This window comes from Pinus tabuliformis, chromosome 5_2 (assembly GCF_031772625.1).
Source record: "Pinus tabuliformis cultivar Carrire ecotype Pingquan chromosome 5_2, CPIR1, whole genome shotgun sequence".
Lineage (NCBI taxonomy): Eukaryota > Viridiplantae > Streptophyta > Pinopsida > Pinales > Pinaceae > Pinus > Pinus tabuliformis.
In genome coordinates, this window is record NC_142306.1 from 712,160,169 (window position 1) to 712,232,257 (window position 72,089).

At 38.6% G+C, this 72,089-nt stretch overlaps 1 long non-coding RNA gene across 1 annotated transcript; it reads right to left on the minus strand.

Moving 5' to 3' along the window:
• Positions 1-21,588: 21,588 nt before the first annotated feature.
• Positions 21,589-23,324, minus strand: LOC149161150 (uncharacterized). Its single transcript, XR_016261494.1, has 2 exons — positions 22,978-23,324; positions 21,589-22,603 (listed from the first exon to the last, which is right to left on the minus strand). It is a non-coding gene; the product is annotated as an uncharacterized LOC149161150 (long non-coding RNA).
• Between the last annotated feature and the right edge of the window lie 48,765 nt (positions 23,325-72,089).

Here is a 72,089-nt window from a genome sequence, read left to right on the forward strand (position 1 = left end):
GCGAATATTACAATGAGGTGGTTGTAGGCAGATTGGTAAAAACGTCGAGTTATAAGGAGGAGGTTGGGTGGTCAAACCCCGACCCCTCCATATTAACACACATTTTGTTTTGATAAAAATCACATTAATATATTTTTTGGGGGTCGGGTCCGCATTGGCGGCCCGCCCCTTAACCTCCGCTGCATGATCCGAAATGGTGGTTGTTTTTGTTGTATTAACTTTGGGGTTGGTTGGCGTATATTTAATGTTGGTTGGGCCGCCTGTGGTGCGGGCTGGCCATGTGGCCGAGCGGGTTCGATTCCCGCTAACCCATTATTATATATGGCATATGATTTGTTGTAGATAGGTGCGGGCATGGTCCGGGTCCACCAGAGGTGGCCCACCCACAGTCCGAACCATAATTGTTTTATTAACATGCGGTTGGGTGTTGGAGGGTTGGCGAGGGTCATGGCCCATCGACCCACTTTTAATATTAATTTTTGTTATGAGGGTTGGGGTCGGCGAGGGTCACAGTGTGTTGGCCCAATTTTAAATAAAAATTTGTTTTTACAATTTATATTTGGGTCTGGTGGAGGTGGCAGGGGTCATGGTCCGCCACCTATATTAATATATATACTTTTTAATAATACAACCACATTTTTCCAATTTTGTCTAATATAAGGGATATTAGACAAATTAACGATCCAACAAATTCACCCGCTTTCGAGAGCTAGGTTTCATGCCCCGGGGTCGGTCAAATTGTAGGACACTTAAACCTGGCCCACTGTCCAACTTTGACTGGCTCGTTCTCCCTCATACGAGCTTGGATTGACGAACCGTTCACATTGTGAATCGAGGAGCGGGACCACACAACCAAAATTAAGGATTCCCATGTAGTACCATCCCTAAAACCAATAGGTCAGTAAAAGATATCCCACGGGACTAGGGTGCAAGGTTAACATCCCAAAAGAGACTTAGTGGACAAGAGCACAGATCTAGATCATTCTTTCCACTGAATTCCCCCATTAATCCATGCCCAAAGTTTCCATGATAAATAAACTATAATACTCAATTACCAAATAACAAGACATGCCTTTAGGTTTGGGAGGCCCACCTTCAAACATACAATCATGACAGATGAGTGGGGGACCACATGGCTAGCTCAGGAGAAGGAGAAATGACACATCGAGCTAGTTGGTGGTTGCGAGGGGATATTCGTTGTTGGCTGAGGACCATCATGGAGATTTTTTTTATCCTAGGGATATCACCCTCAAAATGGTGGGTAACATCTGGCTCCAACTGGGACATGATCTCTCAGAAAAGTGGGAAAAACTACTTGAATAGGATGTCATGATAACACCAACAATCTTTTGGTTACCGTAAACTTGTTACCTGCACATATCAAAGACTAAACCCACGGGGAAAGATGTTTTATGGTGTCTTATGATCACCCATGCTTAGCGTGAGGTCGTAAAATCAATAGAAAAATAAAAATATGCAAATTTTAATCTAAATTTATGTAATCTACCATGATAAATATCATATGTCATTAGTTTTAATACGACAATCAACATGCAATGCATCCTACCATAACATGCATATGATACAAAACAAATACTAATTGTAATCATAAAGCCAATGCAACCAATATATTGTCAAATCAGTATAAATACGTCGGCCTATATGATTACTCATTTAGAAAATGCCAAAGCGAATGTGGACAAAATCACATTGATGATAAGGCTGGTGGGAGGTAGGAAAATAGAATTCCCAAACATGGATGATCACGTAAGAAGAGGAAAGAAAAGGATGTAATCTAGTCCATGAGATCCTCTCTTCTAGCCAAAATATAGAGATGTCAATGGCTAGGCTCATAAACTTTTGATAGATGGAAACCTCGAGCATTTTATTTCCATTATGGTCCTTATCATTTATGTCATATTTTATGGCCTCTATATGATTATGATTAGTAGGCAAGGGAGATTGATGAGATGGAAAAACACAAGTAGGTTTCCCATGATGATCATACCGAAAAGAGGGGATTATAAATTTATCATGATCTTAAGGGTGTGTCAAGGGAGATAAAGTATAGTCAAGTAAGGGTTATTACTTGACACCGTACTCAGAAGGGGGAAAGGGCTCATGGTCACTCGGGATCATTTGAAAAGGGGCTATGGAATCACTTGTGGAAGACTTGAAGTGATGAACAAAAGGATAAGATAAAGCAGAGGGTGAAGTATTATATTCAACGGGTTTTTCCTCCTCAAAATCATCCTTTTCATGTTAAGGGAAAATAATGAACCTTCTTCTCAAGGGTATCGATGGATATGTTATCATAAATAATGCCTAAGAAAATAGGGAGACCATTCTCAACCTCATCTTCCTTGTCGGTGTCATAAATGGGAGCACAATCAAATTGAGGACCAACAATTTCCCATTTCTCCTTTCCAATGTGGAAGTAATCTTCAATGTCATTTCCCAAGGGGCTAATGGGGTCACCTTCTTCAAGGTTCTCAAAGTCATTTTATTCATCATGTGGGCCCAAGGAGGACTCATCTTCCCATTCATCACTTATATTCTCGAGGTCTCTATGATGCTTGATGAAGCCTTCCTCTTGAATGCTCAATGTGGGGCATGCTTGAAAATGCCTAAGAAAGCCATCAACGAACTCCCCAATAGATGAGATGCTCCTAGGTTCGTGATTCTGCAACCATGAGTTATGACCATAGAGAGAACTAAAGAATAACAACATAAGGACATCCTGGTGGACCACTTTCTCCTTTGAAGTATGTGCATTAAATCTTTCCACATAGTCAATTGTGGATCTTAGGTCACCATCAAACACGCGTAATCCATGCATCATTCTTCCTGTGACATGATTGGGGTGCCCAGGGACACTAGCATTGTATAAAGCGGTAAAATCATCAAAGAAGGACACCCTAGAAAAATGCTTGCTTCACCCTATAAGCATCGACCTTAAAGTTCAATGAAGAACTAGGGATTTTTTTTCCAATGGATTTGCCAATAATGATATGTCAATGTGTCGTATGTGGAACAAAAAACACGTTTTGTGTCCCCAACAATGATGCCAAAATGTTATCGCTCAAACTAGCATGGGTCCTATAAGGGGATCCTTGAAGGGATACTACTAGGCCAAGGGAAACAAATGGAGCAATATCCCACTATCACCTCGGCTAAGGATCCTTTCTCTTTACGGAATTTCCCCAATGGGAGGAGACCTGTTATGAGGAGGATCACTAAATGGATAGACCAATGATAGGGTAAGGGGTGATCCTAGAAGCCTATTCACAAGAGAGGCTCAAATATGTGACTTGCTTGCTTTGGAGACAAAGTTTAAAGCTCTCAAGGAAGGGATTAAGGGGAATTTCAAGGTTTAGGTTTAGGGTATGTATCTTATAATGGAGGTTCCTAGACCTTGAAATTCTTGTGAAAGCTTGGATTCCTAATGATCCTTGAAGAATTAACCTTGATAGTGCATGGGACCACACAAGACCAAGTGGACCCGAGGTTAGGTCAAGGGGATAGGATTTAACTACCAATGATATACTTGACCTAATTAGGGAGGGGAAAGGGATAAAGGAATGAATTTTCGATGAAAGGAAATGCAAAGATCCCAGTGAGGTTTATAGCCTAAGGGAAACCAAGGGCAACAATTTGTCTTTGATCTAGGGCTTGCAATATCTGAAGATCCCACCATCGGAATCTCATGAAATTGGAGGGCTTATTAAGGAAACACAAGCGCAGTTGTGGACCAAAAAATGAAGTATTTGGATGGCTAGATTGTTATATATTTGATACCCTAGATGACCTATGGGGCTAGACCTAGAAAGAAGAGGAGAAGGTGAAGAAAAATAGGTTTTAGGGTGATAACCTATGGTATACCGGTGCCTAATCCTTTGGGGAGATTGGAGTCAAGAATGATTATGAATTCAGATTGAATTTTCTCAGTCAAGGAGGCCTTAAAGGTAGCTTCACTTAGCACTATGGCAAAGGAGAGCAGCTTCAAAGAATTTATACTTCATTTTGCAAAATAGATGTCTTATCAAGATAAATTTCAACAATGAAACATCTCTAGGAACATTCACTCATCATTCATGTCCTGTACATGAATGATCACTATCTAGAAACAAAATTTCAACAACTTTGCAATAATAAATGCAACAAATTAGCCCTAGTATAGTGAAATCCCAACAACAATGTATGTGACAAAAATAGAAAAATAATAGCATTAAAATTGCACTTACATGTATTAGAGTATATCCAACCATCAAAATTTTTCCAATCAAGAAGATCCAAGACAAGAGAAAATGATCCAAACATCAAAATTCATTCCATGCTCCAAAATTTCGTCCTCTAAGAAGGATAGTGAATTTCTCACAAGAGATACAAGTCAAACCAAGTGATGATGCTAAAATAAATTCACATCACTTCTATATGTACACTTATAATGAGTCTGATTTACCTAATTTGGCCTACATTAGCCCCTACAATAAAATAATGTGCAAAATGACTAACTTTTGGTGACAAGCCCACTAGCTCATAAACAAAACAATAAGGCACTCAAGAGGTCAAATAATGAATAGTACATGTTGTTGGGCCTTGGAGGAGGCCTAATATGCCATAATGTGTGGTTGAACTCCCAATAGAAGTGGACAAGGGCTTGGCCCTTGTAATAACTTGTGGTGCTCCAAATGACATGTGGGGGCACACAACTGTCCTCATGGGTCTCCAAACAAATCAAAGATGCCTATAGATCGCCTACAAAGGCTAGGATGATGGTGTAGGTGATGCCACATCATCGTGAAAGTTCTAGATCATCTGCCAAGTGTATGGTGCAACTTTGGGGCCAACTGGGCATGATGGATTAGGTGCATTTTCCTTATTCAATAAGTGAACCACGAGCAATCTTTGAATGGTTGTGGGATCCATGGAGTGTTTTCTGTTGTTGTGGAGGCCCATGTATCTCTACACACACCCTACATGTGCTAATGTGGCACTCTGGGGTCACAACCCAATATAGGGAGACTAAACCCAAATGGAAACCATCTACAATTCTGCATAAGATCCAATGTGTCTTTGTGCCTTCCAACACACCAATTCGTTAAAGAAATCAAGTAAAACAGTTTATAAACCATGGATGCCAAGTGAGCACTTCATAATGGCATGCCATTCTATAGTGGGCTTTGACATGTGCTAATGTCTCCCATCTCCAAATAGGGTTAACGAGGCATCCTATTAGGTGGTTTCTACCTCTAAAGGGGGCGAGGGCGGTATGTCCATGGTACATCCTTCAAATGGTGGTGGCATGTGGCATAATGATGGGATGGAGTAGGGAATGAAAGGGGGAAACCTTGATCACATGCCATGGTACAATGGTAGCTACTAAAACGGAAGCCCACACCTGGATGTAACAACCCTGGTGAAAATTATATGTAATAAAAGTTAATAAAGGAAAAATAAGACCATGGGTAAGGGAAATGTATTCCAAGTTGAATGTTGGGAAGGACATCCCGGTGTGGGTGTTCATTTCGGTTTATTATGGCTAAGGAGATTGGCAAAGGAAAAGGAATTTTTGGCACATTTATTTATGAAAATAAAGGAAATTAGGAGAAAACTAAGGTGAAAGGTCACAGGTTGCATGCAAGGAGGGAATTGAAGGAAAATAATGGAAAATGAAGAAAATAGAGGCCTCATTGATAAAAATGCTTTTGAGGATCAGTGGGCAAGCTCTGGGCAAAATATTTTGCTCAATTTTTGGAGCAAGGAAGGGAAAAGCAAGCAAGGGAAGGATAAGAAAAAGAAAGGAAGGAAAAGCAGGATCAAGGAACTTCAACATGAATACTTGTAGGTAACATATTGCATGTGATTTCCTAGCTAGTTTTGACATGCATGGATTTTCATGTTGGTGTATGGTTCTCTTGTTGTCGATGGCATGGTATTATTGGGTATGACAGTGGTTTTCAACCTAGCCTTGCCTTTTCCAGATGCCATGATGTGTTGGGATGTTTATCTCAGTTTTTAACTTTGGATTTGTCGGATGGATTTTAGAATCCGGGGCAAAGGTGGTCTCAAGGTTCATTCCCAAAGTCCTAGGAATCCCTTGACTGATTTTGGTGGGATACACAGTAAAGCCTTAGGGAAGATTCTTGGTTTAGGGCCTAGTGATCTGGGATTGGATTTAATAAAACCTGAGAGACAAGTAGACAGAAAATTCCTTAAGGATAGTGATGGATTCCAGGTGGCATTCCAAGTCCGGTTTGGTTTTGTGATCGGAGCACCGATTTTAGTGTGATCATGGTTGGTGAGGGTGGAGGTGGTTTAACCCCTGGATTCCCTTGGTTTTTTTGGATTGGTTTATTCATGAGATCCCACAGTTATGCTTGGAATATGGCGTGGGGGTCACTGTCTGAAAGAAAGATTTGGTTCAGCCATGTCTATGGTCGGGTGGTACGTGGAAGTACCAAACCAGGTCGAATTTGCTTATGTTTAATAAAAGTTAAGTTCTCTTGCTTCTGTACTTATTAATATGTGGATTTAATGGTTGTTATCTCAATGTTATTTTCATGGTTTTATGTTGGTTATAAGCATGGTTAATTGACTAGTTCATGTCATGGTTATTTCATGTATTTACTTGTAATGGTTAAAATGATGGATGCAAGACCTAATTGATGTCATAACAGTTCAAGGGAGAAGGTGGTGATCCTTCTTGTCATGTTTCATAAGATTTTTCAGTCATTCATGCTATGTCTTGTATCCTAGACTTGTAGATTGCATTGATGCCAAGTGTTTGAAAAAAGTCATTCTCGGTTGGGGATGGTCAAGCCTAGTCCCGAGGTTGATTTTTGGTTTATTAGCCTTGTCATTATGTGTTTGATGGATTCTGGAAGTTATAGCAAGTTTTGGGCTAGAAAAGTGCCTTTAACCCCACGAACGCTGACACATGTCTGTTGGGAAAAGTCCTTGGACGCAGTCATGCAGGCTTGTGAGAGTGTCCAGAAGTTCTTGGGCGCTGGCATGCTCATAGCACGAGAACATCTAGAGGTATAAAAATTCAGTGGGACCCAGGGGTAGGATGCCTGAGTGGCTGGGATGCCTCATGGGATTGTTGTTGTTGATGTGGAAGGTATGGTTGATGTATTTCCATTGATTCCATTTCCTTAAGGTCACCAAGGAAGTTGAATCATATCATAGTAGCCTCTCGTCGCATGCTTACCCTGGTTGGCTATTGGTATGTTATGATGCTAATGTGTTGGTTGAGATAGAGCAGGAGATGCAGATCATTAAAGTGAAGTTGTCCCATTGGACCTCAAGGTAATAGCATGTTTTCATACTGGGTTGTATGTTGGGAATGCAAGTATGCAGATTAAGGATTGTTATATGCATTATGATTATGTGTATGCCTTTGTTATGGTTACATACATGATAGATGCTAGCTGATTAGTGTAGTCATATGCATATGTGTCAAATAGTCATGAGCGTTAGTGACCCGTGGTTGTATGCATTGCTAGTGTTGTTTTATGTTAGATAACTTGATGATTAGGTTATATGTTGTTGATGAATATGATATATAACTTCTTGTTGTTATATGCTAGTAATTTAATGATTAGGGTTATTACATTAATATATTGATGTTATATGTATCATGCTAATTTGAATTAGCCTATGTATATGGTTAGGGTTATGACATTCAGGTATGAGTCAACTTATTGTGACATTGTGTTGTAGAAATCTAGGTTGATCGTACATATGTGATTGTTATGCATGAATGACAAATGCTCATAAGCTTATGACGTGAACATGTTAGCTAGTGACTATTACGGATATCATGACCTTATTTATGGTTGAGTTGATAAGTTGTGAGGTTATATTGTGCTAACCTAGCTTGATTGTGTAGACGAGATAGCCTCCCCTGAGATACATTAAGGTATGAGCTTGCTTACATCATCTACTTTGTGCTTGAATGTTTGATTATGTCATCTATTTGGTGTTTGAGTGTTGGTGTCTATTATGTCATCTATATGTTGTTGAATGTTTGACTAATAGCAAGATATGATTATGAGTCTATAAGATTGCATAGTTTTAAGTTTTTTTACTCACACATACGTGTTGAGACAGTTGATATGTACTTGAGTGTGGTAGGTGATAGTGGTATCATTATTTCTAATGACTATGAGTTGATTATGGACTATGACATGATTGTTAGTCTTAGTAAAGGTTGATTTCAAATTGATAGATATGACTGTCTTGATGTTTGGAACATGTGGTTGACATGTGCAAGCAGTTGCAAGGTAACATGTTTGGTATTAGCATGACAAGGTAATAGTCTATGTGTTTATATAACTAATAGTTGGTTGATGTGATAATACATAGTAAGCCTCGATTGCAACAAGGTAAAAAGGTAAAAGAGAGGATTTGGGCAAGAATTCCTTTGGCTATGTTTGGAAACCCTAATTCAAAATGAATGATTTATTTGCATACACGAAGTCTTATTAACCCTAATCCTGCCTAAAATTTTGCGGGTATGTGCTATAATCATGAACATCTACTTGAAAAATATGTTAGCTAGTCTCTACGTACAGGTGGATATGACAAGGGAATTAGAGTCCCTTTAGATATGATGTGGATATGTTTAGTTGAAAGCGACGTGCTTGGCACAACAAAGTAAGGTAACCAGAGCATTCTTATGTTTACTTATGCACTGACAATTATGTGTTTATGGCAGTATGATATAGGGAGTTGCATGGCATGAGAGGTTGCCATGAAATTTTGAAGAAGGCTTTAGTTGATCTTTCCTTGGGAACCATGGGGATTGAGTCATGGTGTATGTTTCCAATCTTGTGTTTTTGGTATTTTGTGAAATTTTGAGCTTGATTTGTGTTTTTTTTATGTATGGTACAAGGCCTTGCCACTTTGTTGTGGTGTCGTGTTATTATTGGTTTTCATGGTTTTCTTCTTGTTTTTTTATTGTCTTGCCTTTTATGTTTTGAGTCTTGAGAATTGGTTTTCGAAAGAGGAAATTTAATGGAGTTCGAGGAAAGTTGTGTGGTACCCAACAAGTAATGTCAGACACAAATGAAGCTCAGTGCACGAGTAAGCACAACGAAAGGTAAGACTATGACAATAGGTTAGATTGGTTCGGTCCATTGGTGTAAATGGACAGTGGCAGTATATTCAAGAGAAAGATAAGAAGAAAGGTGAAGTAAATGGATCTGAGGCATTAGATGCCTTAGCTATGTTGGGAACTATTTTCTCAATGTTGTGTATGTGTTCCACGCATAAAGGGAGTTCTCTTAACCTTGACCTTATGATATCTAGTAATTATGTTGTGATCATCATTATGTTGATGTCTATATGTGTATACATATATGTATGTATGTCATGTCTGACAGGGTCATCGTGGATCATGATTATTAATGCTAACATTTAATGTATATATATGTGTGTATGTATGTCGTTGCCTAACAGGATCATGATTTTTTAATGCTAATGTTTATGTATATGTATCTGTGTATCTATGTCACTGTTCGACAGGGTTGTCAGGTATCATTCTTGTGGAGGAATGATTCTTATGCAAGTGAATGGCATGATGAGGATCCTGGTATGGTTTTCCCCCATGTTGTTGCAGCGATTTTCGAGGCTTCAACAACGTCCTAAAAGGAAAATTCACCTTGTCAGGTTAGAGTTGTTGTCAAGATAGGTTGAGGATGGCGGTTGGGGCCTCAAAGACATGGAAAGTTCCAACGTGGCCTTACTACTTAAAATATTTTGGAGGCTTGTGTGCAATGATGGGTTGTAAAATAGGATCATCAAAGTGAAATATCTATACAACACGGAAGTTCTAGTATGGATTCGTTCAAGGGCACTTGATCCTCCGTCAATATCACAATCATGGAGAAGCTTGCTTATTTCCAAACATTGGTTCCTTGGGAACTTGACATGCAAAATTAGCTCTGGATTTATTCCGGAAATCAGTCTAGATGCTTTCATTAGAGTGGAAGGTACTCATACCCTATCTTATCCCCTCATCACCATTTTACTTGATTTGGTTGTTTATGTTCACAATGACATTAATATCTCCCCTGCATCCTCTTCACATTCTACATGTGGGAAAGACGCATGAATGCTTGGGTTGTCGGGACATCTCGCTCATGAATGGACAAACTATATTTTAAAACTGAAGCTTGCAGGGATATCACTGACCCCAAAGATAGGCAAATTAATATGGAATGGAGCTTTTCACAAAGCTCAGGTTAAAGTTAGTGAGGCATACTCCATCATTACACAAGTTAATGTGTCATATCAACATTTCATCTGGCTCAACAAGTCTTGGAGATGGAACACGCCCAAAAATTCAAATGCTTCATTCGGTTGGTGATACACAACTGCATTTTAAATTTGGATAACCTTATTAAGAGGGGTTTACAAGTTCTAGGGCGGTGCAGTCTTGGTCGGGTTCAGAAAGAAGACGTAATCCACATTCTGCAGTGCCCATTTTTTATTTCGATTTGGCTTGGAGTGCTTAATTTGTTGGATTACAAAATTTATTGGGGAAGAACTGACATCAGATTATGCCTTGAGAAGTGGATTGTGGATCACAAACATCATAGTTATTTTCCCTTATTCATCCTTTGGGGAATTTTGTGGGCTATGGACGCATTCATTTTCGAGCAGGTTCTGTCAAATGTCATCAGGACCAACACTAGGATTTCATCTTATTATAAGGAATTTGAATCATAGGTTATGTAGGTTCCAAAAACCATTCGGTGCCCTAGGGATCTGTGGGCTACTTTCCAAAGGCCTTTTTCAACGGGGCTACATCTTTCACAACCTGTGGCAATGGCATGGCTATACATCTAGATCCGGAGCAGATTTTTCGCTTTCATTGGAATAGTGGTAAAGTATCAAATACAAGGGCCAAACTTCTCACATTATGTGGCATCCTATTCTGCACCAAATGGCTTGGTTTAGAGGAATTAGTCATTCATGGAGACTCCAAGACCGTTATAGAGTGGACCAATGAAATATTTAAATTAGAGACACTTGTTCTCATCAACTAGCAACATAGGATCAGGGTGTTGATTAGTGACTTTAGAAGGATCTCCATATCACACGTCTTCAAAAAAAATAGTGAGGCAAACATACTGTCAAAGGATGGATGCAATGCAGCTCCAGGGTTGATCTGCTACCAATCTTTTGGTTATGGCAGCTTGCAGGGGTCTGGACACATCACGCTATGATGGGGCAAGTTTTATTTTGGTACCCTATGGGGTATCCTCACTTCATTTTCTCTCAATCATTGTCTTGAATATGGATCCTCCTTTCAATTCGAAACGTCGACAATTTTCAAGCAACTCTGTGGAAAATCTGAACTCTTTACCTGCACAAACACACCACAAAAACCTTAAATCTACCAATATGATAACAAGTATTTTGTGCTCAACATTTTCTTTAAGGAGCAAAGTAGAAACTTTTTGATGTATAGGACAAATAGAAGCAAGTATAGAAATAGAACTTTAGATAACAACTACAGAGATATATAATAGACTCGAAGCAACATGATGTAAAAGAAAAAAAAATATGCATAGTTATTTTCTTTATCTATAATGAAAATGTTTTTTCTTCCTGGAAAAAAAAGAACGTAAATTCTATTGTTTAGAGACTTGGTCATGTATAAGGTTTCCAATTTAACCCACAAACATGTTGCTAATATTTCTTCAACAATGTTGAAGAGAACATCATTCGCCAAACACAACCTGATGATATTAAGAGCTCGAGTGTCCAAATCCTCCCATTCCAAACCTGACATGCCAACAGGTCTCTTTCTTACCCCATCTAATGCTTTGTGCAACCCTTGTTGCACCAACAAATATCATTCCTTCAATTTCCACGATGCAAAATTATTTTTACTGACGAACTTCTCCACCTCAAACTTGGCACTAGTCATTTTTGTCATTTTTCTTCTACATAGGCTCTTTTAATAATTTTATTTTAATGACTGGGTTTTTTCGAAAAAAAAAATAAAAATAAATAAAAAATCAAAATCAAAAAATCAAAAATCTATTATGAATCCTTCAACTAGGTTTTTCCCTTTTTAATTTTTTTCCTTCAACTAGGGTTTACCTCTTTAATTTTTTTTCCTTTAACTAGGGTTTTCTCTTTTTAATTTTTTTTTTCCTTCAACTAAGGTTTTCCCCTTTTTTTTAATTTTCTGAATTTAGGTTTTTCACTATGATTTTAAAACAAAAATTTTAAACATTGCTTCCCTTCAAGGATACCCAAACACTTTTGTTTTCTCTTCTTCAAACAAAACCCTACTCCCTTTTTTAAAGAAATGCAAACAAAAAAAAGTTTCTACTAATTCTTCAAAAACCCTACTCCAATTTCTTGTTCACAGAAAAATTCAATTCTTTAGTAATTAATTTCACAAATAAAAACTCTACAAAGATTTTTAAGAAAAAAAATTACCCAGACTGATAGCTAGTTTTATGCTTGAACCCGACTTGTTTTCAATTTTGCTTCACGATTTTTATCCTCGCCCTGCTACAAACTTCATTCACAGGCTCCAAAAATGGTGGTTATTTGTGGCCTGACTCCTTTGCGTGTGGATTTCTGCACGACTTTCCTTTGGTCGTTGTTTGCACCTTGACATTAACAATTTAAGGTTTGGTGGCTATGGCCACCCGTAATTCCTTCTCTGAGGCTCCCCCTTTTTTTCGTTGCTCGTCTACTCCTTTACAGGGTTTAGACTCTGCTTCACAAGTGACGGCTCGACTCCAAAAAACGATTCACAAATTCCTTGTGACATTTTTGTCTCTTTGCATGACGACTCCTACCTCACGATTTGCTTTGCAAACTTCAGACTTCAATTTCTCTTCTCAACCTTTATCTAGCAACCCTTGCAATTATTGGTTTTCATACCACTTGTTGGTATTTTAAGCCCATAAATAATTAATTAAGAAACAAAAATATATAAAAACAAGAAATTGAATGCATACACATAGACACAAATTTTACATTGTAAAACCCTGACAATGTGTTAAGGAAACCTCCGCAGGGAATGACTCAACAATGACTCTCCAGTTACAATAAGCCTCTCAGACAACAAAATTTAATACAAAGGCATTGTTACAAAAATTGTCTATAGTTACACAAGTGCTTAATCGATAAAACATTACATTTACAATCTTTTGATTGTTGTCATTTTAACAATATCTGGGCAGATCCATCCGAAGAGATCACTTTTGGTCAACTCATCAACAAAGCCTAACCCTGAGAGTGTCAACAATATTTAACCCTATGACGTCACACTGGTAAGATGCATACTCGACCCTGTGCCATCACATTGGTGAGGTGCTTTAGTAACAAGAACTGACATACTTGCCTACTATAGTACACTTGGCCCGAATAGAGTTCATAGCAAGGCTAAAATTTCACTCATAAATTTACAAACAATTTATGTTTACAACACAAAAGGCTATAGCCAATCACCTCTAGGATACTTGTCGCAGGCTTACATGAGGCCACCTCTAAGAAACTTAATAGCAAATCTCCAATCATATCTATTACAAAAATAGGTAAAGTAGTATGATACCTAAAGGATCTTTTCCTTTTATGGTTTTACAATAGGTCAAACAAAACTTGTTCCACATATGGGAGCTTGTATCAATGTTGATAGTATCGTCGAGGTATTGGCAAGATTTCGAAATATCATGATATTTTCGGCAAAACGAAATATTGCCGAGAAAATATTGTGATATTTTCTTGCTTGAAAATATCACAGTATTTATGAAATATCGCCGATATCTCAGAAAATATCACGCGATGACCTAATATATTTCCTGGCACGCTGGGTCACGGCTAGAAAAATAATGTTCATTTTCTTTCTTAGTCTTGGAGAAGGAAGTGGAAGAACTTTGCAGTGGTTTTCAAGGAGGGATTGAGGATCAAACAACTATTATCACTACCAACTAAGATTTTTTTTGTGGATCAAATATTCAAGACAAACTGCATTTCTTCCATTAATAAATATGTTCTTAAAAACCCTTATGTTTAATGATTTTTTCATAGATTTATGGTTATGCTCGCTTGCCTCTTTGCCTACCAACATTTTGTTTTTTCCCCATTTACTATGATTTTAATGTCCATGAGTCAATGGAAGGGTTTTCTCCATATTTGGACAACAAGCTTCATTTACTTTTTTAACTTTCTTATGCACCCTCTTATTGCTATTTTTCATTGCAAATAATGTAGTAAAAAAAATATTTTTTAAAATGAGGTAGTTGTTATTTTTTGTGAATGGGGGTTTAATGCCAATTCTTTTTTTATTGGTGCCCTAGGTTTGAATTAATTCACTAAAAATATGCCAAAACCCTTGGACCCATTTTGGGAGTACGAAGAACTTGATGGTGGACAAATCAAGCATATCTAACATGCAAATTGTGTGGGGACAACATGACAAGAGAGGTTACGCGATTGAAATAACATCTAGCTAGACTCCCTCGGCATGATGTTGGGCTTTGTAAGGAATCTAGTGCTAAGCTTATACAAAAAGTTCTTGAAGCAATTGATGAAAAACACATAACGAAGGAAGAGGCAAAAAGAAACAAGGTTGAATGCGCAAGTAGATCTTTCGGGATATCTTCTTCCGATTTTGAGGTTGAGGGTAGTGGAAGGGGTTCACAGCGTTACCTGCTAGTGCTAATGTTACTAACAGTGGGAGGTCATCATTTTTTGTTCATGAACAGAGCATGTAGCACAACCTTACATAAAATCAGTTGTTAAAAAAAAGGAGAAGCAAGACGTAAATAGAGTTATGGGGAGGTGTTTTTTCTGGAGCGACTTACCTCTCAACATCACCAAAACCAATCCATTTGGCAGTCAACGTGTGATGCTATTGTTGTTGTGGGCCCAGCGTACAAAAGTGCTACATATGAGGAGTTGCGGTGGCCAATCCTTCAAGCAAAAAAGCAAGACATCAACTCTAAATTGATGAAGTTGAAACAAACATGAGAGGTGTCTGGATGCACAGTGATGTTTGGTGGTTGGACAGATAAGAAAGGTATGACCCTTCTAACTTTCTTGGTACATTTTCCTAAAGGTACCATGTTTATTAAATCAGTGGATGCATCAACACATATAAAAGATTCAACATTGATATGTAAGTTGTTAGATGGGTTCATATGTGAGATTGGTGTGCAGAGTTTGGTGCAAGTCATAACAAATAATGCAGCAAATTATGTGTTTGTCGACAGGATGCTTATGGAGAGGCACTGCACATTGTTGTAGACTCCATGTGCAACACATTGTATCGATTTGTTTCTTGAGTATATGGGAAACTCTCCTTCATCAAAGAGGTAATTTATATGGCTATGAGTATCCCCAAGTTTATATATAACCATGATTTTGTTCTTGGCCTCAGGAGGAGATACACTAAAAACAAGGAGTTGTAGCGTCCTGCAATCACACGTTTTGTCACCAACAGTGTTACTCTTCAGTCTTTGCTTCGATGTCAATTTGAATTGAAGAAAATGTTTGTTTCTGATGAGTGGCGTGACTGTAGATACGGCAAGAGACAGGATAGAAGATCCATTGCAAAAATGGTGTACATTGACACATTTTAGCAGGGAGTAAACAAAGTGTGTTCAATCAATGAACCTAGAATAAAGGTTCTGAGATTAGTAGATGAGGACAAGCATGCAATGGCTTATTTGTATGAGGCCATGGATAGCGTCAAGGAGGCCATTCATGTTTATCATGCAAACAAGGGTTCTATTTGACTTGATAGACAAATGATGTTATGGAATGTGATTAATAGTCGGAGGACAGGGATGCTCAATCGACCCATTCATGCAACACCCTTCCTCAACCCCCACATTTTCATACAAATGCGGCTTTGATTTTGATGGTGAGGTGATGGAAGGGCTCCATTCTTGTTTCATAGGATGGTCCTGATCCTGAGGTTCATAGCAAAATCAATTGCGAGATACAATTTTATCGAGATTGTGTTGTCTTATTCGACTTTGATGATGCCAGGTAAGTGACAAGTCATGACTCATTAGAATTTTCAATTTAAAATTTACTTATTTAAAATTTTAGATTTTTAAAATTCAATTTTGTAACTTTTATTTGAAAGTTTAATTGTGTTTTAAGTTTTTAAGTATTGTATTTCTTTATTTTTTTATAGATATATGGTAGTGAAGCTATGGTGTAAAGACACTAAATTTGTAAAAATTGGCCATAAGAATCCTGAGTCAAACATGTAACTCTTCCGAGGTGAGCGCAATTGGAGTGTATTCGAGAAAATACACTCAAAAAAATGCAACAAGTATAACTTTGAACGAGTGTATTTGAGAAAATACACTCAAAAAAATGCAACAAATATAACTTTGAGCTTCAACGTTCAGTTGAGCAATTAAATTTATTGTAATTTTAATTTATAACCCTCAAGTGTTAAGAGTCAAGACTCATTAGTTTTTTTAACACTCTTACAAGTTGGAGTTCTCACGCCTCAATGATTTAACGCATGTGCATTACAATCTCTGACTTCGAGTGAAGCAAATAGAACACCAATGGATCTAGATGCCATTTCCTTACATAATATTGATATATTGTCTCAGTGGAGGGTGGAGTATGAGGTGCCCATCTTGGAGGAGTCGCATGCATGGTTAAAGCTAGAGGAACCATTAGAACAAGGGCAACAAGAAGAGGACGACTCGGGGGAGTAGAACACGAAGAGGAGGAGGAGACTGTGGGAGCATCAGCGTCAACACCATCTGCTATAGATATAGGAGAACACAACTCCATACCCAACAATCATTATTTGACATTAGTTGTAGGGTCAAGGCCTTCTACTGCAAGGGGCAAGTCTGGAAAACAACACATCATGTTTTTCGTAAAAGGGAGAGAGGGCAATGATCTCAAATAGCTAGCTGCTAGTTTTATTTGTTTTGTTACATATAGCTCATTATCATGAGATGTTTTTATATATGTGATGTATTTTGTGTTGGTTCTCCACATTTGAGTCCTTGATTGGACAATTATTAGGGATCAGCAAGATTTGATATCGTCATGTATCATTTTTATTTTACATCCACTACATCATATATGAGTTTTTTATTCATATTTATGTGCCAATGTGTTTATTTCATGTTGTTATTGCTTTGTATGTTTACAAATATATATATATATATATATATATATATAGTGTGTGTTTTTTATGTTTGCCGATATTTTTCAGATATATTCACCAAAATTATAGATATGTTTTCAAAACCTTCGCTAATATTTTGCTAATTCGGATATTTTCAACACTCATTTATAATGTTGGATCTAAATGGAATATCAAGAAGCTTGTCCCATTTTTTTCATATTTCTAACATCACTCCTTGTTCAACTAGGATTGGAAATAGCAAAATAATTAAATTGCATAATGCAGAATTCATCAAACTATATGATATAACCAGTCATTATTATTGCTTTACAAATTTATCAAACCCATTGTTAAAACTTAATATTCACAATAACATGGTTTCCTTGTAAACTTTAAAATTTACCATTGAATACAAACAAAATAAAAAACAGTGTTGCTTGTAAACCTACACATAAACTTAACAAATCCATATAACCTCATTTATACGGCATCATATTTTAATCCAAAAAAAATGTTAATGACTAAGATATTTAGATCTCTTTTCTTAGTTTATAGTGTGTGTTTTGAGAAAGATGTTTTGGAGTGTTCTAACAAGTTTTCAGGATGTGAGAACAAAGAAATACACAATGCAAAGAAATACACAATGAGGCATGTGGAGATACACCCCACATTTCAGTGAAATTCAGAGTACGCAAAGGTATGATGTCAGGGTTTTAGGGTTTTAAATGGAGAGTTTATCTTTAAAAGTATAATAAAAATACAAATTCCATATAGTGATTCATTATATTTAAGCTTTCAAAGTGCATATGCATGAACATGGGAGCACACAAGAGGCATGTGGAGACACACCCAACATTTTAGTGAAGTTCAGGGAGGGGCAGAGAAATGATGCCAAGGTATTAGAGATTTATTTTTAGAATTGAAAATAAAAATACAAATTTTATGGTAGTAATCAGTGATATTAGGTGACATTATAGAGTTTTTTTCGGTATTTTAAACTTTCTCAAATATAAATTAAATTTAATCACATCAACCTAATCATCTTAACCTTTTTGGATATTTAAGTTTCATAAATTTACAACTATATATAAAAACAAATCGCTAATTTTTATATAATTAAAAAAAAAAATTCCATTTTAAAATATTTACTTTCACATCACAAAACTTATTAAGACCATTAAAGGAAACACCTTTCCAAATAAATAAGATTGATAGATAGGCAATTTTGTATTGAATTGTCCACAGGACCCATAAGGGCTATATTGGAGAAATTTTAGGATATGTAACTTCAACACTGAAAAACAGCGACCGTAAAAATGTATGCATATAAACACCAACAGCTACAATAACTGACAGAAAAACGCGCTATAGACCAGAAACAGAACATGATCACGATGATGGCCAGAACCTGATTAGAATAGAAAAACATTATAAGCTTGTACTGGTCTAGACTCTCAAAAACAATAGCAAATGTGTGTAAACACACCATTTTCCAAACCTCTATATTTAAAAAAACAAAACAAACCAAAAAAACCTTTAATAATGATTAATTTAATCAAATAGTCGGTCAATATTTAGTGGGGTAACTTACCTATTAAACATTTTTGAAACTAGGCTGTTTTGGTCACTTCTGTCCATCCCAGAGAAATTTAAATAAGATATTTTGTGACCATTTACTGCATAAAAAGCTTGCATACCGAAATCATATTTCATAATAACAAGGACAATACTATACCAAATATTCCATTTCAACTAGGTTGAAAACCATAAAAATTGAAGATGAGAAAACTTTTCATATCAATACCATGTACAGTAATGGGTTGAGATGCTAAGTAATGTGGGGCCCGACTGGTTTTGATCTCGGTTGAGTGGAAACAGAGAAGATCGTGATCAGATCTCAATTAACAAAGACAGAAGACGGAGAATCGTCTTCTGTCTTTGCACTTCATAAAAGGAGAACAAATTTATAAAACTCTGTTATTTCTTAGAACTTATCTCGTTCAGCAACAAAGGGATATAAAAAGTATTTCAGCTGCTTCTTCTTTTTTATATTCAATTAAACAAATTTTAGTAGCATAGTAGTTCCAGCTCCATTGCTCGCCCCACAAGTTTATAGAACTTTGCTCAAAAGAGTTTAGACATTAACCATCAAATTAATATAATAGAATAACCTTGTCATAAATTGTCACCGCTTGGCCTCGAGCACTCTGATTACAGAGAAGCTCGCAACGTAATATAAGAAAATACCCCCCATCATACATTGTATTCTTGCCGCTTGACGTCAAGTTCTGTGGTTACCAAAAATAGTCAGGGTTGGGATGGTTATCCTGATTTGATTTGATTATGTTAAAGACATATTTAGTGTCTGATGCATGCACTTAATTCAACTTTATGGGGAGATTATTAAAGCATGAAAATTCGAGTTTGATTGACTATGTTGCAGACATATACATCGAGTTTGATTGATCATCTCATCGCTGATTGGTGTGGTCCTGTTCCTTAATGGAAGGACGTCGTTGACCTTTTCTTTCCTGTCGATCTATGCTCTTCATGGAATGCCGTCCAAACTTTTCTAAAAGACAGCAGGATTCGTCGACATGGCACGACTGATTGTCTAATCTGGGCAAATGCATAGGTTCCAGTTCGCGTGAAAGACATCTACCTTGACCTCATCTCTTCAAGGGTGCAGCAAGCCAACCTTTTTTTCCTTTCATCCTTTTGGAAATCAGGATGCCCCCAGGACGATCTTCTTTGCATCGTTGGTATACAACAACAAGAACCTATCGTAGGACAACTTGAGGAAAAGAAATTGGCATGGCCCAAGCAGGTGCCCGATGTGCGAATCCGACAAAAAAATCAAATCTTCGCATGTTCATCCAATACCGGTCCTCACAACATATCTGGTATTATCTGGCAATTACTTTTGATTTTCCTAATATTGTTTTTGACTCTATCCATGCAGCTTTCCCCTGGTGATGCAATCAACAGAAGCCAAAGTGTTTTCTCATCATCATCATGATATGGTGCGCCTGGAATTAGAGGAACCACAAAATTTTCAGTGATTCCAAAGTTCCCTATTCTAATATCCTCCATCGCATCATTGCTATATATGATTCAATTTCAATTTAGCTGACTGTATAGATACATCTATATAGTTTTGCTTTTTGAAATTTGGTGATGCTGTCTCTTCTATAGGCACATTTCATTTACATTCCTTGAATTCTACTTTATATATAATAGCATATGTCTCATGTCAGCGTGTTTTTTTGAGAATCTTTGAACCATCTGCCACAGTTTTTTTCTCAAACATCTTGGATCGTGACTTCACATGCCACCTTTATGTATCTCATGGAGACTTTTATATTATCTTAATATAAATGATATACTGCTTTTTTTTCTCTGAAAAAAAAGGTACTTAATCTATATGGGGAGGGAGATTATTAACGCAGAAAAATTCGAGTTCCCTCTTAACTCTCGTGATGACAGAAGATACCTGGATCGCTGATATTATAAAACGCTTACTACGTGGACTTTACCTCTTGCACATTGCTCTGGAAATTAAAAGCCTTCGGAGAAATCAATTAGAACCCCTCCATTGCAAATCAGATGGGGAATTCTCTTTAAGTAACTTGCCAGATTGGGAATTCTCTCAAATAATTTGCCTGAGAGGACCTGTTTGAATCAATGAGCTGAATCTGCAATAACATCTACTATTTGATCTGCAGTGAAAAATAAAACAAAGGGTTGATTTCGCTTATTATGTTTGGAAAGAGGTTTTCTGAGTTTTATATTGTACGGAAAAGATCGCTTAAGTTCCTTTACACGCTGTTGGTTATAATTTTGTATATTATCCAAAGCCGGTTTGGCGTTATATTTTACCATTTCTCTTTCACATGGAATTTTACTCTTTTTTATAATGATATAATATTTGTGATGATATTTCTATAAAATGCACAGGCTATATACACAACTACCATTTAAAAAACTGTTTTGAATTTTCCTAGTATCTTAGATTAAGTCTATTTCCAATACACAACTTTAAGCATTTTGCACAACGAAAATGTAACAACAGTGAATCAACAAAGTTCACCAAAATATGAATATGCCAAAACTTGTTTTTATTACTATTTTAATAAAATAAAAGTAAGGCTCGGGTACCAGGGATCATGGCCTTTACAAAGCACCTTGATACAAGACACTAGTATACGCATTAGTGACTAGTATACGCATTATAGACACTAGTATACGCATTATACACTAGGGCTTGAGGTCTGTCCTTTGATCTTCAATCTGCCCCAAAAAAACAAAGACAAAAATGACAAACTTGCTGATGTAAATCCTTCAACAACAGTCCTTTCAACCCTCTTTTGTCACTGACACCTAGCAGTCCTTTGCCTCCTTTACTCAGAGAAATTTGCTCCTTTGAATCTCTTGCACAATCAGCCCTAAACTAACAACCACTCACAGTGCTCTTTATCCTTCAGGATCATTGTACATTAACAATCAAACAGCTGTCCGAACAATGGAGTGGCCTTTATCCTTCAGGATCATTGTACATTAGCCCTCAAACAGCTGTCCGCACCCTCCTTTGTTGAACATAGTTCAGTAGTCCACCTCAGCAACCAATCAAGCCCACGCACTGTCCAGTAGACCTTAACTCACATGTCCACTGCCTCTGTTCCAAGTCTGAGGTAATTTCAGCCTCTTCTAAGGCTCTGCCAAGCCACAGAAACTCTGCACAATTTCCTGAGGAACTTCGGCCCTCCACAGGAGCACATCTGAGGCTAATTCGTCCTCTTTCCAGGGCCCTTTTCCTTGTGCAGAGAACAAAGACAGACCTTCAAACAGAATTGTTGCTTCTCAAATCAGCCCGGACAGAACCCTATATAGGGCACAAAACTCGGGCTCTTTCTAACACAAACAGACCATAACCTTCGCTCCCCTTCAAGCTGCGGATCCTCTTGAGGTTCTGCGCCTTCCTTAGCTCGTTATTCTTCTTGAGATGGTTGCTATGATGTGGTGAGACCTCTGCCAGGTCTCCTTTATTTATATCTCTCCACTGTTGCTTTTAGGTGGTCCCTTTAGTCCATCAAGGCACTCTTTTACAACCAATAAACTAAACAAAGATTAACCCCACAATATTGGGTCTAAAACCCACCACTCTGCCCACAAAAGCTCAAGCTCATTTCAGTGGGTCGATTCCTTACAAATCTAATACCCAAAATTTGTGGAAATATCTCCCAAACTACACTTTTCAATATTTTAAATAATTAAAAAATATAAATCTTTATACATAAATTTAAAAATTAAAACCCGGATGTGGGTGATAATGAGGCCATTAATGAAGAATAGATGGCAGGACGGCGGGCGGTTGGGCAACATGGCCATAGTTGATACAGATCATTGCCATTTATATATCCAGCAGTAAATATGTCCAAAATCAAAAGAACATTCCTGAAATCAGTTTTGACGGTTTTATCAAATAACGGTTTATTAAAATACACGGATAAATAGCAACGGGGCTATCGTGACCATATTTTTGTAACCAAACCAAAAACCAATTAAAATGGCTACTAATGGAAAACCAAGGCCGATACAGATCATTGCAAATTATAAAATGACAATAAACTAGGCTGGACTTCCAAAAAGAAATAGCCATCTGACTGCAAGTCACCTTTATGTCTTTAAATTCATAAAACATACTGCCCCACCCCAGGAAAACGCTTGAGCTTTTTGAAATGTATATGGTAAATAACTAACCTAGCTGCGATTAATTTCTACATACCTCAAAGATTAGTTCACGGCAACAGGAAAGTTTTACTCCTTACCTCTGCTGAGAACTCGATTTCCAAAAGAAGCTTCGCAGATGGATTGCTTCATTCTTTGATATTGTTAATGAAGTGACTCTTTACTCGCGACCACCATAACACACCTGCGCTCTAGATTCGTATGCCTTTCCAGTGTGAATCTAGAGAGCAAGTGTCTTCTAGAGATCGAGAGTAATTGCAAGGTCTTCTTAAAATCGAGTACCCTAGCCCGAAAGAAAACCAAAAGGAAAAACCATTGAAAAAAGTGCAGGCCATCCACTGCTTAGAACGGCGTGGCCATGGCAGATGTACTTAAAAACGCGGTGCCCCACTTGAGGGAAAGAAACGGCCGCCCTCCAAAATGTAGAAGTCCCGGGCTGCCATGAAATTGGCATCCCCGCATCTTGGATGAATACTGGTAACCTCAATGAAAGCAGTCCCGTAAACTCACCGTGGAGAAACAAAAGAAAATCCGATGCAATCAGAAAACAAGGAAAAAGGAGCGTCTCCTTATGCACAGAGGTGTAAATCAGTTCTCCTTGAAGGAAAGCTCCATGAAACAACGCCGTGAGAAAATTGGCGTAAAATGATCACAACCAAACCCTAACAGAAACCTTACTGAATCTTGACCGTTGATCTACATCTAGCGGTCGGAATTCAAGGCTTCAACTTGTTCTTTTAAATCAATCTCAGCTACTTGGTATTTCTTGCTTACCAATGGATATCAATTGAGTGCGGAGACATATAAAAATAATAATTTTAATGTGTAATTTTATTTTTTTTAATATGGTTTATAAAAATAATAATTTTAATGTGTAATTTTATTTTTTTTAATATGGTTAAAAACAAATTTTCATTGAGATATTACAAGATAATGTTGTGTGAAAAATTGAGTTGGTTGGAATCATAAGTTTGAATAATTGATTTTGTTGGAATCACAAGTTTGAGTTGTGAATTTTTTATAATCTTATAAAGAGAAGTAAATCTCTAATTGAAGGTCTTTTAAGAAGAAAATAATTGTTGGGAAGGGAGGAGATTGTTAATAATTCCATATCTATGTTGTAGAATCATAACATAAAAGGAATACTCAATTTCACTTGGAACTTGAGTAAAGAGTATTGATCTCCCTTCAAAGAGAAACAAAGTTTTTTGTATTTTTTTAGTTACTCTCACTCGTGAGGGGAAACTTTCACGTGCAAGGGAGGAATCTTAGAATAAGTGCCCTAGAAGTTTTTTAGGGCATTTGAATCCATATAAATAGTGAAAAAAAAAAACATTTTAAACAACAAAGATCAAGATGTGACCAAAATTTCAACAGCCAAAAACTCCAAAACTCATAATACTTAGACAACATCCATATTTTATGCCATAATTTACATATATGGTTGCAATATTCATCCATTATTTTTAAATATATGTGTGTTCGGTTTTATTCTTAAATTGAGAAGAAAGTTAATAAAATATATTTACCATCACTTACTTCTCACTATAATTTAAAGCAAATCTTTGCATAAAAAATGGATAGAAATAAGATGTAAATAAATGTATTTACTAGGAGTTACTTCTCACTATTGTAATGCGTAGATAGTTGCTACCCACTAAAATATATGCAAATTGACCACTATAGATTATAATTTATTAGATAATTTTTAACTTGAGTGACAAAAATGAAACCATTCCCACTTATTAATAATATCCTAGAATTAAAAATGCCAACATGTTTTTCAAATTTTTATTCATAAAGTTATTTGATTCTATTGTACAAATAAACTCTTATCCAACTATTGGAATTAAAGTTACCAACATGTTCTTCAATTTTTTATTCATAAAGATTATCTCATTCTAATCTACAAATAGGTTAAACTCCACTACTAATCTACAAATAGGTTAAACTCCACTAATGGAAAAGAATAATATGGCATATTAAATGAGAAGGAAGGAAGTAGATTTTATAGAAGTTATTCTTATAGCATATAAGATATGCATATTGCTTTATTATAAGTATAATGGTATGTTGAGATTTTTATGTTATTGTAAATTAATTATTATAATGGGTATGGATAATATAAGATTAGAAGGGAAGTAGATTTTATAGTAATAAAAGTTACTTTTATAAGTTATGGACATATCTAGTCGTTGTCTCTCACACACATACCGCACAAGATGCCTTGTACAATAGGAGAAAATATCAAATGTTGTTTCCACATACCCATTCAAAGAGGTCTAACACTTCAATTTTGATCCTTGAAATATAATATGTTAAACCATGTATTATTTGTAAATGACAAAGCTATTTGAGAGGTGTTTAATCATGAAGGTTGAGCTATAAAATCTCTATGTTGTAAAATTGTGGAATACATTATGTATTGCATAACTCGAGACAAAGACACAGACACGACTAATGAATGTTTATGAGTCTCAATTAAGGACATAGATTATGATGTGCTTGTTATGTTTCTAACATTAATATGTGATAGTTACATTTGCCATGATGTGCTTATAACTATGCAAGGCATGGATAAAATGAAGTATATATTAACATAGTTTCCAACAAAAAAGTTGCTTGAGGAAGTAATGAAGATACTATCACTAATCATTGAGGGATTTAACAATGAAAGTGAAGATCTTACTTATGTACTATAGGTAATGGAAGAGAGTGTTGTCATTAATTAATTGATGAATAACGCATTGAAGTGTCTAGTAGTGAGCACATTGGCTTGGTCATGAGAGTAATGGGATGAACTAAGTGAAATTGGAACCTCATAGAAGCTACCTTTGCCTTGTTGGCATCATCATCTAGGTTTGGGTTAGAATCTATAACTAATTTATATGGTTGGGCAGTGAATCGCTCACCAACAACCAACTTGGTGGACTTCCCTTGATTGCATATAAGTTTGCATGCCTCCCTTTTGCGTGAATGTTTTATGTTTATATCGTGTTATGTAATTCCTTGAATGTGATGGCAAACAAATGGAGTTTGAATATGTAATGTTAATTTCATTTTCGTTATATATTTGTATATCAATTCTAGATTATGTTGCTGTTAGAAGTAGAAGACAACCTTAACTCATTAATAGAATAAGGTTTCATATGGAGTGTCTTAATGGCCAAGGGAAGCATCAAAATAAAATATAGGAGAGATGTTATGATTGATTAGCAGAATGGATTGATTGGTATAATTTGTACACTAAAAAGCGAATGGATTCACTCTATCCATAGCTACAACAAGCCTTGGACTTCGTTGCTCACATATAAATTTTTCATATATGTATTCTTTATTTACTTCATTCATGTAGAATCAATAGGAATGTACAACATACCATGGGCACTCCTATTACTTGCAAATCAATCCATATATCCAACTAGAGATTTACAATGAAACATGTATTACAATCTTCGAATTATAGGCAAGTGGTGCCATATATTTTATGGAACATATTTTCCTTTTACATGGAAGTAGTATTGACTTGCTTTACATTTTGGACATGCACAATTATCTTTATGCCATCCTCTATATAAGATGCGATCTTTGGAAGATGCATAATGTACTTTGTAATCAACATCCAAATCAATGAATAAATTCCTATAATCTTTACATGTTGCTACAAGGAAAACACTTTCTATTGTAAGTTAAGTAGAACCTCCATCCGAAACTTTCTAATTATTCCTTTATCTATTTATTATGGAGGTTGTTAACAAAGGTGGGTAACTGGAGGTGTTAGCGAAAAAAATTTAGTTGGTTCCCTTCAATCATATAAAGCACATTAATACATCAATATATATGGTGCACTAATGCATTTAATTATAATGTACCCCAAAATTTCTTATAACTAATTCATAGGAAAAAAATAGATTTAATTTAATTTTGAACAAATTCTAAACAGTGCATAAAAAATTTATAAGCACAATATTACTATATACAACATTAAATTAGTTGAGTTTACAAATTGTGCTAATGCAAGATTGCTTTTTATTTTTATTTTTTTGAAAAAATGTATTTATGCACACCTATAAAAGATGCATCAATGCATTTATTATATAGGTACATTGACATCAACTTGGATAGAGTGGAATCCCTAGGGGTGAATATCAACTTGGATAGAGTGGAATCCCTGTCTAGGAGAGCCTTGGTTGACAAACTTAGTTACATCAAATTGATGCACGAACAACTACTATACTGAATCAGAGCAAATTGGAAATCATTAGTAGGTTATACTCTGATTATGAGTATATTAGTTAACAAATGGATCCACTTTCACTTTCTGTCAGAGGATGATCTTGAACTAATTCTCTGTAAGACCTAGGTTATAGGCAGGGACTCACAGTGGCTGCAACGGTGGCATCCCGCGCATTCTGTTTGGGGACCAAAAAATAGTCATGAAAGAAGCTTTGGGTTGTGTTGTCGAGCTTTCCTATCGAGCTATGGTTAAATGAGGTACTCGTCAAGGTGGATAATTCATTGGGAAGGTTCATTTTCCTAGATGAAGCTTCTTTCTTGGCGACATATAAACATATGGCATGGTTCCTAGTTGAGATGGAGACTACAGAAGGATTACCAATGTTTATAAAAGTCCTTTGGGGTGAGAAGGAGATCATACAGTTGTTAGACTACTAGAAGACTGCCTTTAGAAGTATTAATTGCAAAGATGTTGGCCACATAGCTAGCCCTTGTGTGTCTCCTCTACTTCAAGGATTTGGAACACATACCCATCAAAAATCCCTATTAAGGTCAGCGCTTCAATAGATTCCACAAAAGCTGACTCCTCGTACACCTTTGTGGGTCTCAAAAGAAAGGTCAAAGTCTGCCTTGGAGGAGGTAAAGGATTTTAGTTCCATCAAGGTGACAAACCAATAGTTAGGCCCTGATTACTCAAGGGAAATGAACCTTTTGATAGATGATCATGCACAAGGCTATATAAAAGGAGTGATACCTGAGGACAATGCAGATGTTGCCACTGAAAATAACGCTAATAAAATGGTGGAAGACATCTCATATAGTCGATCACCAGAGCTTTCTCTTAGGCATTATAACTCTTGCAAGATAGATCAAGTCTATAAGTATCTCCTAGACCCAAGCTCTCTTATTCAAGATCTGTCTATTGAAGATTCCCTTCTCACAGATCACATTGAATTGAATGCTCTAAAGTCTATTAATGGTCAATCTTTCACTCAAAGCACACCAACGGACTGCCTGAAACAATTAACTTCCTCCTTTTCCTCTGACATACACGGCAAGCCACGTCAACAAATAACGCGTATTAATCTTACCCTGAAATTTAATGGATGTTCTTTGGCTTCCTTATTGAATTTTTTATTCATCAGCAGAGCACTCTAGTGCACCTACCTACTTTTCTAGCATAAATACCTCTGTTATATCTGCACCTATGCTCTCTTATAAAGAAGCCTTGAATATTTCTCCCATCTCCACTTTCATAGGGGTTTCTCCAATTTCAAACCTCAGACAGAGCTTAGTTATTCCTTTCAAAAAGTCACAATTAGGAAGAAAAGAACAATAAAAAAACTCTAGAAAGAGAAAGAAATCAGCGTGAGCCTATCTAGGGTGAAATCAATCTCTCCCCCCTTATGAATTGGTTTTAAATTCAAGGGTCCTTAGAGCACATATGCCCTCTCCCACTCCTAAATAATGATAATTCTATCTCTTAACATCCGAGGGGTTAGGGGTCCCACCAAATTTGCCTTCCTAAAAATACTTATCAGCACCCATCGACCATCCATCATTTATCTCCAAGAAACTATGGTCTCGACAGAAAAAGCCAGAGAGTACTTTCGAAAGCTTTATCCGGGTTGGTTTTCATGTGATCTGGATTCAAATGGCTTGTTGGGAGGGCTTATCACTATATGGAACCCAATAATTGCATCTCTTCAGGCTTACGCTTCCTCATTAGGTATCATTCTAGAAGGGTCCCTAAGAAGATGTTATTGTCCCATAAAATTGATCAATTATTATAGACCATATAGTGACAAACTAATTTCTAGGACTTGGTACAAGTCAGTGGCCTTCTCTTGGATCAAGCCCTCATCTTAACAGGAGACTTAAACTTCACAATATTTGCAGGAGAGACATGGGGTCTTCAGGCTTGACTAGATCCTCAATGCTCCTACTTGTTTATGATGCTTCAGAATCATAAACTTCGTGACATAACTGCCTTCCCCTTAACCCTTACCTAGAGAAATGGTAGGATAGGTGTGGAAGGCATAGCTAAAACATTGGATAGGTTCTTAAAGGCTAACTAGTTGGCAGGAAGAGTAGGGAGACTCAAATCCTAGATAATGCAAGATAAGTTGTCGGATTACATGCCCATTTTCCTAGATTTGGACTTTGATCCTAGCAAAAATAAATATCCCTTTAAATTCAATCACTCATGATTGGAAGAAGAGTCTTTTAGAACGTTGATAAAGGAAATCTGGCAAAAAATCAGGCATCAAACTACTCATCAACAATGGTTAATTTATCTAGAAATCTCATGGAGCTAAAGAAGGTAGTTTTGGTTTGGGAGAGAAAAAGGAAAAGCGATCAGCAAAAAGAGCTTGCAGATATTGAATCTGAATATAAACACTTTTCTCATACTTTCTCCTCATCCTTCTCGATAAGAATAGACTAGAAAAGGATCTCTCTGAAAGGTAGGAAATCTCATATCCTAAAGATGGAGGAAGAGGTTTGGAGACTAAAATGTAGGGCTACATGGATAAAAAAGGGAGATGGCAACACTAAATTTTCCCATAGCTATGAAAACCATTGAATGAACTTAAATACTATATGGGAACTAGAGGTAGAAGATGGGAAAATCGTCTCTACTGCTAAAGATTTAAAAAATTGCAGCCTCATATTTCTCCACTCTCTTCAAATATCCAAGGTCCTAAAACATCAGCTCATAGGTGCAACTAATCCAAAATTACCTGTGCTTCTTCACACAAGAGGAATCAAATCTGATTGGTAGCCCTCTCACTTGTGACTTTGGTGAAACAAGTGTATAACCCTGTGAAGAGTCAAGTTCAATGCATGAGAGGTTCTAACACAATGACGGGGAAGTGAGTGACCCCCTTAAAATTTTGTAATAGTACGCAACTTGAAAGGAACATACGAGCATAAGAGAAATCATAAGTTAGCCTACAAAATAGTTCACAAGATAACCATTATTGTAATACACCACAAAACACATTTGATAAGATTCATACTAATGCAAATGAATTAGTTCATAAGCTTTAGCATAAATGGAATAAAATATATTGCAAACATAACAAGAATAGTCCTACTATATTCACAACGTATGCATGAAGACGTGCCAACTCACAACTTTTATCAAAGTGAAAGTTCCAGACATACATATACAATTTAAAAACTACTAGCCCCAATAGTGTAATATGAAGCCTACACCTACTCCTCCAAAGAAAGATACTCTCTCTATGCTAATGGAGAAACCAAGGCTCTCGACAAAAATCCCTAGCTTTCGATCTTAGCCCAAGACTGGCCAAAAGCCATTTCCATGAGTTATGAGGGAATAGTTATAACAAATGAGATGACTAATCATCGCCCCTTTGTGACTCTTGGACTTCCCTCATGACTCTTTGACTTATTTCAACCATGACCTTTGAACTTCTTTACAAAGTGACATTTCACATCCCACAATTGATACTTGGAATTTCACTTACAAATTAATTACAAATAGAATATTACAATATCGCTCATACCCATATAGGACAAAATTGGGTAGAGTCGACTAAACAAGCCTAATAGGACAACAACATGTCAAGCTTGAGTTTGGGGCAACTCTAGCTCAACCACTTCAACTTGTAGCTTCTCGATCACATAACGGTGCTAAGCTTTATACTATGTGATGACTTCCCCAACCTTTGTGATAGAATCAGGCTAGAAGCAAACTCTTGCCTCCATTGCATCTGGGTACACGGTCTTGGAGCTAGTTTGTGTTTCCTTCTTTAACAAGAACAACATGGTGTTTATATTGGCAGGGCCACCAATGTACTTTGGCGTATCATGTTTGTTCACCTCTATATCTCCCTTGGTAGTGATATGCTTGAACTGGGCCAAGTATTCCTCCACTTCCTGCCTAACTGTGTTTCTGCCTTTAGCTTCAGTGAGTGTGCCAACTAAAGGGATCTTGTGTGAATTCACCATGAAATCCACACGGTTATACAATCGTGCATAAGAGGATTGAATGTTGGTGATGAAAGTGTTGAGCTGCTTATTTCTCTAAATAAGCATTCGAATTTCTGCCTTCTCCAACTCAGCTTATTGTGTTGTCTTCTTCACCAAATCAGGATGTGCACCTCTATGCTACATTCCCCACTCATGCACAATAGTGATGGCTTTGTGCACAACCTTGAGAGCTTTAACATTCTCTTTACATTTCTACTGCATTTCATGCAGGCAGACAACTACTTTGTGCACGGTAACTATCTCCTCATAGAGGTTCCTCATAGTGTCTCCCAATGTCGATACTTCACCAAGTATGGTTGCCTTGGGTTCTTCTAAGTACATATGTTTAGGAATTGCTTTTTGAACGTCTGTCGGGAGTTGTTCAATTTGTTTCTTTGCAACCTCTAAGTTCTTTTCCATCTATTTGTTCTTGGTCAGCAAATACCCTGTGTTTGACTTGGAAGTCCTGTGAAGGCCAAGCTGGTTGTGGCAATAACTTCTGGATTCTTCCTGGTATCCATCATGATCACCTTTTCTTTGATAAACATAGGATGTGTGAGGTCATCTGGGAAGTGCTTCTTCCCTTCCTGTACAATATTCTTCATTAGCTCATCATAAGTTAAACTATAAATATCCATCACCGAGCCTTCATCAAGAGGAGAAATTTCCTCTTCCTCACCTAGAGCTTTCCCTTCCGCAATAGGAGATGGAGGTTGAGTGGTGATCTACTGCATGGAAGGCATGAAATCAACATCTCTTGCTTCTGCTCTACCTCCATGTCTTGGATCACTATCAAATCTTCGATTTACTGGGCAAGTTCTTTGTCCTACAGTTACTTACTTTCTTCTTCAAGTAGCTTACTATGTTCCTCTTCTTCAGCTTGCTTTAGTGTTAATTATTCCACCTCTCTCTTCTGCCTTTCCTCTTCGATTTACTGGGCAAGTTCTTTGTCCTACAGTTACTTACTTTCTTCTTCAAGTAGCCTACTATGTTCCTCTTCTTCAGCTTGCTTTAGTGTTAATTATTCCACCTCTCTCTTCTGCCTTTCCTCTTCTTATATTTGCCTCTCTTCTTGTTCTTTATGTTCTTGCTCTTCCTTTTGCCTTAATTATTCCTCTTGCTTCTTCTGCTTCCTCTTTCTTTATGTTGTTATAGTCGCTTTCAAGATGATTGGGCCTACTTGTCATTTGTGGCTATGTTCTTTTGTTAGATTGTGCACAACCTTTTGCTTCCCCTTTTCATGCATTGGCTTGCGCCTCACTGATGGTTCCGCTTCTGGAAATACTTCCTGTTGAGGAGTAAGCCATGATGTACCTGCAAGTCTGACTGGGGTACGAGACTTGGAGGCATTATAACAATTCTTAATCTTTTCCTCCTCCGGTTTGGAAAAGGTCTCGCTTAGCCAGTTGAAATGTATCTTTGCACAGTGTTGCTTGCAAATACTCCTAGGATCCTACAGATGGTACTCCATGAGGTAAAACTCGAATTTTCCTAACTCTTTTCCCTCGATCTTTGCATCCTTAAAATTCTTAATCTCGTACAATCCAATTTGCAGAGGAAGAGTTGGCCAAGGTGCTTTCTTCTTCCTCTGTAAAATTGTTGATAAACCTCTGGAAAAATGATAAGCTACTTCATGTGTGACCAATTTTTTGGTGGCATACCTCAACAACAAATGTGAAGACTTCTGACTACCAAACACCCTAAGGTAAGTGCCATCTAGTGAGGCAAACCAGTCGACAAGTTCTGTTACTGCATCCATTTCCTCTTGGTACATGCAAGGTGGATCTTCATCAAAGATCATCTTGCATAGTGGTATGAGGAAGTGATCAGTTAGCCTCTCCATAAATACCTTATAGTTGCACTCTGAAAGAAATGTGCAGTACATGTGGACAACAATTTCCTTCGATGACCAAGTCCAATTCATGCCAGGAAAAGCATTCTGAGCACATATCGCATCCAGAAAATATGCAAACATGTAGAATCTGGCTTGCTTACCATTGGGAGGGTTCCTAGTAGTGGTTTCATGGATACTTAACTATTAAGCCAATAGGTCTAACCAATTGAATGCTTGCCCATCATTCACCACCTGGTGTAGTAAGAATGCCCAACCTTCGGGAAAGGTCTCAGTACTCTTTTGACCATAGATTCGACAACATATAACTATTAAGTATTGGAATGTTTTTATGAGATATTTTCTCTTGTAAGTGTTTTTGGGTGCATGTTGGAATTTGGATGGCTCTTTCACCCAACCTTTGATGACATCATCATTGCTCAAGTCATTGGTGACTGCATAGAAGTGATAATCCATGTAAGCTTCTCGCAAATGATACATAAGATGAAAATCATATGCCATGAAAGAGGCAATCCTTTGTTTGTTGATACTGTTGACGATCATGCTCTTTGAATCAATATGTGATAGAATCCACTTCGTAACATCTACGCTAGGGAAAATCGGATACATGCATGCAATCTTATGCAATCCTAACTTCTGGACATTAATATAAGCTTGTATGTCTTTAAAAAAAAAATTGTAATTAGTTGTCATGAATGCACTATGTGCCATGTTATATTTGAATGTATCGTAATGAACAACTAAGTATATGAGAAAATTAGCATGGTGACAAGGGTGTAACAACCCTTGTAAAAATCCATGTAATAAAGTTAATAAAGGAAAAATAATAACCAAAGTCATGGGACACGTATTCCAAGTTGAATGTTGGGAAAAAACATAATGATGGGGATCAATTGTGATAAATTAATAGCATTCCAAGTTGAATGTTGGGAAAAAACATAATGATGGGGATCACTTGTGATAAATTAATAGCTATGGAAATTGGCAAAGGAAATGCCAAAGGATTTGGAAAAGCATGAGGCATTTATTGGCATTTTATTTATAAAAAATAATGGAAAATAGGAGAGAAGGGAGGTAAAACATCATAGGTTGCTTGTGAGGAGGAAAATGAAGGAAAATAATGGAAAATGAAGAAAATAGAGGCCTGATTAATAAAAAAGCTTATGAGGATCAATTCACATCTTTTGGTATGTTTAACATTTTGTCAGTTCAGTTTTCGAGCTCTCATTTAATTCTCTCTCTCTCTCTCTCGCTTATACTCTTGGACACTTAGAGTTTTCTTGGAGCACTCTTGGAGGAATGTGGCATACTTGAGATTTGGAGCAAGAAGGCAAATGAAGAGGAAAGCGCAATAGGACATCAGGATTAGCAACTACAATGGGTTTTTCTTGCAAGTACCAAGTTACATGTATGATTTCTATGCTAGTTTTGGCATGCATGGCACATGCATGTGGTTTATTGGTTATGATTTGTCATTGGAATGGAGGATTTCTTAGATTGACAATGGTTTTTCCTAGCCTTTCCATTTCCTGGATAGTCATGGTGTTGTGGATTCCTTTCATTTTTTTTGTTAGTTCTCATGTTCCTTTGGTTACTAGTTCTTGGAAGCTTTGGTTGGACAAATGCTTTGGAAGCCCTTGGTGGGTTGAGTTACTTGTCCTGGAAGCCTTGGTTGGAAAAACGTAGTGGAATCTCGACAACAACTATAGATTGAGTTAATAGTCCTAAAATACCTGGTTGGAACAAACACTCTGGAGCCCTGGAAAACTAGTGTAGAGACCAATATGGTGATGGTTAGTGATGTCCGACCGTGAAGTGGAATCACTGGTTGAGGGTTGACGTGGTTTGGGCTTTGGAAGCCCTGATTCGACTTTGATTGAATTGTTCCATGAGATCCCACATTCATGCTTGGAATATAGCATGGGGGTGATAGGTTGAAAGAAAGAATTGGTTCAACCCAGTCTATGGTCGGGTGGTTCGTGGAAGTCCCCAACCTGGTTGGCTAATGCATTCATTAATAAGAGTTCTTTGAGTACGAGTTTTTTCTCTTTGGTATTTCATGTGTAAATATATTGGTTCATATGTGTTTTTTATGGTTGTTATATCCTTATTGTATATGTTGGTCATGATTATGTTTTATGACAAACTTGATGTATGGCTCTCATCATGTTTTGGTTAGAAAATGAATGAACAATGAATATATGACCTAATAGATGGTAATGCATATATTATGATAAGGATTCAAACCTTCTTGATGATTCTCAAATAAGTATGAGATCGCTATGCTCAGATCTATTGTTATGACCTTCAGATTACATATTTGTGACATTTTTTGCGAAGTGCATGTCTGGGCTAGTAGGGGTTAGATCAAATAGTTGTACCAATGTTTGCATTAGTAGACTTATTTCCATGTTGCTTATCATTTCTCAAAGTTTCATGAAGTTCTAGGTAGTGGCATGAGACCTAACGCTGAAAAGTGGCACAAAATTCGAAGTTGTTGGCTCAGAACTGCCTGAAAAAGTCCACAGTCTCTACCATGCCTTGTAATGGGAGCAACTAGAGGGCTTCAATCGCATGCATGGCTTGTCATGGGAACAACTGAGGGTCCATATCAACAAAAAGACAATTTGTCTTAGGGGTTAACCACCTGTAAGGGTTGGTGGCCTCCTAAAGGGTCTATAGCTCATGAGTAAGGTCAGTTTGTTTGTTTGTTTTTGTTTTTTTTTTTTTTCTTCGGTTCCACTTCCTTAACTGTTCATGGGGAGTTGAATCACATCATAGTGGCCTCTCGTCACATGTTTACCCCAGTGGACCGACTAACTTGGGTAAATGTGGGAGGACAGTGTTACAAAGGGTGCTCTCAACTACTTCACTGGTGCTGATCTCTGCAGTGTCTCTGGAGGCAAATCTCTTTGGTTCCATGATGACAACAATTAATAGAGAGGGATAACCTCAAAAGCTGTAGTATCTGTTTCACAAGATGCACTCATGTCAAACACAATTAGCTCAAGAAAAACAATCTATTATGTAAGATCAAGACACCTTCCCTCCCCAAAATGTCTTCCAATTGGCTCCAACAAGCTGCAAGGCATCTGATCCAAACACGATCAATCCTTGACCCAATACATCCCTCCAAAACATTGTTGTCCTTCACTTGTTAGTTGTTGCTCCTGCAATACTGGTTAGGGCACAATATGCAACCCTCAACCTCCACATTGTCAGCAACCTACACCCTTCTAGGACTTCGATCCACCTAGAAAATACTCTCCAAGTACCACGTTGTCCCTTCTCTGCCTTGGAATAGCCTCAAGTTGCTAGTTATGGCCTTCAGCCTAGCTCAACAACTCGTTGTAACTTTGGTCTTCTCAACAGGCCAAAACAACACCGTTATCCTTCTATTCTGCTTGGCCTAGACAACCGTTCATGCTGGCCCTAATCCACACTTGAGACAACCCTAATCACACTTTAAAACATCCCTTCTCCTCCATGTTGTCACCTACAACAAACAGAGAATCCATGCTGCTCTTTCATGCCTCTTTCACAATGTCTTTAGGTCTCCTCACTGTGATTTAGCTCCACTTTTGTCCTATAAACCCAACCCAAGAACAACACCCAAACATCCCTAGATTCCCATGTTGTCACCTACAACAATCTTGAAATCCTCATGTTGTTCCTAGGGCTTCTCCGCACTGTTTTTTAGGCTCATTTATCCACCGAAATTTCAGAGTTCACTTAGAGATTTATTGCTCACAAATGGATGCCTAAATGAATTCAATACACTTCATATTTATACACATATGAAGGCTCAACGTCACATTTGAAGTGACACTTATCAAGTCGGCCTACTTGACAATTAATTAATTATGCCAACTTCAAAAATTCATATCTCTCTAATGACAACTCGGATTCAGAATATTTTCAATTTGTTGTAATTGTCTTTTCAAGTACTATCATCCTCATCCATCACATGTCGTGAAACCATCATGGTTCTGCCCCAAAAACATGATTGGTGAAAAAACCCCTTTTTTGGGTTCCAAGCCCACAAGTTGCCCTTATGGTGCTTTGTCCTCCAACCCCTGAACCCCTAGGGCTTGGAGTTCCTTACAAGCTACAAAATTCAACACCTTTGATGTTCACTTTCCATAATTGTGTAAATTTTTATGCTTTTAGCTTAATACTCATTGATCTATTAAGTAGTTTATGTTTGATGTATGCCATATATGCTCTTGTACCTTGTATTGCTCTTTGATCTTCCTTGCAGGTACTCGGACGTGAAGAATAAGTAAGGAGCAAGCCTGGAAGCGAAGAAATCAAAGTCATCCCCAAAGGATTGAGCGATTAACATCAGAGCGAGTTAGGTCACTCTCTCTCTGCATTTGTTAAGCATAAGCTAGGAAAGTGTATGTTAGTTTGTTTTGTTTGTTGCTAGACTCATTCATTGGGCTAGAGAGATAGCCTCTGCCTGTAGAGGGGATTTTCCTTCACAACACCTTGAGAGTGTCAAGTATATTCGACCATGTAACATCATATTGGCAAGATGCATACTTGACCATGTGTCATCACATTAGCGAGGTGCTTTAGTAACAAGATCTCACGTACTTGCCTACTATAGTACACTTGGCCCGAATAGACTTCATAACAAGGCTAAAATTTCACTCATAAATTTATAGCACAATTTATGTTTACAACACAAAAGGTTATAGCGATTCACCTCTAGGATACTTTTCGCAGTCTTTAAGAAGGTTTACAGCAAGCCACCTCTAAGAAACTTAATAGGAAATTTTCAATCATATGTATTACAAAATAGGTAAAGGAACTTTTCCTTTTATGGTTTTACATTAGGTCAAACAAAACTTCTTCCACATATGGAAGCTTGTATTAGTGTTGATAATATCGTCGAGATATCGACAATATTTGGAAATATTGCGATATTTTTGACAAAACAAAATATTGCCGATAAAATATCGCGATATTTCCTGCTTGAAAATATCTCAATATTTATGAAATATCACTAATATCTCATCAAAATATCACACAACAACCAATTTAATTGCCTAGCAAGCTAGGTTGCGGCTAGAAAAGCAATTTTTTGGGTTTTCTTTGTTCATTTTGCTTTCTTAGCCTTGGAGAAGGAAGGGGGAGAGCTTTGTGCTGGTTTTCAAGAAGGGATTGAGGATCAAACAACCACTATCACCGCCAACTAAGATTTTTTTGTGGATCAAAGATTCAGGAGCAATAATACACACTTCATTTCTTCCATTAACATATATCTTTTTAAAAAACCCTATGTTAATAATTTTTTTCATAGATTTAGGGTTATGCCTGCTTCCCTCTTTGCCTACCAACATTTTTTTTTGCTATGATTTTCATGCCCATGATCCAATGGAAGGGTTTTCTCTATATTTGGACAACAAACTTCATTTCTTTTTTTAACTTTCTTATGCACTCCTCTTACTGCTATATTTCATTGCAAATAATGTAGTAAAAAAATTATTTTTTAAATGAGGTGGTGGTTATTTTTTGTGAATGGGGTTTAATGCCATTTTTTTTTGTTTCTTGGTGCCCTAGGTTTGAATTAATTCACTAAAAATATGTCAAAAGCCTTCGACCAATTTTGGGAGTATGGGGAACTTGATGGTGGAACAAATTGAGCATATCTAACATGCAAATTGTGTGGGCACAAGATGACAAGAAGGATTACGCGATTGAAATAACATCTGGCTAGGCTCCTTGGGCATGATGTTGGGCTTTGTAATGAATCTAGTGTGAAGCTTATACAAAAAGTTCTTGAAGCAATTGATGAAAAAGAGAGAAAAAAAAAAGAAGAGGCAGAAAGAAACAAGGTTGAATGTGCAAGTAGATATTTCGAGATATCTTCTTTTGATTTTGAGGTTGAGGGTAGTGAAAGGGGCTCCACAACATCTCCTGCTTGTGCTAATGTTTCTAGGAGTGGGAGGTCATCATTTTTTGTTCCACGAACAGGACATTTAGCACAACCTTACATAACATTAGTTGTTAAAAAATGGAGAAGCAAGACGCATATAGAGTTATGGGGAGGTGTCTTTTCTGGAGTGACTTACCTCTCAACATCACCAAAACCAATCCATTTTGGCAGCCAATGTGTGATGTTATTGTTGTTGTGGGCCCAGGGTACAAAAGTGCTACATATGAGGAATTGCAAGGGCCAGTCATTCAAGTAGAAAAGCAAGGCATCAACTCTAGATTGGCGAAGTTGAAACATACATGAGAGGTGTCTGGATACACAGTGATGTTTAATGGTTGGACATATAAAAAGGGTAGGACCCTTCTAAATTTCTTGGTACATTATCCTAAAGGTACCATGTTTATTAAAGCAATGCATGAATCAACACATATAAGAGATGCAACATTGATATGTGAGTTGTTATATGGGTTCATCTGGGAGATTTGTGTGCAGAATGTGGTGCAAGTCATAATAAATAATGCAACTAATTATGTGTATGTCGACATGATACTTATGAAGAGGCACTGCACTTTGTTTTAGACTCCTTGTGCAACACATTCTATTGATTTGTTGCTTGAGGATATGGGGAAACTCTCCTTCATCAAGGAGGTGATTGATATGGCGAAGAGTGTCCCCAAAGTTATATATAACGATGAAGAGATACTAGAAACAAGGAGTTGTGGCGTCCTGCAATCACATGTTTTTCCACCAACTTTATTACTCTTCAATCTTTACTTCGATGTCAAATTGAGTTGAAGCAAATGTTTGTTTTTGATGAGTGGTGTGATTGTAGATACAACAGGAGACAGGATGGGAGAACCATTGCAAAAATGGTGTACACTGACACATTTTATCAGGGAATAGAAGAAGTGTGCTCAGTTAGTGAACCTATAGTAAAAGTTCTGAGATTGGTAGCGGTGGACAATCATGCAATGGCTTATTTGTATGAGGCCGTGGATAGGGTCAAGAGGCCATTCGTGCTTATTATGCAGAAAAGGGTTCTGTTGGGCTTGATAGACAAATGATGTTATGGGATGTGATTGATAGTCGGTGGGAAAAGATGCTTCATCGACCCATTCATGCAACAACGCTCTTCCTCAACCCTGCATTTTCATACAAATGCAGCTTTGATTTTGATGGTGAAGTGATGGAAGGGCTTCATTCATGTATTCATAGGAAGGTACCTGATTCTAAACTTCATAGCAAAATCAATTGCGAAATACAATTTTATCATGATTGTGTTGGCCTATTTAGCTTTGATGATGTTATTAGGGAAAAGACCCTCTTCATGCCACGTAAGTTAATGGCAGAAGTGTCCTCAGACACATAATTTTATTAATCAGAAAAACAATTACATAATTGATTTGCAAGAGTTTACACCCGAACAACACAAACACTCTTGCAGTGAGCTATTTATAAGCTCCATGTCCTAACTACCTCTAATTATGGATCACTTATTAAATAACAAGTGTCCATTTACAATAAATGCTATTTAAACCAACTAGCTAACTAATCTCCTAAAATAGAGCCTAAGATACAACACATTTGGAGAGTCATATCTTGTTACAACAATATACTAAGTCTAATTGTCTCCATTAAATAATTAATCATTCTAGAATAATAATTATTAATTTAAGAAATTTCTTAAATTAATAATTATTTTATTTCAATTTTATAACCTATGATAATAAATTATTTTTGGATCATCTAACATTCCTATCGTGCGGAATGAGTCGATCTTGCGGACAAGATAGACCTTCCTAGAATCTAAAGAAGACCTAACGACAAGCAAACCAACCAGACACTATATTTCTCTAAATATGCTTCAATAAACAATAGCAAACAAAGGTTTCTAGGGCCTACCTTTGGTCCAACGCAAGCTTGTGGATGCCCTCGCTCTTTCGATCCAAGTGAGCTCCTCTTCGCGAATCTGCAAACACAAACAAGGCAAACAAATTAAATAGCACCTGAAAAACCAATTGAAAAACTAATTGCATGAAACATATTTAACATGAAAGTCAAGGAGTCCATGAAACAAATAACATAAGATACTTGTTGAGAAAAATGAGTTTGATTGTATTAATTCAAAAGAAGAAGAACCTTACAACCTTTACCTTGACGCTGTACAAGCTCCTCCCAGGGTCCAACAAGATGTCTCCTCTACTCTGACAAGTTTCACTCACTCTCCAATAGAACCAAGAGGTATGTGATCTCTCCTCTCAAGCTCAACCAAAGAGTCTCAATTTCACCAGCATTTACCCTCAAAATGTCCAGCTTCTAACCTCTCTAGTCCTCACCCCAATGCCTATATTTATAGTGCAATGGAGGGAAGTTACTAGGCCCTCCTTCAAAGGGATAGCTCCTTTAGTCAAGGGATTAGCTCCTTATCTTTTGGGATGCATGAACCACCTCAGAGCGAACAATCCACATCAAAATTCCTTCTAGAAAACTCTAGAATTAACCCAAAGTGAGTTTTTTAAGATAAAAATTGCGCCTTTTGACTTTCACAGGGGTCCACACCTGCACCGTTAGGAACAGAGCGGGTAGGTACGCAGCTTTTGTACACAGAAGGTGCGGGACCGCAGGTGACCATGGGAGAAAGTGCGGAACCAGAGTTACATTGATTTCTAATGTCTTTCTCCCACTTCCAAAGCTTGATTTGAAGAGCTGAGGTTCTAGACTTGCTTAGGAGGACAGTACAAGTGATGATAGACCCATACTGACTGCAAATAATCATGGCGACGATATTTTTGTGTAAAAGATTGCCCCCTAAAGTGCAAAGTCTGTAGTAGATAAGGATTTCATTTATCATATAGGAAGAGTGAAGTACTTTATCATTTCGAGGATTATCTTGTGGAGAGCCCGGTCGGAACCTGTAAAAACATTCAATGCAAGATATATATATGAGATCATATCATCGCTGAGGTAGGCATTCCCATACTCAGATCAAAACTAACTAGAAACCTATCTACTCCTCAGATATAGGAATGATCTTGTAAAACATCATAAGTATAGACTCGTGTGAACACAGTATGGACGCAGCCATCTTTTATGAATAGTCCACAACATAATGAGTACAAAATTCCTCGCAGACTGGATGGTGGAAACTAGATTCAGGGTCTTCATTTCTACTTCCCGAAACAGTACGATACTATCCATGCGAATAAATGTGTTGATGTCAAACATGGTAGAAACCACTTGATTACCAGTCAATGATGTAAATTGTTAACAAGTGTGAGAGAAACCACCAGTGATGTCAATGGCTCTCAAAGTACCCAGTACAATCCATGAGATGTGAGTAAATGTGTTGATGTCAAACATATCATGGAATCCTTTGATCGAAAGTCAATGATGTAAACTGTCGTTAAAGGCAAGAAACCTGCCATTGAGGCATGCAGATCCCAAGCTACTGACGATCTCTAGATCATCTTTCTAGATAATGAGCTGAAGTCGATAGAAAGCGATCCGTTGCAGGCAAGCCCACAACACCAAATCATAGATCAAGTTGAAGAAATTTTGTTGCAAGGACTAACTCAAGGATGGTCAAGATGGATGACAGATATTTTGCAAATGAATGGCTTATTGGCAGTGACCTCTTGAACACATAACGACACGACAGATGGCTTGGTGACAATTGACCCAAAGTTAATACCCAGAAACCGGTTGAAGACTTTCAATGTGGTTTGATCAACTGTTAGGCAAAGGATTTCCCAACCCAGGTGAATAAAAGTGTCGTGTTCAAGAGGGGTTACAAAGTATGACAAACAGACTCATTTTTCTCTCTTTTCCCCCACCATTTCTGGCAAGTACCTCTTTATTTTTGACAAGCTTGAGGAGGATAACATTGTTTGATTATAAGCTCATCCTTCGGATGAGTCCAACTTAGTTTAAATTCGAACCCTAAGAAGGAGTGGTTCGTTCCTGTTTGTAATTGAACAGGTCCTTTACTGTGAAATTTTAACGAGTCTAGTATAGGAGAAACTCGGTGTTTTTCAATTTTAGAGAGTCTGAAAAAACTTAAGAAAACTCCAGGGTTGACCTTTTTCGTAAATTTGCGTCTTCCAAGCTCGAAAAAGTATAAAATAATACTTGAGAGAACCGCTTGATCTTTTACGACCAAGGAGTATTTTTCGTTATTAGTGTCATTGACCCGAAAAAGTAAAAAAGCGATCAACGACACGTCGTTTTATAACCAATATTGAATTTGAAACGACAAAAATCCGGCAATCTTTTCATGTTTTTTACGATCGGAAAAGAGTTGTAAGTGGACCGTCTTTTAATTCCGTTTTAACGAGTGTAAAAGAAACGCTCGGCAATCTTTTCATTTTTTAGGAGTCAGAAAAGGGCTTAAAGATGACTCTACTTGTTTTTTCGTTGAAAATGATAGATTTTGCCTGAATAATCCTGTATTCTGCACAAAGACACAAACATTACTCATACCTGTTTGAAATAGATAAAAGCGTTGCAAAATACCTTTTCAAAGTGAAACATAAACAAATTTGCGATTTATTTACTCAAAAAACTTATAAAAAGGGCCTTTGTCAATTCATTTTTACCGTTTGAGTTTGGGTGAGAAAATAGTGCTTTTGCTTAGAAAACTTCCCGTGAAGATTGTGGAAAATCCAACCGTCGGAATCGAGCACCGTCTTCTCCAGGTAATCCACATCACCTTACTCTTCATTTTCAACAGTTTAGTTTTTTGATTTAGCCCCTCATTTTGTTTTTTGGGAGAGTTTTTAGGCGCAAAACCCGCACGCGGGAGTCCGCAGGTTTACCATTGCGGACACGCGAACCCCGACTTTTTCTCCATTGGGAAAAAGCTCGGGGTCCGCACCATCCGTGTAGACAAAGTGCGGACCCACGCACTGTGTCTAACGTGGAGGGTGCGTACCCCGCAGCAAGGGTTTTGAACCTAAAATTCCTCAAAAATGGACCAATCAAAAAGTTTTCTAGCAATCTAATTAATCTTTATACTTGATGCAGAGAATATATCATGCTAGATTGGCGAGAACGGGAGCATGACGACGTGGATACCGCCGCATGGAATCATCAGCCTTCACTTGATGCTTTGAGGGCATGCGGACTGTACAAGTTCTGGACCATTCCTGGCATGAGGGCTCAGGTAGATTTCTTACAGTGGTTGGTTGACAGGTGGAGCATACAGGACCAGTGTTTTTTCATTGGCGGACACCAGCTCGAAATCGAGCTGGAGGACATTTATTTCTTGACTGGTTTGCCTAAGAGAGGCGAGGACTTGACTCTATTCGGGACTAGGCCAGGTGGCCAGTCTATCGATAGCCTCCGGCTAGAGTACTGCCACAGCCAGGCTAAAGACAAAGGGATAGACATAAAGACCATATCCCGTCCTGAGCTCATGGTGATTGCGTTTACTGTCACCAGACTTTGCGGAGCTGTCGCATTACATGTTGCCACCGGATCCCAGATGCGTATGGCAGTTGATTGCTTTCAGGGCACCATCTTCAACTGGTGCAATGCTGTGCTAGCCAATGTGAAAGGCCAACTGACCAGGGCCAAGAACGGACGACTAAAGACCTTTGGTTATGGGGCTTTGGTCGTGAGTTTTGACCTGGAGAGGGTTCCTATGCTGATCCCACAACATCTTACTGTTGGAGTTGGGCTTCCTCGAGAGCCCAAACTGATGCGATGGGTTGCAGTCATGGCCCGTCACCCGGACGAGAGGACAGAGATTGCTCAGTTCAAACCTGAGTATTTCCAATGGTTGGAAAACCAGGTTTTTTGCATTCAGGATTTCCCTTACGCTGGGATAGATTTCCGTGGTGACCCAGACATGGTTCTTCCACCAGGAGAGCAGTGGGACGAGTCAGGTAAAATCCTTTTCAACTTTCCCTATTTAATTTTTTTTTTTATTTTTCATCGTCTCAAAACTGATAGTAAAAATTTCAAATGCAGATGTGGGTCCACAGCGACCAGCCGCTCTCTGACCTTTCGAGAGGAGGCAACCAGTTGCACCCGCGCCAGCCCCACAGGACGAATCAGCAGAGGTTTTGGCCGAGTTGGAGAGTCATCTTGAGTGCTTGACAGGAGATATTCCTGAGACTACTATCGACGACATCCCTCGTCGACTTCAACGCTATGTGATTGGAGTCCCGGGACCTTTTAAGAGGTTCCTTTGTAAGGTGGCTCGGGCAGTGGTTTCTTATAGAGATCATCACCAGTGATAGGATGATTGTCTTTCGTGGGCACATGTGACATTTTTGTTTTTTTGTACTTATCATTTTTGCCGATCATAAGGTGTTTTTCAACCTATGATCGAAGACGATGTATTTTTTGACACACTCCTATATATATATCACTATTGCCGGCTTATCTTGTTAAACATGTGTGATGAAATGTTTTTAAATTTACATGTATGATTATTGCAAATGTCTACTTAACATTCGAGAAGCAATTGCATCTGCTAATGTATTTAGAGATCTTGGAATATGCTGATATTCAATATAATCAAATTCACGTTCCAAGAGACGCACTCTCAAAAATAATCTCAGTAACACTGGATTTCTAATGGCATACACTCTATTAAGCTGTAATACAACGAGTTCAGAATCTAACCTCACTATCAAACTCCGAATCCCAAATGAAATAGATTCAGATAATAACTCAATCACTGCACTATACTCGGCAATGTTGTTTGTTGTTTGACCGAGGCTTACCCCATGCATAGAAACTAACTCGTCAGAGGGTGAATAGATAACCCAAGCTGCGGAAGAAATGTTCCGTGTACTACGACAAGCACCATCAGCAAATCCAATGTATGTTTGAAGAGGCATCGACATCTGCAATATCAAGAGTAAAACCAAGATAAGCCAGAATAATGACGAAAAACACTCTCTAAGCTAAGCACACTTTTTCAACTAAAACACACTTGCTAGAAAGAAAAACTAACCTAACTAAAAATCTCCATACCCATTCTTTTAAGCATAATACCTCTTCAAGTAAAGGCCATTTCTGGGTTTACCCAAAGAGTCCCCATTAAAGTCTACCAATTCATAAGCCCCTTTGGCTAGCTTTCGCTTGACAACATAGGGCCCATGCCACATAGGAATGAATTTTCCAGCACCTAACTTATCGTTAGCTTGATCATACAATAACACTAGGTCTCCTTCCGAAAAATTTCGAGGGGTCACATTTCGATCATACTGAGCTTTCATACGTTTTGCGTGAGTCTCAATTGCTAATGCAGCATCACGTTGATTCTCATCTAATTGAGCTAAGTATAATAACCGCTTTTCCTCTTCGGAAGTAGCTGGAAGTAACTCGATGGCCATTTGCAGTGATGGGATTTCGCATTCAATGGGTAGCACAGCTTCCAAACCATAAACTAGTTGGAAAGGAGTGAGCCCTGTTGATGTTTTCACTGAGGTTCAGTACGGCCAAAGCGCTGAAAATAGCATGTTGTGCCAATTCGACCGATGAATGCCAATGATTCGTCGGATCATGATAACTAAAACTTTGTTGATGGACTCAACCAAACCGTTAGCTTGTGGATAATAAGGAGTTGAGCTATCGTGATGCAAGCCAAGCTGGCCTATAAGTTTTGTCATCATAACGTTTCGAAAATGGCGCACATGATCAGTGATTATCGCTTGCGGGACACCAAACCTATCAATTATATGATTGAACATGAAAATTGCAGTTGTCTTGTCATCTGCTTCGAATGTAGGCATCGCCTCAGCCCACTTAGTAAAATAATCTACCGCAAGGTTGATATACGCATGCCCCCCGGCCGAGTGAGGGTTACATGTAATAAAATCGATACCCCATTTAGCAAAAGGACCAACGGCAATTATAGGGTGGAGAGGAGCAGGTGGAGCGTGCATCTTTCGATCAAACACTTGACAGTTGTGGCATTTTCGGACCGCAGTAATACAATCTTTAAACAAGGACGGCCAGAAGTAGCCAGCGCGCAATATCTTTTGGGTTGTGGCATACCCAGACATATGACCGCCACATGCCCCAGAGTGACAGTCATTTAGAACCCTTTCAGCTTCTTCGTGAGTTAAGCAACGTCGAAAAATAGAGTCCGCCCCATGACGATAAAGAGTATCTCCAATAATTTTGAATTGTTGGGAGTGGAACCGAATTTTTTGACGTTCCGACCTTGAAATTTCTGGCCGAAAGGATTGGGTTTGGAGATAGACGATGATATCCCCATACCACAAATCCAAAGTACTGATTAGAAACAAGGATTCGTCCGCAATGGGCTCCTCGACCACAGTTTCTGTGTCAGCATGCGGGAAGTCACACATTAACTCCACGAAAACTAAAGATTTCTTAGACTTGGATTTCTCAAATTCCAAATCGAACTCCTGCAGGATAAGGATCCATTTAGAGTACTTGCCCCCTAGCAATTGTTTCGTCAAGATGTAGATCATAGGGTTGCAATCCGAAATGACTGTAGTTTTACGTAGTAAAATGTAGTGACGAAAACGTTTGACAGCTTGAACGGCTGCCAATGCCAATTTCTCCACATGCGAGTATTTTAGCTCAGTTGGATTTAACGTTCGACTAAGGTAATATATCACATGTTCCATTCCGAATTCATCTTCCTGAACTAAGACCATTCCAATGGTGGAGTGGGATGCGGCGAGGTACAAAAAGTAATCCTGGTTGTAGTTGGGAGGATGCAACAATGGTGCATGGGTCAACGCGTGTTTGAGTGCATCAAAAGATTTCTGAGCTATCTCATCCCAAGAAAATTGAGTATTTTGTTTCAACAACCGTGTAAAACCCTTTGTAACCTCGGCCTAGTTAGGAATGAATCGTCGTAAAAAGTTTGCTTTCCCCTGCAAACTTTGGAGTTGGCGAAGACTCGAAGGAGGAGGCAAATTGATAATAGCTTCGACCTTCGAGGGATCAACACGAATGCCGGTTTTCGAAACTACAAATCCCAGCAATCGACCCGTTTCTATACAGAAGACACATTTGTGTGGGTTCAACCGAATACGATAATGCCTACACCTCATAAAGATTGCTCGTAAGTGGACGAGGTGATCAGATCGATGTAGTGAATGAGCAGGCAAGTCATCGAGATAAGGTTGCACAATGTGCTTGATGTCATGAAACGCATAAGGCATCGCCCTCTGAAAATTTACTCCGGCATTCTTAAGCCCAAAAGGTAATTTGCAATAAGAAAATGTCCCCCATGGACAAATAAAAGCCGTTTTTGGTTGATCGGCAGGTAGAATGTTGATTTGATTGTATCCGGAAAAACCGTCCATAAAGGAAAATATCTCGCTGCTAGCACAATCATCAATGATTTGATCGATATAAGGATTTGGGTAGTTGTCATTTGGACAAGCTCGATTAATGTCCCTATAGTCGATGCATATTCTTATTGTTCCTTGTTTTTTGTTAACCGGAACAATATTCGATACCCAATTCGTTAACGGGATTGGATAAATGAAACCTGCTTTCAACAGTTTTTCAACTTCTGCTTTAATTGCAGCAGCTTTTCGTGGATGAATCTGACGCAAACGTTGCCGGACGGGTTTAGCGTTCTGGTAAGTTTTGATCTCATGAACAACAATTGCAGGATCAATTCCTGGCATTTCCTCATAGGACCAGGCAAACACGTCGCGGAATTCTTGAAATAGGGCCTTATATAATTGGATTTCGTCATCTGTACACGAGGCACCTATATGAATGTTCTCAACAATTCCGGGCTTAACCAAAATGTCAATGGGAATAGTTCGAGAGATGTTCCCCAAATTTAACTCTAATTGGGATGTTTCATTCGATTCTGAGGTTCCTTGACATATTCGATCGTGAAGATTGATGAGAAATTATTTTCAAAACGATCATCCTCAGGTTAAAACGAAGATCTGTGATGGAGATCTTCCCATGGTAAATCATCTACACATAGGATTTCACGAATTTGCTCATCAGAGTGAACAAGTTCAGAAAACGTAGTTAAATCCGAGGTTGATGTGAAAAGTGATTCCTCACGGACCACATTCATTAAGTCTTTTTTGGTTGAACACAGGTCGACAAAAGACTGCACAGCTTCATAGGCCATTTCATATGGACTCAAAGGCATGGAATTACCAAATGAGTCTATTTCAGATTCAGAAGGAACGATCCAAGGATCGTCATAAAAAATAGTGTCTGATGTAATCATATGAATAGTTTCAAATGAAGATGATGCGTTGATTGGAGGAAAAGGAAAAGTTCCCAATAAACCGGCATCTTTAACTAATCCTACTCCAACATCCTTATATGGGATAGTCGTTTTACCAACATGTTGAATACTCTCCGAAGAGGCTTGGTCTGATGAAAAGTAAGCCAGCTGGTCTATTGTTACGATATTTCCATTATGTGGAAATTTTATGACTCTAAAGACCGATGAAACGACCGCTGTCATAGCGTAAGACCAACTTCGACCCAAGAGAAGGTTGTAGTCTAGAGGGGCATCAACCACCTCCACATCTAGACTAACGGTTTTTCCTTCAACCCCTATAGGCAAATCCTGTAGAATGCCAAAAGGATGAAACCCACGGCCATCAAAGACCTTAAGAATCATCGGGGATTGATTTAGTGAAGGAGAACCAAGCGATCTCCAATACTGTATCGGCATAATACACGTTGAGGCTCCCTCATCAATTACAGTCCGATTAATAGGCCTGTTTTTTACTATCACTGGAATCTGGAAAGCCATTTGATGAGGCAAACGCGGTGTACTATTTTCTAGATCAAAGATTATTAGGTTCAGGTCTTGAACATCAACAACTTCTATAGCCGACAAAAGTAATTTGCGTTGCGCTAGGCATGATTGCAGCACTTCCAAAGCTGACATTGCTGAGGGTGAAACAGCTAAATCCTCAACAATGTTATAATTCTAAGCCGCTCTCGCATGTGGATTGAAAGTTGACCTTCGAAGTACACCCTTGGCGGGCGGTTTGATTACTAAGTCTGGATTAGGTTTCTCGATCTGTAATGGATCGGAACCAGGAGATGAGGTTGATGGATTAGAATGAGAAGATTCTGCTTCTTTTCCATCAACAGGACTTTTACTGCCATAATCTTGCGATTGAGTCGCAATCCTTACATGGGACATCATCAATATGGGTTCTTCATTGGCACTCGAGGAAGAACCTATCATCTTGCTATCTTGATTTGGAAATGGATCCTTCAAAAAAGCAGGAGTTTGGGAACCTTTGATGATCTTCGCAACCTCTGCTCGATGAGGGCAGTCTCTTGTGAAATGTTCTTCGTCACAAATGAGACACGGATAACGAGGTTTGTGCTTTTCATCATTGGATTCCGCCTTTTCAGGTTTCTCCTTTGAACTTTTGTCTGTTTTATTCTTCTTCTTTCCTTTCTTCTTCCCGCCGGATTTTGATTTAGCTGTAGATGATTCTACAACGTGAACATCGGCGGAAACCTTTGCAGAAGAATCTCCTGTCGGGGAATCAGGCAAGGTTATGATAGGAGAAGAATTCTTGGAAGACTTCTTCTTACTTTTAGTGTTAACTGTACTGATCATACCGTCAGCGGCATGAGATCCCGAAGGAGCTGCAGTGATTTGATTTGACTTGGGAAGATCGGGGATCTTTTCGTGTAACGTACCTGACTGAGTATAGACCAAGTCAAGGTACTGTGCTTGAGCAATGACTTGCTCCTCAGTAACAACTCTGGCTTTAGCAACATCTTCAGTGATCCTTGGCAACAAAGATTTTACAAACCACTCAGCCAAGATTTGATCCGGAATGAATACCTTCACTAAACGTCGTCGACGTCTCCACTCATGAATATGATCTGAAATATACGTGGATGTCGATTTTTTTAGCGAAGTTAACAATTCTGTGCCATTGTCATATCGGACTGGCAACTGGAAATGAGTTAAAAACGAGGTAGCTAACTGACTAAAATTATAAAAAGTGCCTCGCGGTAACTCAATGTACCACTTGGCCACGAGACCAATCAGAGTGCGCTGGAAAAGTCTAAGACAGATCGAATCATCTATGATGGAGTTAGACGCACACCAGAGGTGGTAAGTCATGACATGGTTCGACGGCTCCTCTCCAGATTTACCTTCGAACTTGGGAATGTCACTGGGCAACTTATTCGGCATTGGTGGCCAAAACAGAAGATAATTAATCGGATCATTCGTTAGGCACGACAAGTCTGGTAAGTCCAAAGTTGCGATAAATGGTAACTGCCGATTAGGATCCCTAAAACTCTGGGTCATGAGACCAACCCCAGGAGGAGGATATCCAGGATAACTAGGAATAGGAATCGCGTTCGGGATATTGTATCCTCCTGGAAAACCAGGATTAACCGTACCGTACTGGGGTTGTTGAGGTTGTTGATAAGTGTACCCAGGATACGGTTGATACTGATAAACTGGCTGCTGGACAACAGGACCGAATTGGTACTGTCCCTGGTACGGTTGATAGGTGAATTGAGGCTGACTGGTGACAACCGTACTTAAACCAGGTTGTCCTACAGGCATCTGAACCGTAGTTTGAATGGTGGATCCAGACGGTGGTAAAGATGTCTAAGGAGTAGATACAGAAACAGTAGAAACTAGAGCTGTCGATACTCTAGAAGTAGGTGGGGTAGATTGAACAGATGTTGCGGCAGTTGCAGCAGTCGTTTGAGATGGAGTACAAGGCGCAGTAGGCCCAGACTAAGAAACTACCGAAGGTACAAAAGTTTGAATGTTAGACTGGACTGGTTGCTGGGGTGAACCAGAAACTAAGGGTTGTCCAATTTGAGATGACAACTGTACACCCGGCTGCAACACCTGTTGAGTTTGCGATGGATCCCACACTATGTTCATTCCGGGGTATTGACCCATAATAGGTTGAGAATATTGAGGACCATAACCGGGTTGAGAGTAGGTCGGATAGTTGAAAGGTTCATTTCCCGTCCCTTGAACATAAGATTGGCCTTGGGGTGGTTGGAAACCTTGGTTCGAGTACTGACCTTGGGGAAGATATCCCTGAGGCACATACTGATACTGGGGTTGACCTTGAGGTATAAATTGATACTGGGGTTGACCTTGGAGTACATATTGAGTCTGGTGTTGACCTTGAGGAACGTATTGTACCGTAGGCACGTACTGTCCTTGAGGTTGCCCCCCAGATGCAAATTGTGTACCTTGAGGTTGTCCCCCGGGTGTTAAATGAGGCTGCCCCCCAGGCGGTAATTGGCCACCTTGAGGTTGAGAATTGAGAATAGAACCTGACATCATAAGAATGTCTTCTACGCTCAACGGCTTTGCACCACTGCTTCCAGTGAATAACCCTTGTTCAATGGGTTGAGGAGATGCTCCCGAAAAAGTACCAGAAAGTGACTGATACCCAACGGGAACAGAAGGACCGTCGTACAAAAAAGATTCAGGTGATTGAGTAAACATGGACGACTGACCTGACATATTTACGGGAGTATAAAAACCTCTAGGATGATAAGGAGTACGAGGTGGTGAAAAACTTAACACTGAATAATTAGTCAAAGAAAGATACCAAGTAGTACTTATAGGTGGACTGTAAAAAATTGATTCACGCTCCCTTAGATCAATAATAGGTTGATTTTCAGGGATAGGGATGCCTACTTCTTCTTCCGGAGAAAGTTCTTCAATAGCTATCAAACCAGAAGGAAGATTTTCGGTGATTACTCTTTCTACCCTAGGTGAATTAGGACCACTAGAAGTTGGAGAGACAAACCCCGATGTTGGAGTAACAGGTTCAGATATCTCAGGTTCTTCGCCTATATCACTAGTAGATGAAAAGCTACCAGCAAGTTCGGAAACCGAAATAGCTTCAGGATTATAACATGTTTCTAGAGTTTGGTAATCAGGATGTACAACCAACGAAGACCCTCCCTCTTCAGGTGACCCAACTTTACTGCCACTAGGAGTTACGAGGACTTTCAAGCCTTCAAGATGGCTCGGGACTTCTTCAAGAGGTTGGCCCTGAAGTCTACGGGACTTCCTCAGTAAATCAGCCACGGTTACAAACTCAGGAGACTGGCCCCGAAGTCTACGGGACTGTCTTGGTAATTCAGCCACAGTTAAAAACTTTTAACTACTTCACATGCAAACAAAGTAAAATCTCAATGAAAAACACCTAAAGCCTCTAAAGAACCAAACAAATTTGAATCACACGCCTAAAGAATCTAGAGATCAAACACACACAAACAGTAACTTTCCGGACCGAAAACACTAGTTGGTGATGAAATCCAACGTCGCAGAATTCAGTACAGAAATGGCGGTTGGAACAGTTACCCCCGCAACCTACTTAATGAATAGACTAGACCAAGTTCCTCCACTTTAACCGTCTCGAGTGAAGTGAACCCCCCAGAAAATCCAAGTGAGTCTAGCTGACGTCTGCTCCAGGTACAATGGAATTTTCCCACTACTGTCACCTTAGGAAGAATCCTAAAGAATATGGTCACTAAGGCTACCAACTGAGACAAATACACCTGGGGGAATAGTCTACGATCCGATACGCACGCAAGGGCAGAGTAGCAAGCTCAATCCCCTTGAAGGCTCCTTGACATAATCCAAGGTTTACCAACAAGTGACCCCAGGCTCCTCGACAATGGTTAATCCGAGGTTTACCATTTTTAATACGTGAATATCTGGCGTCGTTCCCAATGAGGAAGGATTGATTCCCACACTGGTTCGGACACGATCTCGTGTTTCTCCTTTAAGAGGAGCTTTCCCAGAGCATAAATGCAACAATTGGATTTCTTCCTACCACAAGATACAACTACTTGTTTGTTTTTACTGTCTTGGAGAGTTAATTACTGTTATGAAACCAGCTCAAGAAAAGATAGAAAAGAAAGATCAACGCCTTAGAATTCAGCCTCTTCGAGGGGGCAACCTCCTTTACATTACATAAATGAACAATTCTTGGATGATACAAATGACAAAACCTCCTTTCTATATATAGGAGTCTAAGGAGTCACAATATAATCCAGCCGACCTAACAATAATAATATAAAGCCACAAAAATAACAATAGAGGGATTCTATGGGGCACAAAAATAACAATATGGGGGTAATAGGGGCACAACAATATAAATAAGGGGTATAACTACAATAGTAATGGGGTAATCACTAGTATTATAGGGACCCAACATGCCCCTCTCCTTCAAAAAAGTGTTGTCCTCAACGCTTGAGTAGTTCTGGATACTTCTGCATAAAATTCTCATCCTCCCATGTGGAATCTTCAGCGGATAAGTTCTTCCACTTGATAAGATACTCTGAAATTGATCGATTTCGTAGCTGTCGAGTTCTTGTTTCTGTGACTGCTTCCGGTTCCAATATAATTTTTCCTTCCTCGTCAAGTTCTGGCAATATTGTTTGAACTGGGAGCTTGTCGCCTATAACCTTCTTTAAACATGAAACATGGAAAACTGGGTGCAATCGAGAAGCTGCAGGAAGCTCCAATTTGTATGCCATAGTACCAATCTTTTGCAACACCTTGTACGGACCATAATACTTTGGTGATAATTTATTATCCTTCTTAGCTTGCTTTAGGGACATTTGCTTATATGGTTGTAGCCGTAGGAATACCCAATCACCTACATCAAAACTTCTTTCACTGCGATGTTGATCTGCCTGTTGTTTCATTCTATTTTGTGCCAACACGAGGTTATCCTTTAAGAGTTGGAGGACTTGTTGTTGATGTTCGATGTGATGTTCCACTGCCTGAACCTTAGAATTTTCTCTTAAATATGATGTGATGGATGGTGGTTGATACCCATAAAGTGCCATAAATGGGGTCATTTTTGTTGCTGTATGGAAGGAAGTGTTATACCACCATTCAGCCAGAGGCAACCATTTGACCCATTGTGTCTGTTTATCAGATACAAAGCAACGAAGATATCCTTCCAAACATTTGTTTACTATCTCAGTTTGCCCATCAGATTGAGGATGATAAGATGAGCTATGAGCTAACTGAGTACCAAGACAAGAAAATAATTCTGTCCAAAAATTTCCAGTGAAAATGGGATCTCTGTCACTTACAATAATCTTTGGGTTTCCATGTAGCTTTTGAACTGTTTCCATAAATGCAGTAGAAACTGTACTGGCTTTAAATGGATGTGATAATGCACAAAAGTGTGCATACTTGGTAAGTCTGTCAACTACCACCATGATGACACTCTTTCCCTCAGACTTGGGTAAACCTGTGATAAAATCCATTGAAACCTCCTCCCAACGTTGGCTTGGAATGGATAAAGGTTGTAATAGACCCGGTGTCTTAATTGTTTCAACTTTATTTTGTTGGCAAACCAAACATTCCGCCACAAACTTTTGAATATCTGATTTAAGGCCATCCCAAAAAAATTCCTTCTTAACCCTGTGGTAAGTTTTTAAAAATCCTGAGTGCCCTCCTAAGGGAGAAGTGTGCAATTCCATAAGAATCTTTTGTTTTAGCTGGGAATTCTTACAGAGGTATAAGCGATCTTTGTACCATAACGAATCATTTTGCCAGCTAAATGTATCAGAAGTACTGGAATCTTGTTGTAGCTTTCGAATAAGTGCCCACACTTCTTCGTCATTCTTCCATTCCTCCCTTGCTTCGTTTATCCAATCTGGTTGGATAATAGAAATGGCACACAACAATGCTTCCACATCCTCATCCTTTCTTGAGAGTGCATCTGCCACCACATTTTGCTTCCCTTTTTTGTAGATGATTTCAAAGTCATAACCCAACATCTTTGTGACCCACTTTTGTTGCTCTTCAGAGGATAATCTTTGTTCTAAAAAGTATTTAAGGCTATCATGATCCGTTTTTACCTTGAAGTGTCTTCCCATTAGGTAGGGTCGCCATTTCTTAAGTGCATGGAGTATTGCCAACATTTCCTTCTCATAAATAGCTTTGCTTAAAAACTTTCCCTTGATTGGACGACTTTCAAAAGCAATGGGTCTTTCATCTTGCATTAGAACAACACCAATTCCATTTCCTGAAGCATCACATTCCACAATAAAGGTTTTTGTGAAGTCCGGTGTAGCTAAGACCGGTGCTTGGCACATTGCCTCTTTAAGATGTTCAAAGGCCTTTGTTGCTTCCGAGTCCATGAAAATGAATCTTTCTTCAATAATGTTGTTAGAGGTGCTGCTATTCTCCCATAATTCTTAACAAACTTGCGATAATACCCTGTCAACCCAAGAAATCCTCGCAGATGCTTTATGGATGTGGGGATTTTCCATTCCTTAATGGCTTTAATTTTGCTAGGGTCTACCTTAACTCCTTCATGAGATACAATATGAGCCAAATATTCCACCTCCTGGACTCCAAAGAAACATTTGGATTTTTTTACATATAATTGTTTATCCTCCAATAGTTTGTCAACATGTTCAACATGATCCTTCCAAGACTTGCTGTAGATTAGTATATCATCAAAAAATACCAACACAAATTTTCTAAGGAATGGTTTGAAAATTGAATTCATCAAACCTTGAAATGTTGAAGGTGCATTGGTAAGGCCAAAAGGCATGACCAAAAATTCATAATGACCCTCATGAGTTCTAAATGCCATTTTCGGAATGTCTTCGATCTTCATTTTGATTTGATGATATCCCGAACGAAGATCCAACTTGGTGAAGTAAATTGATCCATGCAATTGATCCAGTAATTCATCAATGATAGGAATGGGGAACTTATCTTTAATAGTGAGCTTGTTGAGCTCCCTATAATCTGGACACATGCGCCATGATCCATCCTTCTTGTGCACCAATACTACTGGAGCTGAGAAAGAACTTTGACTCGGTTGAATTATACCAGCCTCTAGCATTTCTGCAACCATACGTTCAATTTCACTTTTTTGGACATAGGGATATCTGTACGGCCTGATGTTTGGAGGAACACTTCCTGGAATCAGATGAATAGCATGATCATGATCACGCATAGGTGGGAGACCTTTGGGAGTCTCAAATACCTTGGAATGATTGTCCAGGACTTTTTGGAGATCTGGAGAAATAGATGATTCCAATGTGGAAACATCTAGCGAACATAATTGTGCAATTACACCTCTTTGCTCCTTTTTTAGAAGCTTTGTCATGCCATTAGAGCTGATTATCTTTCCTGGTTTCCCTGCAATACCCCTTAATTCAACTTCCTTTCCTTCCACAGAAAATTTCATGAAAAGTTCTTGAAAATTAAAAGCTATTGTACCCAAGGATTGTAGCCATTGGACTCCTAGTACAACATCAGCACCTCCCATTGGAATGGAAAGCATTGGGCTAGTCAATACATATTCTCCCATGGATAGCTTGATATTATGGCACTTTCCAGAACAATTTATTGTTCCTCCATTTGCAATCATCACTTGACACTCTGGTGCTGGATATAGGAAGCAATTCAATTCTTTTGCTACCCTACAATGAATAAAATTGTGGGTGCTTCCTGAATCAATCAACACTATTACCTTTTTCTTCTTGATTTGTCCTTCTATCTTGATGGTTTGAGGAGTGGTAATTCCCGCCAATGCATTACAAGATATGGTCGGATTTATTTGTTCTTCATCTAGGCTTTGTTCCTGGAATATATCCTCTTCTTTTGACCTTTCTTGCTCCTTTTCTTCTTCCTCTTCACAATCTATGTAGAATAATTTCTTCTCAGCACACTTATGACCTTTTGTGTATTTGCTATCACAATTGTAACAAAGCCCTTTTGCTCTTTTTTCTTCCAATTGTTGTGGTGTCAACCTTGTAGGTTGTGGAAGACTATGGGCAACAACACTTCCGTCTTTATAGTTGTGAATGGTATGCTTCCTAGTTGCCATAATTTTGCTTTCCATTTTTCTTGCTAACCTGAATGCCTTCTCTAATGAATCAGGTTCCCAAAGGCGCACATCATGTTGGATATTATCCTTTAAAGACCCTATGAACACATCAATCCTATGCTCCTCTGGAATATCTTTTACCCTTATGTTCAATTTTTGGAACTCCTCAATGTGCTCCATTATTGAACCCTTTTGTTTGAGACTTATCAATTGGCTAAAAAAAGTGTTGCTTTTTGTATCCTCATAATGTGCTATCAATTCTTCCGTAAAAATTGCCCAAGTGATAAATTGTTTACGAGAACAAAGCCATTGATACCATACAAACTGATTTGGTTCCAAATATAAAGTTGCCATACGTACCTTTTGTGTGTTTTGCACATTATTGAGATCGAAGAATTGCTCCATCTGTAATATCCATGTGGCGGGATCCTTGCCATCAAACTTCCTCATATCGATTTTTGGAATATGGTGATTCTTCGATCCAACATTAGAGTCTATGGAATCATGATTAACATTTCTTTTGTTCTCATCATGAGTTTCCTTTACTACCTTTTCACCATTAGTAAGTATTTCTTGTAGAAAATTAGTCAAATCTGTCTTCAAATCTGCCATGCCTGTCTTCAAATTTGTGTTCAAATCTATCTTCAAATTGTCCATCTTAGCTTCCATGCCATTCATCTTAGCTTCCACGCCATTTATCTTAGCATCTGTTAACTTTTGTGAGCGTGACATTTGTTGCACTTGTTCTTGTAATTTTGATATATCATGTAGCATTTCTTCCTCTTCTTCATGAGTCATGCTAGAGCTTTCAGGTTCCTTACTAGGTGTTTGCATTTTCTTTCCTCGGGGCATCAGTTACCGATAATAATGCTCTACTATGCCCTTTGAATTCCTTCAAAATAAATTTTCAAACCAAGCTTAAGCAAAAATTAAAAAAAAAATCTACACACCTTTTTTCACTTTGTAGGAGCTCGATATTGCTTCTGATGTATCTCTGTACTTTCCCATCATCTAGTTCTGAACTTGTGACCTGTAGTAGCTCTCTATGTCCTCTTTCCAATGCCACAAGTCTGACCCAAATTGGATTCTCCAAGGAAGAGTTATGCGAAATCTCCCACAGTGACTTGATTATAGACTAGTTCAGTAGAGCGAACTTGTACGACGTGCCACGAGTCACTGTTTCGACCTTTGGATCTGAAAAACACCCACAAGAAACTACAGTCCGTCCTCTTTCTGTACCTTCTTACGAAATTTCAATCCGATCCCCAGAGAGAAAGTTATGACGATTTTCCCCAGGTCACCTGTTTTGAATGTAATTCAGGAGTCTGCAAAAAGACCAACTTCCTCAGATCATATCTCCGCAAATATCGCGCGAAAAGCTCTGAAATTCGGACCCAAGGTTCAGCGCGATTTCTTCTCAAATGGGTTTTTTTTGCGACTTCTGAAACGTCACAGAAAAAAAAGTTATAGCGAAAATTCCACGATGACCTGTTTGGAGCAGCGAAACCCTAGAATCCAAAGCTCTGATACCAAATGTTATGAAACCAGCTCAAGAAAAGATAGAAAAGAAAGATCAACGCCTTAGAATTCAGCCTCTTCGAGGGGGCAACCTCCTTTACATTACATAAATGAACAATTCTTGGATGATACAAATGACAAAACCTCCTTTCTATATATAGGAGTCTAAGGAGTCACAATATAATCCAGCCGACCTAACAATAATAATATAAAGCCACAAAAATAACAATAGAGGGATTCTATGGGGCACATAAATAACAATATGGGGGTAATAGGGGCACAACAATATAAATAAGGGGTATAACTACAATAGTAATGGGGTAATCACTAGTATTATAGGGACCCAACAATTACTCTCCTACTCCAAGACACTAGCCTAAGCTAAGTTGGTGTATCAGAGCCCTACAAATAAAATGTTACTAGGTGAATTTTACTTTAAGCGTTAATTTTAGTGGTTTTTATTTAAGTCAAGAGGTGGCGGAGATGAAACTCGTGGTGTAAAGACTCGACTCGAAATCACTAAAAAGATGCACCTAGGATGATTTAAACAATCTTTTCTCTTCGATGAACTTCTAAACTTAAGAAAGAGTTTGAGAAATGCAACTACTTTGTAAACACAAATCTTTCTCAATTAAACAAATTAAAAGAAGAGTTTTTCCTTTCCAAAGCACTCAAAACGAGACAACAAGCTATTTCACACAAATTTCCCTTTTCTTTTCAAAGCAAACAATCACTACAAAAGACAAACTTTTCCAAAAGAGATTTTGTTTTTTTTTTATATTTTGAAAAAAAGACACTCAAAACTAACGATAATGACTAACTTTGAGAGCTACAAACTATAAAAAGCTACCTGAAGTTAAAGCCTACTAAAAGTCTTTTTGATGATGTTTTACTTAGCTAAATGTGAGCTAAGGACTAATGTATGCAGAATCACAATTAGTCAAAAAACAACCAATCTTTCGTTTTCTTTTTGTAAAAATGGAAATTCCAAACTTTCAACTACAAGCTTTTCGAAATTTTGAAATGAGAAAACTCAAAGCGAATTCCTCAACAAGGGGAGATTTCATAAATGGTCAGACTCACAAGAAGACCATTAGACACCAATGTAATCTGAGGTCTCTAGGGCTTCTAAGCTTAGAGCCACTACACAACCAAAACGAAAAACAAACCCAACAAGAAAAATTCCTAGGAATTCCACCTAAAACCCTAATGCTAATGAAATTAAACCAAGGAAAGTTTTTGACAGGGAACAAGCAGGTCTGGGCAATGGCTAAAACTTATGAACAAATCCTAAACTGATAAAAAAGAGGAAAATTTTAAATTTTTCAAATTTTTGACAGGGTACGCAGGCAACCTGTTTACACAGGTGCGTCTACGCTCTGTGCACAAAGCAAAAGTGCGTACAAGTACGCACTGTGCTTAACTCAGAGGGTGCGTACCTCTCCCAAAACTATGAAAAATGAAGACTAACTCAAAATTAACTAAATACACCCAATCCCACAGTCATCAAGTCAAAAACAGAAACAGAAAATACAGTTTCTCAAGTCAAAGTATAGACAAAGAAAACAATCAATTCCCCAGTATGGTTGCCATTCTGTCGCGCGGAATGAGTCGATCTTGCTGACAAGATAGACCTTCCTAGAATCTAAAGAAGACCTAACGACAAGCAAACCAACCAGACACTATCTTTCTCTAAATATGCTTCAATAAACAATAGCAAACAAAGGTTTCTAGGGCCTACCTTTGGTCCAACGCAAGCTTGTGGATGCCCTCGCTCTTTCGATCCAAATGAGCTCCTCTTCGCGAATCTGCAAACACAAACAAGGCAAACAAATTAAATAGCACCTGAAAAACCAATTGAAAAACTAATTGCATGAAACATATTTAACATGAAAATCAAGGAGTCCATGAAACAAATAACATAAGATACTTGTTGAGAAAAATGAGTTTGATTGTATTAATTCAAAAGAAGAAGAACCTTACAACCTTTGCCTTGACGCTGTACAAGCTCCTCCCAGGGTCCAACAAGATGTCTCCTCTACTTTGACAAGTTTCACTCACTCTCCAATAGAACCAAGAGGTATGTGATCTCTCCTCTCAAGCTCAACCAAAGAGTCTCAATTTCACCAGCATTTACCCTCAAAATGTTCAGCTTCTAACCTCTCTAGTCCTCACCCCAATGCCTGTATTTATAGTGCAATGGAGGGAAGTTACTAGGCCCTCCTTCAAAGGGATAAAGCCCTCCTTCAAAGGGATAGCTCCTTTAGTCAAGGGATTAGCTCCTTCTCTTTTAGGATGCATGAACCACCTCAGAGCGAACAATCCACGTCAAAATTCCTTCTAGAAAACTCTAGAATTGACCCAAAGTGAGTTTTTTAAGATACAAATGCGCCTTTTGACTTTCACAGGGGTTCGCATCTGCACCGTTAGGAACAGAGCGGGTAGGTACGTAGCTTTTGTACACAGAAGGTGCGGGACCGCAGGTGACCATGGGAGAAAGTGCGAAACCAGAGTTACATTGATTTCTAATGTCTTTCTCCCACTTCCAAAGCTTGATTTGAAGAGCTGAGGTTCTAGACTTGCTTAGGAGGACAGTACAAGTGATGATAGACCCATACTGACTGCAAATAATCATGGCGACGATATTTTTGTGTAACAATTCCCCCCTATGATCCAAAGATACATTACAACAGATACCAAGTTCATCCCTGAACTTAGTAAATTTTATTCTGCCAAGCGGTTTCGTGAAAATGTCGGAGATCTGATCTTCGGAAGGACAATAAACTGGCTTGAGGACATCTTTGGCAATGAGAGATTTGATATGATGATACTTGGTGTCCACATGCTTTGTCTTTGAATGAAAAACTGGGTTCTTAGCAAGTTTGATGGCTGACTGGCTGTCAATGAATAACGATGTAGCTTCTGCCTGAGAAATGCCCAAGTCCTGCAAAATTCTGCGCAACCAAACAATTTCACATGCTGCTTCCCATGCTGAAATGTACTTTGCTTCTGCTGAAGAAGTGGCCACTGTAGCTTGTTTCTTACAACTCCAAGATACTGCTGCTGACCCCATATTCATTAAATAACCTGATGTTGATGCTCGATCATCAATACTCCCAGCAAAGACACTAAATTCACAGAAATTGGCCATAAGAATCCTAAGTCAAACATGTAGCTCTTCAGGTTGTCAGCGCAATTGGAGTGTATTTGAGAAAAATACACACAAGAGCGAATAAGTATAACTTTGAGCTTCAACGTTCAGTTGAGCAATTGCATTTATTGTAATTTTAATTTATAACCCTCAAGTGTCAAGAGTCAAGACTCATTAGTTTTTTTGACATTCTTACAGGTTGGAGTTCTCACGCCTCAATGATTTAGTGTATGTGCATTACAATCTTCGACTTCGAGTGAAGCAAATAGAAACACCAATAGATCCAGATGTCATTTCCTTAGACAATATTGATGTATTGTCTAAGTGGAGGGTGGAGTCTAAAGTGGCCATATTGGAGGAGTCACCTGCATAGTTAGAGCCAGAGAACCATTAGAACTGGGGCGGTAAGAGGAGGACGACTCGGGGGAGGAGCAACACGAAGAGGAAGAAGAGGAGGAGGAGGAGACTGTGGGAGTATCAGCATCAACACCATTTGCTATAGATATAGGAGAGCACAATTCCATACTCAAAAATTATTATTTGACATTAGTTGTAAGGTCAGGGCCTTCTATTGTTAAGGGCAGAGTTGGAAAACAATGCATCATGTTTTCTTGAAAAAGGAGGAGAGGACAATGATCTCAAATAGCTAGCTGCTAGTTTTATTTGTTTTGCTACATATAACTTATGATGATGAGATACTTTTATATATGTGATGTTATTTTGTATTGGTTCTTTGCATTTGAGCCCTTGATTAAACAATTATTAGGGATCAGCAAGATTTTGTATTGTCTTTGATGTTTCATTTTTATTTTACATCCACTACAACATATATATGAGTTTTTTCTTCATATTTATGTGCCAATGTGTTTATTTCATAAATATATATGAAATCATTGGCACATAATGTTGATTTGGAGTGCCATCGGATGTGCTCTAGCCATGAAATTTGATGGAGAGGTTGAGGCACATGAGATCTCCAATACCCAAAAAGGGTTTGGGCAGATTCTAAATAGATCAAGAGATATTAAAATAATTAATATTTTTAATGGGGTAAAATATTAATGTGTATTAATATAAATCTATGTTAGAGTGGTTCAAAAGACATAAATCAAGCCAAATCTAATATTAGTTGTTGATTAAGGACTTAATCTCAACCGTTGAGATGTCAATAGAAAAAGTATAAGAGAAGGCTTTAGAGTCACTTGGAGAAGACTTCAAAGTGATCAGTGATTCTATTCTCTAGAGCAGGGTTTGCTAAGAGACATAGAATCAATGATCGGGAGAGCAACTGAGGGGCATTGAGTACGAAGAGGCAGAGAGACAAAGATAGTGTCGGGAGAGCAGTAGAGTAGCCAGAGAGAGACACAAGAGCAACTAGTGCTCATGCAGGGCCATGCAAGGGCAACTAAGTGTTGCGCAGAGCACTAGAGAGACCAACATAGCTGAAACAAAGGCTTAGAGCGCTAACGCAGGGCCTCCTGGGGCTGATGCAGGCCAAGATACGCTAATGCAGCGCTAGCGTTGGACTAGGAGAGGCTGACACAATCCAGATTGGGCAGACAGGCCAAGATAAGCTGACGCAGAGCTAGCGTTGGGTTAGGAGAGGCTGACGCAATCCAGATTGGGCAGACACTGGGGTTTTTGGGGTAGATTGGTGCTAAGTAGCTGCCAGAAAGATTATTTGGGGTTTCAACCCGTAGATTTCTCAGAAACTGAGAGGTATTACTGCTAAGGAAATTCTCTGTTGGGTAGGTCAGTTTCGACACCTAGATTGTACTCTGATTTGCTTAATAAGAAAACCCTCAGATAGTTGTATCAGTTTTCCCACATTGGGTTTTTCTGGGACATTGGTCCAAAAATAATGGTGTCATATGGTGTGTTTGTTCTTATTTCTTTTAGTTGTTGATTTGTAATATTCAACATGCACTGGTGTTTATTTTCAATATTTACATTGTAAATAACTTGTTAAATAAAAATAAAAAGTAGGTAGGAATAAATCAAATAAAGTGCATGAAGGGTTTTTAACTAAGTAAACTTACAAACTTAGACATGGTATCAGAGCGTGATTGCAGATCACAGGAGAACTAAAAGACATTAGCCAAACAAAGCAATAGCGGTAGAAAACAAATGTCCCAAGGTGACATACGTTGTTTCTAGCAACGCAGAGGCCAGGGACTGTGACGCAAAGCCAACCAAGGCCACACAGAGGAAGTCGTGCGCTGCGCAAAGTCTCAGAGAGGCCAGTGTTACTGACGCAAAGGGTCAGAGGGCTGACGTAGGGCATCCCAGGGCTAACGCAGACCCATCCGGGGTGACACAGGGCCAGTGTGAGGCAGAGGGGGGCTGACGCTATTCATATAGAGGCAGTTGTTGGGGTCTAGAAGGCTGCAGGAATATTACAAAGTGGAGTTAGTGAGATACTATAGTCAGAACAGTACCTGACATAGCAGGGCCAGAGGAGTTGTTACCAAAGACTTCTAGCTGAGGAACCCGGATCAGAAGTGCAGCTGCACAAGTCGATTAGAGTAGGGGGCATCTCAACAAGTGGCAGAAGGATTTCCAAGACGGAAATCAGGACTCAAAGGGAGTCCAGAAGAGAACTTATGGACGGGAAGTAGAGACTCAGAGGAGTCGAACAGAGAACTTTCAGGAGGAAAGTAGAGGAGCATCATGTCACTACACGAGGTAAGAGACCAGGATAGACTGGACGGAACATCGAACTTCGCAGTTTGGAAGGCAAAAATCTTATCCGTGCTTGACAAGAATCGTGTCAAGAACTTCGCCTTGAAAGTAATAGTTGTCTCAGTCGACCCAAATGATAATGACAGGTACGAATAGGCGATGGCGAGGGTCAAGTGCATTATCCTTGACGGGGTCAAGGAACATGTTGTACCGCATATAACCGAAAAGAAAACGACATTTGAGATGTTGGAGGCTTTCAAGTTGTACCAACATACTTCTATGCAAAGAAGAACGCTGCTTGAGAATCAGATGAAGTCGTATTAGATGAAGAAGGGAAAATCAATTAACACCTTCCTCGGAGGACTAAATGAGATTCGATACCAGTTGATTGCTATAAGAGCGACACCGGATCAGGAGCTGATGGTAAGGACAACCCTAAATGTTGCCTCATAAGACTAGGAAGTATTTGTCCAGAGTATATGTCCAGAGTATACTGGGCAGAGGGACACTTCCACCTTGGGACGAGATGTGGTCAGCTCTTCGCCATGAAGAGATCAGACGACAGTCGAAGACAGGGAGCAACAGCAAGGGGATCAAAGTCAAGCAGGAGGAGAAAGACGTGGCCCGCAGGGAAAAGCAGAAGAAGAAAGATCTTTCCAAGATCAAGTGCTTCCACTATGGAGTGCTGGGTCATTATGCGACCCAGTGTCCAAGGAAGAAGAGTAAGGGAGAGGCTTGTGAGATTAAGGCAACACCAGTGCGGGCAAAGAAGGAAGTTTTGACAGACGATGACTGTGCCATGAGAGCACACGCACCACTTGAGCGGAAGTGGGGAGACATCGAGCTGTAGTCAAGTGGACTACAAGCAATAAGAGGTAGGTTCCTCGAGGTACCCAGCCTCTTGGATTAGACCTTGCTTTGACAGCCCCGACGAGGAATAGCAGAACTGGCTGAGTGGGTAGAGACGGATGCAGATGGAACGGCTGAGAGAGCTACAGTGCAAGAGTCTTGAGACAGCACAGAGCTAGCAGGCTGCAACAGTGTGAGAGGCACAAGAGTGTTGCACCAGTGCAGGAAGACACAGAGAGGTGTGCAATAGTGTGAGATGCATGGAGTTGTCGCAGCAACATAGAGGTCAGAGAGGGAGCACTTGTCAGTGGTAGAGGGAGCTTCAGCATCAATGGGTGTCTCTAGCCCAAAAGGGAGGTCAGTTGGAAGATCCGTTACTTACTTCTCAATAACTGAGTTGCAATGCAGCAATGGGTAGCATGATGCAGCATGATAAGAGGAGATGCAGTGCAGATGCAGTACTGGGAGAAACGACCAACAGTAGCACAGATGCAGAGGGAATTGTCGTACAGATGCAGCAATGGCAGTGATAGAACCATGGGCAGTAATACTGGATGCAGCAGTGCAGAGGATGTTGGGCAGGAAGGCCTAGCATCAGCACAGGTACCGATGCTAGAGGACCAGAGTTATACTCAATGAAGAGTATTGCTAGAGCACAATGCTCGCTAAGAAGGAGTGTTGATTTGGGGTAATATCAGATGTGCTCTAGCCACGAAATTTGGTGGAGAGGTTGGGACACATGAGATCTCCAATACCAAGAAAGAGTTTGGGCAGATTCTAAACAGATCAGGAGATATTAAAATAATTAATATTTTTAATGGAGTCCCTAAGTCTAAACTTAGGGAAAATAAAATATTAATGTGTATTAATATGAATCTATATTAGAGTGGTCCAAAAGACATGGATCGCGCTAGATCTAATCTTAGTCGTTGATTAGAGACTTAATCTCAATCGTTGAGATGTCAACAAGAAAAGTATAAGAAGAGGTTTAAGGGTCACTTGGAGAAGACACTGGAGTGATTAGTCATTCTATTCTCTAGAGCAAGGTTTGCTAAGAGAGATAAAATCAGTGATCGGGTGATCGAGAGGGCAGTTGAGGGGCATTGAGTAAAAAGAGATAGAGAGGCAAAGATAGTGCCGGGAGAGCAGCAGAGCACCCAGTGAGAGAGATCTAGGAGCAGCTAGTGCTCATGCAGGGCCACGTAGAGGCAGCTAAGTGTTGCACACAGCACCAGAGAGGCCAACATAGCTGATGCAGAGGCTCAAAGAGTTGACGCAGGGCCTCCTGGGGCTGACGCAAGCCAAGATAGGCCGATGCAGGGCCAGCACTGGGCTAAGGGAGTCTGACGCAATCCAGATTGGATAGACACTCGTGTTTCTGGGGCAGATTGGTGTTGAGTAGCTGCCGGAAGAATTATTCGGAGTTTCAACCCGTAGATTTGTCAGAAACTGACAAGTATTACTGCCAAGGAAATTCTCTGTTGGGTAGGCCAATTTTAGCACCCAGATTATACTCTGATATTGCTTAATAAGAAAACGCTTAGATAGTTGCACTAATTTTCCAACATTAGGTTTTTCTGGGGACATTAGTCCAAAAATAATGGTGTCATATGGTGTGTTTGTTCTTGTTTTTTTTAGTCGTTGATCTGTGATATGTTAAGCATTGTAAATAACTTGTTAAGGAAAATAACAAGTAGGTGGGAACAAATCAGATAAAGTGCATAAAGGGTTTCTAACTAAGTAAATTTAGAAACTTCGACACATACATATGAAGAAAAAACTCATATATATGATGTAGTGGATGTAAAATATATATATTATGCATTTTTTATGTTTGCCAATATTTTCATTGAAATTACCGATAAGAAGTTTTCAAGACCCTCACCAATACCAATATTTTCAACACTGGTCTATATTATATTGGATCTAAATGGAATATCAAGAAGCTTGTCCCATTTTTAGTTTTCATATTTCTAACATCACTCCTTGTTGAACTAGGATTGGAAACAGCAAAATAATTAAGTTGTATATTCCAGAATTCATAGAACTAACTTTACAAATTTATCAAACCCATTGTTAAAAAAACTTAGTATTCAAAATGATGTGGTTGAGCTATAAACTTTAAAATTTACGATTAAATACACAAAATTAAAAGCATTGTTGCTTGCAAACTTACGCATAAACTTAACAAATCCATATAACCTCATTTATACTGCATCATATTTCAATCCAAAGAAAATGTTAATGGCTCAGATATTTAGATCTCTTTTGTTAGTTTATATAGTGTTTTGAGAAAGATGTTTTGCAGTGTTCTAACCAGTTCTCAGGATGTGAGAACAAAGAAATACGCAATGGGGCATGTGGAGATAACCCCCACATTTTAGTGAAATTCAGAGTAGGCAAAGGGTAGTGAGAACAAAGAAATACGCAATGGGGCATGTGGAGATAACCCCCACATTTTAGTGAAATTCAGAGTAGGCAAAGGGTAGGCAAAGGAATGATGTCAGGGTTTTAGATAAAGAGACAATAATTCATTATGTTTAAGTTTTATGGATGCAGGAACACAGAAGCACACCAGAGGCATGTGGAGACGCACCCAACATTTTAGTGAAATTCAGGGAGGGGCAGAGAAATGATGCCGGGGTATTAGGGGTTTATTTTTGGAGTTTAAATAAAAATACAGATTTTATCATAGTATCAGTGATATTAGGTGACTTTCTAAAGCTTTTTGGTATTTTAATATTTCTTAAATATAAATTAAGCTAAATCACCTTAAGTTTCTTGGATTTATAAGTTTCGTAAATTTGTAAGCATATCTGATTTTTTTGGGAAATTCTCATATAATAAAAATTACTTTCACTTTAAAATATTTACTGGCAAATTACATAGCTTCTTAAAACCATTAAAAGAAATATATTTGAAAATAAATAAGACTGATAGAGAGGCAATTTTTTATTAAACTGTCCACATGACGATATGGGCTATATTGGAGAACAAAAGGTGTCACAATTTTTAAAATGTGTAACTTTAACACTGAAAAACAGCAAACGGAAAAATATGTATTCATATAAGCACCCACAGTTATAATGACTCTTCCAGGGCTGCTCCCTTCCTTTTCTTTCAATTATAATGTATTCATATAAGCACCAACAGTTATAATAACTCTAAAGACCAGAAATAGAAGAGCATCACGATGGCCAGAACCTGATAAGAATAGAAAATTATTATAACCTTGTACTGGTCCAATTAGACTCTCCAAAACAATGGCAAAAATGTGCGTAAACACAACATTATCGAAACTTGTAAAAAAAAAAAAAAAGCCTTTAATAATGATTATTCAATTAAATAGTCAGGTAATATTTTGTGGGGTAGCTAGTTTACCTATTAAACATTTTCGAAACTAGGATTTTTTGGTCAGAAAACTTTTCATATCAATACCACGTACGGTAATGGGTTGAGATGCTACGCAATGTGGGGCTTGACTGATTTTGATCTCGATTGAGTAGAAACAGAGAAGATCGTGATCAGATCTCAATTAACAAAGACAGAGAATCGTCTTCTGCCTTTACACTTCATAAAAGGAGAACAAATTTATAAAACTCGTAATTTCTTAGAACTCATCCGTTTAGAAACACTGGGATATGAAAAGTAATTCAGATTTATTGTTATTTTTTATTCGATTAAACAAATTTTAGTAGGAGAGTACTTTCAGTTCCATTGCTTGCCCACAAGTTTAGAGAACTTTGCTAAAAAGAGTTTAGACATTAACCATCAAATTAATATAATAGAATACCTCCTCCTCCTTCTTCTTCTTTTCTTTTCTTTCTTTCTTTTCTTTTTTTTTTTTTTTTTTTTTTTTTTTTCTTCAGAAAGAAAAAGCTAAATTATATTATATTGAGTCGATATAACAGATACAAAATAGTACATATCATGCTGATGAGACCGGATAATTTGGGGACATGGAACACAAAAACTCGAGGATAAGGTTACTTAAGCAGATCCATGTAGATGAGACACATCATGCAAGAATAGAGGGGAAGAGTCGACAAAAAACATATATATGCCATACAAAAGCTTGGAAAACAAAAAAGGATGAGAAAACCAGATCAGATAATCAAAAGCCTGGGAGAGAGAAGTCCTGTATGGAAAATGCTTCCCCTCCAGACTTTACCTCCAAGGACCAGCAGCCTGGATCAAGATAAAGACCGTTCTTTGACAAGTTGTCTGCAAGCTGGTTCTGTGCCCTGTAGATGTGCTTGATGGTGCAATCTCGCAAATGGCCCCAAAAGAACATGATCCTATCCATCCAAGCAGAAAGGTGGGGGCATTTGATGTGGCATTTTCCATTTACATGATCGACCATGATTTTTGAGTCCCCGAAAATGGAGATGGCGCGTATATCAAGATAAATACAAAAGGCAAGAAGACCAGCAAGGGCCTTTGCTTCAGCCAAGCTGTTGGTGCCCTTTCCAGAATTCCAAGAGAGACTGTAATGAAGATCCTCATCCATAATAATGAGAGCTCCGCAGCCACATGAGTTCTGCTGGGCGGCACCATCAAAGAAGGCCATTGGGGGGTGGGCTTGTAAATCTTCTTGTCCATTTCTGTTGATTGCTTTCAGATTGGGAAGCTTTTTTGAAATAGAGTCGTGGATGGAAATGATGTGTTGTAAAATATCATCGAGAGGCTCCTTAACATCCTTGAAGATAATTCGGTTCCTCCACCTCCATGCACACCATATGACAATGATAATGAAGGAGCGCCATGTATCCCGCTGTCCACTCCACCATTCAAAAGCTGCGTGTGTAGAAGCATGAGTGACCAGGGGGAAGCCATATAGGCCTGCCAATTCGTGCCAAAGATGCTGAATGGATTTGCATTGGAAGAACATGTGAAAATTTGTTTCTTCTTCTGATTTACACAAGAGACACCTGCTCGGCCCTTGCCACTTCCTTTTTCTTAAATTTTCCCAGGATAGATTTTTGTTGTTAAACACCAGCGACAAGAAATATATAAGTTTTGGAGAGCAGCCTGTTTTCCATAACACTGTAGGGAAAATGGGGAGAGAAAGCGGGGATATTAAACCAATCAGGTCTGTATATATATCCTTGACACGAACATGTTCCTCAGCAATAGGCGCCTTCCAGATGAGATAATCATGTGAACTTGATCTGTGAAAACCGCAACATCTTAAGGCGTTCCTGACTGTGTTCCAAAGGCTAGCCATAGGCTCTGACATACAAAGATCAACGGTCGTTTTCCATGAAGGGAGGGGGCCTTGCCAACCAGCTATGAGCTTGTCCCATGTGAAAAAGCCCTTGCTGTGGAGAAAGGTTAGGATCTGCTCGGGGATGGAGACGTGTTCACGCCCGCTCATGATGGGGTCGAGCCCAATGAGGATATTTGTGCCAGATTGGAGGGACCATTTTAGGTTCATTAGAAAGTATTTCTCTATTTTGCGGAAGCTGAGCCAAATCGCGGACCCATTTCTGGCGCCAATCCTTCCAAGGCGAAACCAGTATTCCAGCTTCTTGCCTCTCATATATTTAAGTTTAATTGTAGTGCTCCACGACCCTTCCTCGAATATTCCCCTCCATAGAGATTTGCACAGCAGTGCTTTCCCAAAGGCCCTCAAGTCAAGAAGTCCCCAACCACCTGCGGACTTTGGCCGCGAGATCTTTTTCAAACTAGTGAGATGATATTTTTCTTTGACCATTTTGCCGCTCCATATGAAATTTGCAGTCACCTTGTTCATTTTCTGTATGATACTAGCCGGTAGAAGGAAGATGTGAGCCCAGTATACTGCAAGTTGCGACAGTACTGCTTGTGTAAGCACGATTCTACCTGCCAATGATAGAAATCTGTATTCCCATGCTGTGATCTTTTTATAGAAACTATCAATTAGCCATTGCCAATCATCTTTGGTATAACCCTTTGCCTTTAGCCTGAAGCCCAGATATTTTATACCGTCCTTTATTGATCTCGCTTCTACTCCAAACAGTGAAGATATCCATTCCACTGTTTCCATATTGGCGTCATTATGGAAGAGAGTGGATTTTGACTTGTTTATTTGTAAGCTAGTGGCGCTTTGAAACTTAATTAATATGTCATATAAACATGTCCACGAGATCCTGCACAGCATG